Source organism: Cnephaeus nilssonii (genome assembly GCF_951640355.1).
Source record: "Cnephaeus nilssonii genome assembly, chromosome: 20".
Lineage (NCBI taxonomy): Eukaryota > Metazoa > Chordata > Mammalia > Chiroptera > Vespertilionidae > Cnephaeus > Cnephaeus nilssonii.
Window position 1 is genome coordinate 25,510,255 of NC_137091.1, and position 72,089 is coordinate 25,582,343.

General features: G+C 43.2%; 1 protein-coding gene across 1 annotated transcript; it reads left to right on the plus strand.

The window, feature by feature from the left end:
- The first annotated feature begins 37,451 nt into the window (after window positions 1–37,451).
- On the plus strand, window positions 37,452–48,270 carry DYNLRB2 (dynein light chain roadblock-type 2). Its single transcript, XM_079799610.1, has 4 exons — window positions 37,452–37,573; window positions 39,738–39,813; window positions 46,756–46,923; window positions 48,017–48,270. Exons 1-4 carry the CDS (start codon window positions 37,571–37,573, stop codon window positions 48,058–48,060), a joined length of 291 nt encoding a protein of 96 aa, XP_079655736.1. The 5' UTR covers window positions 37,452–37,570; the 3' UTR covers window positions 48,061–48,270.
- Window positions 48,271–72,089: the final 23,819 nt, after the last annotated feature.

Below are 72,089 nucleotides of genomic sequence, written 5' to 3' on the forward strand. Positions count from 1 at the left end.
CCCCTCTCTCCACATAGTTTTGAGCCTGTCCACATGAAGTTTAAGGATCCCAGAAGAAATATTTTACGAAACAGGAAATGCTGCCTTAGCCTGGGTCCTGAAACTGGCACAGTGTCACTTCCACCATATTCTATTGGTCTAAGCCAGTGGTCAGCAAACCACGGCTCGCGAGCCACATGCGGCTCTTTGGCCCCTTGAGTGTGGTTCTTCCATAAAATACCACGTGCGGGCGCACACACATACAGTGCGATTGAAACTTCATGGCCTGCCGAAACCAGTTTGGCTCAGTGGATAGAGCGTCAGCCTGCGGACTGAAAGGTCCCAGGTTCGATTCCAGTCAGGGGCATGTACCTTGGTTGCGGGCACATCCCCAGTGGGGGGTGTGCAGGAGGCAGCTGATCGATGTTTCTCTCTCATCCTCTCATTGATGTTTCTAGCTCTCTCGCTCTCTCCCTTCCTCTCTGTAAAAAATCAATAAAATATATTTTTTTAAAAAGAAGAAAAAAAAATGAAACTTCATGGCCCATGCGCAGAAGTCGGTTTTCAGCTCTCAAAATGAATTTCAATCGTTGTACTGTTGATATTTGGCTCTGTTGACTAATGAGTTTGCCGACCACTGGTCTAAGCAACCACAGAGACGGGACCCCACCTCTCACTGGAAGGTGAGTGAAAGAACCTGCAGGCATTTTTAGTCCACCAAAACAGAAGTCCCACCTAGCTGGGAGATAGTGTAAATTACTTCACAATTTTATTGACACCTCATAGTTCAGAATCATAGTTCTAGAAGAATGTTCTTCAACAATGAAGCATTGATGGCATCCACATGTTAGAAGACGGTTTTGTCATTGTGACAAGACTTCACCATTACAGAACCTACAAAAGCATTTCCTGATCTTAACACAAATCTTTTCAACCAAACTTTAATTACTTTGATGGCGGGGGGGAGGTCTCCTCAGTCATTTTAATGTGCATTTTATGCTTCCAGATGCTCTATCCTACTTTTAGAAAGAAATGTTTCTCATTATCATAAAATTTACATGCTCATACATTTCACTGAAAGACTTAATCTTTCTAGGTGACAATAAACAATTCAGTAATTTGGAGGAAAAAAAGTCACAGAAATAAGTGTGGAAATACCCAGGAATTCAGAGACCCGGGCCATAGCTCCGGGAGGAGAGAGGCAGGATGATTACATAGAAATAACAAAATTAAATTCTGTTCCTAATTCATCCCACATCTTGAAAAGTTTGTTCAACCTCTAGGAACCTAAGTTTAACCATATGTAAAATAAAATACTCTTGTGGATAGAGTCCTCAACTGTGGCTCAGAACTTCTTATCTTGTGTCTAAATCCTAATTCTAACAACACTGGTTCTATAAATTAAATAAACAATATTTCATCTCTCGGATTTGATAATGACGACAAGTCAATATGTCAAAAAGAGCTCACAAATAGTCTATGTGTGGCCCTGTATTTCTCAAATTCTCCTGCAGTTAGGATAGGGCTGTTTAATTAGTTCTGACCGGTAGGATGTGAGCGGAAGAAACAGAGTTACTTCCAGGCCAGGGCAGATGAGAACCCAGGCCTGAAGACCAAATGTTTAATTTCCTCCCAATATGGCTTCCTACATTTTAAAAAATCTATACTATTAGGAGTTTGTTTCAATTGAGCTATAAGGACTTAACAAGGCCTAAAATATTTTGTTCACTATTACAGCTTTTGTGCACAAAATTTTGAATTCTTAAATTGGTATTCAATGTTCCACAGGTCTACATTGACAACAGGGGTAAGAGTAATTGGATCTATATGTAAAAGAGAAATTACACCTATTTTCTCCCTGTCCAACCCATATTCTTTGAGTTTTGGATTTTTCTTTACTGTTTGATTGATTGATTGATCATTATTACACAGCCTCCAGTTCCACTGATTCCAAGTCAATGAGTTTAAATTGAAGGAATCATATGCAAACGATTCAGATTTGTCTCATCTTTGATCAAGGTTCACTGTTCTTTACAGATACAATTTCTACAGATTTAAACCTAAAATTAATCTGAATACTGTGGAAGTGCCCCAGGTCTTGCTCCCTACTAAAATACCCAGGTCTGTTTTCTAGTATTTGTTACTTGTTAATATTCAACTTGTTTGAATTTTATAACCATTTAATAGGCATATGTGTCACTCTCTTGAAAAATTCTGAATTTTAACCACTCTCTCTTAAAAAGAGAGAGCTGCAGTAAGGACTGAAACTCAGAAACATCAGAACATATATGAGAATAGGAAAGAAAGTGAGATTAATTAAAGTTCTACATATGGAGTAGTCAACTCTCCTATCTCAACGTTCAGGATGTCCTAAAGCCAAGTGTTTACCTCAATGAAAACAACCACAGGAAAAACAACAGCAATAATAGACACATGGGCTCTACCTCTAAAAACAAAAACGAAAACAAAACAACAAAAAAACATCTGAATGAACATGCAGCTAGGGTGAATGCAATGGGAAAGCACTCCACATGTTGGCATTTGGAATTCCAAAGCAGAATGTCCAGATTCTTGCCTATTGTACCAAAAGAGACACCTGACAGTCAACCAGCCCCTCCATACCCTGTTCCCAGCCTTCTTATTGCCTCCTCCTCACATATGAATAAATGAGAACCACCTTGCCAGAAAAGGATCAAATAATAAATGTGATAACAGAGAAAATAGAAGAAGTACAAAAAACAAAACAAAACCTAAAAATGTATATTCAAAAACACTGGGAAAGTATTTATATCCATAAAATGAGAATAGGATGTTACATAAAGGGAATAATCCAAGAACACAAAAAGACAAAGTAGAAGGAATCCTTCAGAACACAGAACAAAGTAACATGTAGGGAAACTGTAATAAGGAAGCATCTAGTTATCTCTCTGATTACAAATAAAGAGGCAAATATCTGGAAGGAACATAGCACGCAGTGAACTATTTGCCTCTGGGGAAGGGGGTTGATTGACTAAAGGTATTTCATCTTTTATGTTATATATTTCTGTATTATTTTTATAATCATTTATTAATTTATAATTAAAATGTAATCTTTTCTTTAATCTCACTCATATCAAACTATTAAGAGACCATTGCCAAACAGACTTTCCAACCAAGTATATAATATGGTGACCCTCTGGGAAGATACTCCTATTTCTGTTTATAAGTTGGTTTTTTTGAGGATTTCATTTAACTGAATTAATACTTTAGAGCAGACTTTCTCAAAATGAGGTTTTCCCCATGTACTTACTAAACCGGAATTCCTGCAGATGAGGCCCAGAGACTGCATTATAACAAGCCTCTCGGTGACTCTGCATACACCAAAGTTAGGAGAACCACCATTTCTGAGTCCAGTTTTGCCTGGGACAACTGATCATACTGAACCACAAGGCACTGGCCAACATTTTCTGGAGCTGCCATACAGCTCTTCTGATTTCCCGGTCAAATTAATGGTTGCTGGACGGGGTCTCCAAATCTAGATTCACAGACCTTGAACTCCAAAGGCACTGGGGGACTGAAGGATGCTCAAATGTGCACCAAATTTGGATTTTCCAGATTAAAGAGAACAACAAAGGCATAATTATAGTGTTCTGACACTTCTGGCTTGAGGTGGACCAAAATCCTAAGCTTGTGGCTGGAAGGTTACACCAGCAACCACCCTTTTCAAGATTGGTATCACCACCTGACGTTCCAACAGAATCAAAACAGGCTCCCAAACCCAGCCTAGCCTGGAATTCAAGCTCTTTAGGTGCTGAGCTTTTGTTTACTCCTGAATAAATTCAATAAAGTGCAGTAACCATTATAATAAATGTAGATGTCACTAATTACAACACTAGATTTTAAGTGCAACGCTAGTGTCTCAAGTGGCCTTTAAAACTAAGTAAAATCACAGCCAATTCAAATTTAATTAAAACTATCAGTTTAATTTAGTTTGCTTTTACAATAAAAACTGCACTAACCCATTAACTGCATTCCGAATCTCCCATTACGCAGAGCAACCAGCAGCTTGCGGGACTCCACTTCAGTGAATGCTGCGATGCATTCATTTACCTTGTTATCCAGTGAAGTTTCAGTTGCTCTAGACCCAATAGATGACCAGTGTCTGTCTTTGAAATGAGGCTTTTGGACTCGTTCAGGTAATTCACCATGTGATTACAACAGGCTTGTGGCCAGCATCCTGTGTTTTTGCAAATTCATCCCAAGGCGCCTTTGCTGATCACAGTATCTGTTTAGAAACTAAACTCGCGGTTGCAAAGAAGGAGTCTTTGCAAACTGAATGAAAGAACATTGGCAATCTGGGCAGTCATGACCTAAACCTGGTCCTGCTGCTGTCGAGCAGAGCATCCTTGGACAAACCTCTTCCCTTTCCAGAGACTCAGTTTCCTCTTGTGTAGTACTGAGGAGGATGGAGCACATCGGTGCTTCCAAAAGTTTGACATTCATGATCTTTGTCGTATCTAAGTATTTCCTGTCAGCACTTGCAATTCATATATACTGATGACAATGGTTTCTATGGCATCCTCTGCTTTAACCTCATCCTAGACAGTAGTATTTATAACAGTTTAATGTACCAGTTATACACATTTTTCTAATAGGATTAAACTAAATATACAACAACAAAAGTTATTCAAATGGCTAGCTAAGGTCATCATGTATATCCCAGTGGGTTATGCGTCACATTTGGAGAATATTAGCCTCCCTGACCTCTGAGATCCCTTCCTGCTCCAGGGATTTGCAAGTCTATGAAAAAGAATTTTATCACTTGACTCAGGTGAGCAACTGCACACACACAAATGAACTGCCTGCAGGGCTTGTCTGCTTCAGAGCAGCGAGGGGCGTGTCTGTTGAGGGAAAAGCACTGATCAGAAATGAAATTCAGGAGGTAATAGATTTTATTTTAGGAGAGAAAGGCATGAGTAGTTTAGCGAATTCATGACAAACTGAACAGTTCAGTCAAATGCTGAAGAGACAAAGATAGACCTTGTAGGAAGGAAGAACTAAAACAAAAAAGAAAAAAAAAACAGACCTGTGAAAAGTTTGCAATCTTTTAACCACCCGTGAGTGAGAAACCTGGAACACAAAAGGAGCAGGATCTCATCTGTTTGGGCCTGAATGAAGACTTCACTAGGTACACTCCATGCTGGGTCATCCTGGTCCAAGGATGCCTCTTCTGGAGATGACAGTAAAATGAGAAAAACTGCATACAAATGAAATAAGGAATCACTGGAGAAGAGTCCACACATGATGTGGTTGGGTCCACCTCATGGGGAGATCTGGGAAGGCATTAGGAGGGGATTATGCTGCCAGGAATGAGTCATTCAGGGAAAATGTTGAGATGTACTAGTATATATAAGGGATGACATAAGGCTGCTTTTATAGGGAATTCAGACAACTGGGCTGTAGCTTCCCTTGGTAACACTGGTTAAGTCAGTACTGCGATACTCAGGTAGCTAGAGGTCTGTAAGTCACCGCTGTGTCTGCATGAGTGGAAAAGGCCTGTGTGAGTTGGCCCAAAGCAGAGCAGCTGCCTGCTCTTCCTGTCTTAATGTCATTCGTCATTTGGGAGGCGGCAGAGCCAGGACAGTGAGTCAACAGTAACCTGTTTAACTTGAGAGCCTGAAAATACAAACAGCCAGTGGACAGACTATGTGTGACAATAGACCTCTGACCCACAGCCTCTGCAGCAGCCAGCCCAGGAAGCCAACCTACAGCCTCTGTGGCACTCAACCCAACACAGGCAGGACTCGGTCAACAACACCCAACTTCCCTAATGTTTGCCTCCTTCTCCTGTTCATGACCAACTAGAGAACGCCAATATGCTCCCAAATCTAGCCACACAGGATGTTCCACTTCTAGTTAGGCGACCTCCAGCTTTCCTGGGCCAACAGCCTCCAGACAGGGTACACCAGACACTTTCCCTTTTTCACTGCCTGCCTTTGAGTTCCTGCCAAACGCCAATTTGGTCTTCTGTTTGTTCTCACTCGGGTGGTCATGGTTTTATTTCCACTCCCATCTGAAATGGCCTAAAGATTTGCCTGGTGCCCACATCCACCTCAAAGCCCACTGGCTTACCTAGGACACAAATTACATGCTTTGGGGCTGCGTCCATCTGATCCACACATAACCCTTCCGTTCATGACATATAACACAACACACACACTTGTGCACAGGCACACTCACTTCTGGTATTGGCTTGAATCATTTATGCCTTCAATTCAATTATTTATGGCCTATTTCAAGTGTGCTAAAGGCTTCCACCCAAGTTTACCCTGGTGTGTTTTAAGCCTGTATTGGGGCAATTGCTTTAACTTATGTGACACTCAGGGTAGAAACCAAGTGAAGACAGGCCTTTACCAAAAAGATTTGAGGCCACTGCTGCTGTCGTCTGCTGCCACCCAGAATATAAATTACTGTGTTTATGCTAGACCCGACACATAAATGATTTTTTGAGACCAAGGGTCAGCAAATTATGACTGTGTATTTGGCCCACTGCCTGTTTTTTAAATAAAGTTTTACTGACACACAGCCACACCCACTGACTTACTTATTATCTATGACTGTTTTTACCCTCCAATAGTAGAGTTCAGTAGCTACAGCAAAGATGGTATGGTCCACACCCAGATCCATCCTTTTCTGCTCTGTTCTGTGCCTGGAAGCCCTAGCAGACTGCATCTCCCAGCTTCCCTTGACCATGAGCATCCAGTTGGGTTTGATCAATGGGAAGCACCTATAGGAAATCAGAGGGTGGGAGGAGAGAGAGACCAGAGTATTTCTTCTTTGCGTAAGCACATCTCCTATGGTATCTGTGTCTCTCCCTGGTCACAGCTCCTCCCAGATGGATCCTCCATATTGCCATCGCACTAGGTTCCCATAACGCTGTGACTCGCTAGGGGCTGAAACAGCTTCCTGTTATGGCTAGTCTCTAAGGACTTCACTCACCATTCCTGGTCTATTTTAGTAACCATGCCTATGTGTCAGTCCTATAGCCCCTTAATTTGAATCACTGAGGAGCAACCCTGCCTCATATCTTAAACAAACAAGTGCCTCTATATGAACCATTTGAAACTCCAGTTGATCCATCTGTTTCTTGCTGGGACCCTGACCAAACACAGCCCCTTCTGTCTTTCAATAACTCACTTAGGAAATCAATCAGCCTAACCCACTCTCTCAGGACATAAGGTACATAATAAGGTCAAAATACATTCACCCAACACATGCATGAACACACAGCCTTTTATCAGAGGACAGGCATTTAAAAGCTGGCATTTATATTCATAAAAATGTCTTTTAATCAGCTGTATTCAGTCCCATTTGGATGGTGTGCTTTAAGGGTAAGAGGCTTTTTCCATGAGCAACCAGAGTTTATGTAAGGCCGTCCATCCATATGAGCAGATGAACATTATTATAAGCTCGCTTTCGAGACTGCAATGTTCCCAAACATTATTGCTACGCAGTCAACAGTTATAATGAGTCAGGAGCTCACTGCTCACCAATAAGTGGCACTGGCCTTTTTGTTCTCTTCTGAGTCAATCTCTTTATTGTTTCACTCCTTTGGAAGAGATTGTTTTAATATGTCCCATTTCTGAGCAAATTCTCTCAGCTCATCTTCAAAAATCTGAAATTCCACTTTGGTTCCCACTGGGCTGTGTTTGTTTATAAGGTCACGAAAGGTTTCTTTAAGCTAAATCAAGCTGGGCAGCATTGCTGTGCCTGAAGTTTTCTATAAGCAATATCTGTAGCAAGGCAGAGTGGGTTTTAAATCATTTGTAAGAGATTGAGCTCCTTGTCCAAGCTGACCCTAAGGACATTTCTTGCCTGTTCTTTTTATTTTTTTATGTTGAATGACATAATGGATTTGAAAGTTCTTTGTGAACCATAAAGACCTTTCTAATGTAGGGGATTATAACCATGATCTCAGAGTTTGGGAACATCCTGTCTCCTCGGGTTTATTTTATTCCCCATTTTTCAGGGGTCATCAGATTCTAAAGGAAACCAGGACTTTTTTCTATGACTCCTTTTACATTTGGGGCAGAATAGAACCTCATTCATTTGTTTACAAAATAGTCACTGGATACTATCTGTGTGCCAAGTATTGGGCCAGGGTGCTAGCAATAAAACGGTATAAATCACACAGTTCATGTCCTTCAGAAGCCTAACGTTTACTTGGTTCTCACTCTGTGCTAGGCACAGTGATAAATATTTCATTCACATTATCTCAGTCTTTAAAAGTTAATGACATTATTCACTTTACTTAGTTAATGACATTATCCACATTTTACAAATAACACATAACAAAAACAATGATGTCAATGTTGAACGTTTGGTGAGTGCTTACTATGTATCAGGTAGTGACCTAAATGCTTTACAAACATCTCAGCTAATCCTCAAAACATCCCTAAGAGCATTATATTGTCCCTATTTCCCACATAAAAACTAACACTTATTGCCCTAGCCGGTTTGATTCAGTGGATAGAGCGTCGGCCTGGGGACTGAAGGGTCCCGGGTTCGATTTCGGTCAAGGGCACATGCCAGGGTTGCAGGCTCGATCCCCAGTGGGAGGCGTGCAGGAGGCAGCCGATCAATGATTCTCTCTCATCACTGATGTTTCTATCTCTCTCTCCCTTTCCCTTCCTCTCTGAAATCAATAAAAATATATTTTTTTAAAAACTAACATTTATTGACCACTTAATATTGGAAAGTATGACAATAAGCACTTTATGTGCATTATCGCATTTAATTATTTCAAGGACAACTTGAAGGAGATATTACTATTATCTAAGTGCTTAAGGAACACACCCAGGTTCACAAGGCTGGATATGGCAGAGCCGACATTCTAACTCAGCTCTCCATAGAGCCTATGACCTTAACCATGACACTAAACTGGCTCTCAGAAACACATTTTATTCCCAGAATAACTGACTCTCAGAAGAAAAACAAACAAAAAGATGTCAAAGTACACATCACAGCCAACATTGAAAAAGAATGGTTCAGAAATAAATCTGAAAGCAGATATTGCCTTTGTTTCCCTTATGGTCTTTTTTTGTTGTTGTTGTTATTTGGTGGCTTCTAACTTTCAAATACAGTTTCAGCTTATTTTAATTTACCACAGGATATGCAGTTTGTAAACCTGGTCTCTTATAGATACTAGCAAAGAAACACAAATGGCTTAAACCCTTGAATTCCAATACCTGAATATTCCTAGAAAGGGGCTTAAGAAATATGGACTTTTTGTCAATTATAATGATATCCTGAAAACTACCTCTCAAAACACATCCGTTCATTGTGTATGCTATACAGGGGCACAGGTAGACACACACACACATACACAGCTTTTTTCATAGCATTTAGCAAAAACCCTACATTAAGCAAGAACTCAATACAAGGCTGTAGAATTGTAGAATGAAATGGAATGGAATAGAATGGACCAGAATAATATAGAACAAAAAGTCACAAGTTCAAATGGAATGAGACAGCATAGACTAGAACATCTAGTAATTAAATATAATAGCGTAGAATGGCACAGAGTAGAACGAAGGAGAATGGAATAGAGCAGATGCCTGACATCCGATTTGCTTCAGTGTGTTATCATTTCCTTTTACTGGTGGAATTCAAGAGGAAGGGCCTGTCTAATAACTGGGCCCTGACAGCCACCGCAGTTCATGCTGAGCTTTGTAGATCAAAACAGGGCCACTCACCCTGAAGAGCCTCAGTGCAGAGCACCCAACACCAAGAATCTCCTTTTATTTCCAGGTAGGAGAGTTGCTGGGAACCCCTAAAATCATGTGGTACCCTTTTAAGCTCTGCCTTCCTTGGAGCTGGATAGTTCCCATGTTCAGAGCTCTTATGAATGCTAGGCATAAGACATATCCAGGACAAAGAAATGTTGAAGTAAAATCACATATAAAGAGTTTTGGCTTTGGGTGGTCTGTCTACAGCCTTCATAAACACTATGTTGGAGGGCTTGGATATGGCTAAGAGGTGATGCAAATTTGTCTAACTCTTAGTTGTCTAATATCTACAGAGAAGGCACAGGCACTTCCAAAAAGCACTATTCTAACTGCTCCCCCAGTTCAGCTTGGAGCCAGGACTGTTAATCCTCTTGGGATGTTATCCTGCATCACCATAACATCCTTGGGGACCATATCCTTAAATGGTAGGCTGTGAGTCTGGAAATAAAGGAGGAAAATGGAATCCAAGAAGGCTTATGCTGAACTATTTAAAGGTGGTGGTGGGAATGGGGAAGTCTCTGGTGAATTAAGAGAGCCAAGGAGTCTCCAAGACAGGACCACAGACATTTCACCAGCTCCACTCATTCAGATCTGTTCCTATTGGTTCTGTTCTTCTGAGAAGCCAGACTAATACACCATTGCTCTGCCTTTTCCCCTATTAATGTATAATGTATTAATGTTTCCCCATTAATTCATATATCTAGAACTGTTTCTGTGATAGAGAGAGGTAAAGAGATAAAGACAGAGATAGAGATAAAGACAGAGATAGAGAGAAATAGCAAGAGAGATGAGCAGGGAGGAGGGAAATGTATAAGAAATTGGATCATGTAGTTACGGAGGCCGACAAGTCCCAAGATCATAGTCAGCAAGCTGCAGACCCAGAAGAGCCAGTGGTGTGGTTCCAGTCTGAAGGCCAGCAGGCTTGAGGGCCAGGGAGAGCCACTGTTTCAGACTAAGTCTGAAGGCAGGAGAAAAACAATGTACCACTTGAAGGCAATCGGGCAGGAAGAAATTCCCCATTACTCAAGGGAGGGTCAACTTTTTGTTCCATTCAAGCCTTCAACTGGTTAGACAAAGCCCACCCACATTAGGGAGAGCAATCTGCTTTACTCAGTCCATCTATTTAAATATTAAACTCATACAAAAACATCCTCACAGAAACATCCAAAATAATATTTAACCAAATATCCAGGCATCCTGTGGCCAGTTAAGTTGATACATAAAATGAACAGTCACAGATTGGTTCATTCATGCAGAGGAATGCTGTGCAGCCATTTTTAAAAATATAATAAATGCATATATTCTGACATAGGAGACTGTCCATGTAATGGTATTAATTTTTTTAAAACAGCAAATTGCAAAAGAGTATGTTTCCTATGATCCCACATACATTAAAAGGAAGTTTAGAAAAGTGAATATACATGCACACTTTTTTAGAAAGTTCGTGTAAACAAAAAAACTTCTGGAAAGATACAGAGCTGCCACAGTGGTTTTCTTCCCCTCCCTATCCCTTCCCAGGGAGTCAGGGGAGTATGCATGGCATAGTGGAGACATTTGTTTTGTTTGTTATAGAAATCACCAAAATATGCCAAGTGCTTGCTAAATGCTGAAAACCATGCTAGTGTGCTACATACACAGTGTCCATTAATATGCATAACCCTGTAGAATGCTCACTCCATCTTACAGGAGCTGGAACAGAGGCCTAGGAATGTAAATCCCACATTTATAAGACATGGATGGGATAGTTCTGGCCCAGGTCTGTCTGACCCAATACTGAGTTCTGCCCATGGTGTACTTTCTCCACAATGAGATGACTTTCACATAAATATATATATGTATGTACATACACATTATACATATAAATATATATACACATAATATAAAATATATATCTGCACTAATAAAAGGGAAACATGCAAATTGACCATCACTCCATTACACTACCAGCCAATCAAGAATGAGTATGCAAATTAACCCAACAAAGATGGCTACGCCCATAGTGGCCAGGCGGCCCTGGGGCTGCCGGGGGCAGGGTCGGAGATACAAACATGCAATCCCGGCACCCAGCAGCCCCAAAGCCCACCACCCCGGTGCTGGGGACCAGATCAGAGACAAAAACACGCAGGGAGGCTGGCACCCAGCAGCCACAAGCCCCGCCATGACGGCGCTGGGTCTGCTGGGGGCTGGATTGGAGACACAAACCCGCAGTCCCAGCACCCAGCAGCCCCAAGCCCCGCCACAGTGGTGCTGGGGCTGCCGGGGGCCAGATCAGAGACACAAACCCGCAGAGGGGCCCAGCACCCAGCAGCCCCAAGGCCCACCACCATAGCACTGGGGCTGCTGGGGGCCGGATTGGAGACAAAAACATGCAGGGAGGCCGGCACCCAGCAGCCCTAAGCCCCGCGGCCGAGGCACTGGGGCTGCTGCAGATGGGGGGGGGGGGGCGGGGAGGAGGGGTAGCAGAGACACAAACCCGAAAGAAACCTGTGGAAAGGGAGATAAACTATCATAACTTTATCTCCCTTTCCACAAGATGAGAAAAATGCCCCTGGATTATTTAGTGATGTGGCCCACACCTTTCTTCAAATACAGGGTATGTTATGACCACTCCCAGGAAGGTGTGGTCAGAATACCGTCTCCAGGAAATAACGCTACTGTGGCAAATCATCTAAGAGAGGAAACAAGATTTTGTTGGTTTTATTCTGAAGGTCAGAGAACATGCCACCCCAACATATGCTGTGTTGTTATATTGATGATCTTGAGCTGCAGATGCTTGAAAAACAGCAAATGTGTGCAGAGGCTTTCACTGAAGTCTCCTGATCTGCCTAAAATCAGAACCCTCAAAAGGAGCTTAAATGTCATAGGTCCCCTTGACGGGAGAAGTGTCATCAGGCAGAAAAGACTGACTCCTGACAGGACAGGAGAATAGAAGTTGACATCACACCCAAACTTTGTTACAAACTATTTCCCCCCACCCCCATTCATCTTTTCTAAAAATCATTTACTCTCCTCTAAGAGGCCTACATCTCCTGTCCCCTTTCCCTAGGAAGAAGATATTTAAATCTGCATTCTAAGCCACCTTGGGGAGTTACTCATTTTTCCCTGGGATCTCCCACATATACACGAGGTACACATGTTAGTGAACTTTTGTTTTTCTCTTGGTGATCTGTCTTTCATTACAAGGGAGGGCCTCCACTAAGAACTCAGAAAGGTAGAGGAAAACTATTTTTCCTCCTCCATAATTCTATCTCTGGAAATCAAGTCCCCAGCTGAACGATGAGGTTGGCTCAAGTACCAAGCAGTCCCAGCTGATGGGAGGGAAGATTCTAGGGAGAAATCAATGATATTGGCATCAAAGTGGGACAGAGGGCACATGCATGGTTGCTGGTGGGAGTTTAAAGTGATTCAACATTTTTGGAGGATGATTTGGCAAATTTGATAGAAATGTTCAAGGTACAACCAAGAGTCTTCTTCTAGGAATCGCATCTGCTGAGATAAAGCACCAGCGCATAAGCCCTGGTCAGAACCCAGGATGCTACTGTGGGCTCCCCTTCCACGATAGGAAAACCTGGGAACAATCTGCATTTTTAGGACAAGGTGACATCTATACTAATAAAAGGATAATATGCTAATTAGACTGAACATCTTCCGGATGACCTTCCGGACAAAGCCAACTGTCTCTGCTGACGAAAAGACAATAAACACCAAGTAAAAATAAAAAAACTTCTTTCATGCTACCTTATGAGTAAAAGCTGTACTGAAGCAAGGCTTTGTGAAAAAGATCCTAAAGCACGCAATCAACATTTTCTTAAAATTACGGCTGGCCTCTTGCAGCTAGCAATGTTGGCGGGGCCAAGGCAGAGGAGGTTAAAGGTGATCAGGCAGGCAGGGGAGAGCAGTTAGGGGGATCAGGCCAGCAGGGGAGAGCAGTTAGGGGGATCAGGCCGGCAGGGGAGAGCAGTTAGGGGGGGGGATCATGCCGGCAGGCAGGTGAGCAGTTAGGAGCCAGAGGTCCTGAGGGGTCCCATATTGGAGAGAGTACAGGCCGAGCTGAGGGGACCCCCTTCCCATGCATGAATTTCATGCACCGGGCCTCTAGTACATATATATGTGTATATGCAGAGAGAAAGAAATTTTTTTTCAATGAACCTACATTACTCTTACATTTTTTTAAGAATGGATTTAAATATTCAAAAACAACAGAAATAGATAAGATCTAGGAAAGGAGAAAAAAAGAAACATTCAGTGGGAAAAAATTATTTTTACTGTTTTATTTTGTGTTTCCCTAAAAGCAGAGCCTGAGACGAGGACTTGGGTATATGATGCAGGGAAGGTGATCCAGGGAAACAAGAAAAGCCACAATGAGGAAGTGCACTGGAGTCACTGCTGCAGATAACAGGATTGGGTTCTGAGAAGCAGATAAAATGCCTCCCAGCACTCCCACCTGAAGGACAATAAGCAGCTCCTGATGGAGGGTTACCCCAGAGTATTGACCCCCTGCCTCAGGGAGAGGAAGCTTGAGATGGGATTCTGCCATTTGAGGTGGGTCTTACCTGAGCCTGAAATAGAGGCAGGCAAAGGGGTGTGACACAGGATACCAAACGAATCTGTTACATGCACCGTGCAAAAATTATATAGAAGGGAGATCTTTAGATCAGTTTTTCTTTTTAAGCAGTGGTTTTTTTTCTAAGAAGAAAACACACACAAAGTAGCACAGATTACTCATTTTATAGCCAACGCTGACTGCTAATCGGTGATTTCGTTTTGAATGGCCATGGCAAGGAGAGATGGGGCCCCCAGCCAGCAGACAAAGACACGGGGGGAAGGCAATCCACAAAGGAGAGTGTGGCTTCCTTGCCGAGAGGGCTTTCGGACCCTCTCGATGAACCCCACCAGCTCCACTGCTCTGAACTGATGCTCAGAGAAAGGAACACACAGCAGGGAGAGTTTAACATCCAATAGCACATGAACTTTCTGCGTTTCTCCTAACAGCTGCCTTGGGTAAGGATCCTGGCAAGTGCTTTTAGATTTTTATTCATGTGCACACAGGAGAGGAGGTGAGGAAACAATTCTGAGATGAAGAACTCCAAATTATGAGAAGAATGCCAACTGTCAATAATCAAAATAATTCTTCTCTGCATAATCAACACCACGTCAGAACAGCTGCTGACGAAGAGACAATAAACACCAAGTAAAAATAAAAAAATCTTTTTTCATGCTACCTTATGAGTAAAAGCTGTACTGAAGCAAGTCTTTGTGAAAGAGATCCTAAAGCACGCAATCAACATTTTCTTGAAATTACAGCTGGCCTCTTGCAGCAAGCAAACTTCGGTCTTTCCACATTCTTTTTTTATGTTTACCTTGTAGAGATAGCTTAGCACAATTGCTAGAGCCATTTGCTTGACAACTGATTTTTGCTGCCCGATGGCACACCTCACACTGGAATATTGAAATGATATATGAACATGATGTCTATGGTGTATGTGACACCTGGCCTGTGCTACAGAGAGATTGGGCTCTATAGGGTCTCAACCTTGCTGTGTGTTTCATAGTCTGGCATCAGTTGTTTTGTGGGAGGGGGACAATCTCAGGTTCTTGAATTAAACCTCAGAGAATCCAGACTCATTACGGTGTCAAATTTTGGCTCTGGAGTCACACGGCTTGGGTTTGAATAGCACTCCGCCATTTACTATCATATGACCTTGAGAATGTCACTCGACCCCTCCAGGCCTCAATGTACTCATCTGCCGAATGGAAATAAGAATTCTCCTTTTGATGTTTGTGGTGGGAATTAAGTAAAATAATAATTTGTGTGACTTGCTCTGCACAATGCACAGCTCACAGTAAGCACACGGGCAGTGGTAGCTGTTATAACTGCTCTGAAGTTAGCTCAGAGCATCAATAAAGATGAACTAATATTATCATCATTTAATAGTGATCTTTCATAAATGTGTTAGTATACCTAGAAAATGACAAAATCCTATTACCTACCCAGAACTAAGCTCAAGGCCACAAACATATCGGAAAGGAATGAGATGAGAGAGGTGAACAATGGGTAGCCAAGTTCATGGACTGATGCTTAAATAGCACCTCTGCCTCTCATTCACAGCCTATTTGTTCTTATAGTGCATGTTATTCTAGCAGGCTTAATTATCTGGCTTTCAGTTCCAGAACAAATTAGAGACAGATAAACTGACAGGAGCAGAGAACGGCTGCAAGTAGACACACCATTTTCTGTAATATGCTCTATCCCTGCCCCCAAGCCCTCCACCTCTCATGGGTTCATATCACCATTCCCTTCAACATTCCTCATATAGTATGATTTCAATTCCCTTTGCCACCTTACCTCTCTCCTTTAAACCTACTCCTTCTTTTTTATATCTTCCTTAGATCAGAATTAAATGCAATGTTGTATGTGTGGCTTGGCCAAAAATTATTGGAATGCAGGTTTTATGAAGAGGTCACAAACTAAAACACTTCCAGAGACAGTGGGGTATAGTAAACGAGGGAAGAAATCAAGTATAAGGCAGTAAGAAATGGTGTCTCTTGTGGTGAGTAAATGAAGAGGAAATGCCCAAAGGCATTCTTGCATCCATCAAAAGAATATCCAGTAGTCTGACCCAGACAATTTGTGTAAGCCAATTGGGATATGGCTTTTGGGCCCAATAAGACTGAAGGAAAGAATGGATATTTCAAGTTTGAGGGAAAAGGTGTCTTCATCCTCCATTTGGACACAAACAAGGAAGGAAGCCTGGGCCACCATCTGCTACTGGATGCTATCTTACAACTGTGGGTGGAGGGAGCCCCCCCAAGTCAATAAAGTCAGGATGAAGGACCAGCAAGAACCTGCACCCTCAATGGCCGCATGGCCTACTAAACCAACCAATCCTGGAGCACACCCTTACTCTTAAGTAAGAAAATAAATGCTCTCACTACTTAAGACAGTTTGAGTGGGGACTGCTCAACGGCATCCTAGGAAATAAACAAACTGGCCAGGTAGCTCAGTTGGTTAGAGCGTCATCCCAATACACCAAGGTTGTGGGTTCAATCTCAGGTCAGAGTACATACAAGAATCAACCAATGAATGCATAAATAAGTGGAACAAAAATTTGATGTTTCTCTTTCTCTCTCTCTCTCTCTGAATAAAGATGCTCATAATAACATTTAAAAAAAAGAAAAAATACAGAATTCAAGTTTTAATTTTTAAGCACTGTGATAACCAAATAAGACTTGGCTGGGTGCTATATAGAGTTCTCGAATACTTGAAATGTGAGGTGTGCTCTGCATCTAAAACACAGAATAAGAAAGACAGTATAAAAAACATATAAAGTGCCTGATTAATATAGCTTCATCTTGGTTACATCTTGAAAAAAAAAACACATTATTTTTGGGCATGCTGGGTTAAATAAATTCATTAAGTTAATTTCATCTGTTTCTTGTTACCATTTTTTGGAATGTGGGCCTAGAAAATTTGAAATTACATATGTACTCACGTTGTATTTCTATTGAAGAGCACTGATCTAGTTAGTGCCGTGGTCGGCAAATGGCGGCTCGCGAGCCACATGCGGCTCTTGGGCCCCTTGAGTGTGGCTCTTCCACAAAATATCACGGCCTGGGCTAGTCTATTTTGAAGAAGTGGCGTTAGAAGAAGTTTAAGTTTAAAAAATTTGGCTCTCAAAAGAAATTTCAATCGTTGTACTGTTGATATTTGGCTCTGTTGACTAATGAGTTTGCCGACCACTGAGTTAGTGCATTCCTTCCAATCGGCCTAAGGATGTTAGGTCACATGAAACTATGTACTCATATTTCACTTACTGTCAACAAACATTTATGAACTTTTTTTATTCTTTCTTGTGCTAAACCACAAGAAAGAATAAAAAATACATACCCATTCTGTTTTCTGTAGGTATTTTCTCAACCTAAGTGAAGAACTACATTGATCCTAATTATAGCTTATCCTAAATCCATGGCATAGGCCAAAGGTTCATCAGAGGGCATGATGGACATCTGTGGGGGCAGTTTGCGTTGTCATGTGATTGGGAGGGGCATGTTATTTAGTGGGCCGGGGTTTGCACGTCTAATAGTAGATAGAACTCCCCCCACCCCCGTGCCATTCCTATAGGTGAAAAGATATGTTTAGACATAACTAGCCAGGATTGAATTCTATTTTAGTTAAAAATACAGGGGAGTTTTTTGCATGAGGTTAATGTAAATGAATTATCTAAGAAAGTAACTACTGTGTAAATCAAAGGAGAGGTGTGCTTTGTCTTATTCAAAACTTGAAAAGCTGTTCACCATTCTAGAAAATCACATCATGTATCACAGTGCCACTGCTGCTGGTGTTTGAGTCCAATATAAAAGGTGTCAACACTTTTCAGCAGAAGATAGTCTTACTTCTCTTAAATCCAAACTAATTAATTGATACCAGAGGCAAACAACAGTAAAATCAGTTCTGATCTAACACAATATATGTGTTCCTAAAAAGTCACTGCACTACACAAAATTGCACACTGGACCTGTGGGGAAAGTGGAATGAGTGGCACAACACGCAAAAACTTCCCTAGTGACACATTAAAAAAAAAAAAAAGAACCTAGTAAAAATGGTTACTCAGTTTTACATAAGTACTACAATGAAAGGGAAAGACCTGAGGTTTGCTGTAGACGTGGGGGAAATGGAAGGGCTGCAGCTTGTGAATTACTGCGAAGTGGAGGCAGAGAGATGTCTAATTGGGAAGAAAAGTTGGAACAGCAGATTGGGGGGGGGGGAGGTCTTCCCATTAGAGAGGTCTGGATGATGATAGCTGAGTCATGTGCATACTCCAGTTTTGTATATACTACAAGCTGAACTCACCTGGGTATAGTTTTCTGTGTTTACCTTGTGCTTCTTGTGGATAAAATCATGCATAAGCAGCCCTAGCTGGTTTGGCTCAGTGGATAGAGCCTCAGCCAGTGGACTGAAGGGACCCAGGTTTGATTCTGGTCAAGGGCACACACCTGGGTTGCGGGCTCAATCCCCAGTAGGGGGTATGCAGGAGACAGCTGATCAATGATTCTCTCTCATCATTGATGTTCCTATCTCTCTCTCCCTCTCCCTTCCTCCCTGAAATCAATAAAAATATATTTTAAAAATCATGCATAAGCAAATACTAATGCTCAAGTTGCTCCCTAATATATCAGTCACGTTGGAACAAATTCACATTTTTAAAAACAAGTATGACTGATAACAGAACTGACTGTACTTCATTATGTCCCTAGTGTAGTTTTATTCCAAAATCACTTTCCTTTTATTTATCCTTTATATTACACTGAGGGCATTACATATGGAGTTAGGAACTCCATAGGTTATGTTACCTATGATCTTCACTTCACAATAATAAAAGTGAGATTACAAAATATTTCATATAAAGAGGGCATTTGGCCTGAGAGGGTTGAGAACCTCTGTTCTAACCTACTGGGTGGTTGTTAAATAATTATTTCTCTATACATTTGTTATTCCTCTTTAGTGGGTGTTATCCATAGATTTTTGCCATTCACATTATTGTGACATTCAAACTATCAAAACAATTTTTTCCAGGATAGGACTAAAGAAGGAATTCAGCTCATGCCACTAAAAATCACTCTCCAACACTCCCATTAACCAGCAGCCTACCAGGCGTCCTCAAACTACGGCCCGCGGGCCACATGCGGGTGTTTTTGCCCTTTTGTTTTTTTACTTCAAAATAAGATATGTGCAGTGTGCATAGGAATTTGTTCATAGTTTTTTTTAAACTATAGTCCGGCCCTCCCACGGTCTGAGGGACAGTGAACTGGCCCCCTGTTTAAAAAGTTTGAGGACCCCTGCGGGCCTAGACGTTCATTCAGTCCTCAAATCACCTAACCTTTCGTATCTGTCCATCTTGTTCAGAGCCTAGCAAAAGAAACCCAGCCCAGAGCCATCCTGGTGTCTAGCCAGGCCACACTGCCTTCCCCGTTCACATCGGCCTGAAGTCTACAGTCCTCACCACGGAGAGAAGCTTGCTTCATTGAACTTTTCTTAAAAGTGCCAGTGCCTGCCGACGTTCCTGTTAGAAAATGACACCCTGAGTGGAAACCAGTGCTCTCTGGTCTGATGGGCACAGAAAATGTCAACAGATGTATATGGCACTGATTTTGGATTTTGTTTCTGTTTTTAATAAATGGTTATTTTTAGAAGAAAGGGAAAGTGATTCTTGGGCTGAAGCAATAGTTCTCGAATCCAATCACCTGAGTAGCATTTTAAAATACATAATCCCAGGCCCTACTCCAGATCCACCAAGGTAAAATTTCTGGAGGTGGATCCTACAAGTTAGTATGAAAAATGATTTTTGCAGGAGTTTCTGGTGTGGAGCAGTCATGCTTAGAAGCAATAATCTCAATTATCTATTCCTTCAAGTAAATAACTTGTGAATGGCAAAATGTGTCAAGTGGTATGCAGAGGCTGCGGTTTCAAAACCTGGTTTTCCTTCCAACTTGTAAGACATACACAGTATAATACAAAGTAATGATTGTCAAACAAAAGACAAGTGTTATGAAAAAATAGTGTTTCTCAACCATTTTTCATTATCACCACCCTAAAATCAAGCATTTTTTAAGATATATTTTTCCTAATCTTCCCCCTAACACACACATACACACACACACACACACACACGCACACACACACACACACACAATTAAATTTTATATACTGTATATCTGACTATGTATTATATGTATATCTGTGTTTATACATTAAAAGAATAATTTTTGTTCTAACTTTTGCCTCTTGGGGACAATATTGCCCACATTGAGAATGCATGTGACCGAGGTACAGAGAAAAGATGGTGGCAGCAGAGAAGAGGTGGCCCACTGCCTGGGACAGGGAGGGCCAAGCAGGAAGTAACATGTGAGCCTGGTTTGGTTGGATGAATAAGATTTCCCATCTGGGAAAAGGGAGGGAAGTAGTTCTAGAAGGCACATCTTCCAGGCATGTTTACTAAATGTTTCCTAGCATGTGTGCCCTGAGATCTACACATCTACAGAAGGAGCAAAGAATGTAAAAATATAAATGTTAGTACAATTTTATATACAAACTGACTCTTATAAGGCATCAAATCCCAGAACCCTTTTAGGGGGGGGGGGCGGTGCACTGGGAGCAGAACTGGAAAGAACGTTGAGTTATTAAAGGTAGGCATTTGGTTCCTTTAATTTCAGTCTATGTCTCAGATAGAAAGACTCCTGAGTAATAAATAATAGAACACTCTTTGGGCATAGTTCATTCACCACACTCCCAGACACATTTCGAATACCATTCAAAGTGAGTTGTGAAAGCTCTGATTAATATACAACACAGAGCTCTCTCTATATACTCTCAAGGGTAAAAATACTGCTGAAAAGCCAGTTCTTTTAAAAGCTGAACATCTAACACCACCTTGTGAATGATAATAAATGGCAGGCTGAGCCAGAGGTAGACTGCCCTCTGTCTGGGTCTGTGAGTTTCATATACACAGAAATACATACCCATTCTTTGGCCAAGAGAACAGAATGGTCTTCCGGTGAGATAAGATTTCCTAAGAGACTCCTGGTATTTCCCAATCCTAACTTGGTCAGAAATAGCAACCCCAACTCTCCCGGGGGATTTTCCTTTCCTTTTTTCCTCTTCCATATTACCCATTCAAACTCTACTAAGAACATGTATCTATTTGCTATTAAAACAATGTGGCAGTTATTTTTCCTAAGGTCAGAGACATTTAGGATTTTTCAACAACCTCAGGTCCCTCTCTGGCCCCATGGAGCTTGTCATCCACCAAGAGAAACAGGCCGTGAGCACAAAACTACAAGACTAATTTCACCTGTGATCACGACAAGGAAGAATTAAATACTATTAGACAAATGCAACAAACATAACTTAGAACCTACAACTTTGTGTACAAATCAGGATGTTTCATCCTGTGCAGGACACCATGACGAATATGAATTTATATCATGGGTGAGGAAGCCAATTCTCATAAAAAATATAACCATGTTTGCACCCTCTAATTATTATAATTAGAACTCCATTCATTGGAATAAGTACTATCCAGCAACAGATTTACTTCTTAATTATCATCATGGGGAAAGAGAATTAGGCAAAGATATTACAGCATTGTTTGTAGAAAAAGTACTAATCCAAGTGCCCTTCTAAAGGGGATTAGTCACATGCATAGAGTCCTTCTATGCACTATTCCAAAAAACGGACTAAGTCTATATATCCTATATAATAAAGAGGTAATATGCAAATTGACTGTCACTCCAACACACAAGATGGCCACCCCCATGTGGACACAAGATGGCCGCCACAAGATGGCCAGCAGGGGAGGGCAGTTGGGGGGAACCAGGCCTGCAGGGGAGGACAATTGGGGGCAACCAGGACTGCAGGGGAGGGCAGTTGGGGGGGACCAGGCCTGCAGGGGAGGGCAATTGGGGGAAACCAGGCCAGCAGAGGAGGGCAGTTAGGGGTGACTGGGCCGACAGAGGAGGGCAGTTAGGGGCGACCAAGCCAGCAGAGGAGGTCAGTTAGGGGCGACCAGGCCAGCAGGGGAGGGCAGTTGGGGGGAACCAGGCCTGCAAGGGGGGGGGAGTTGGGGGGGGACCAGGCCTGTAGGGGAGGGCAGTTAGGGGGAACCAGGCCTGCAAGGGGGGGGGGGAGTTGGGGGGGACCAGGCCTGTAGGGGAGGGCAGTTAGGGGTAACCAGGCTTGCAGGGGAGGGCAGTTGGGGGAGACCAGGCTTGCAGGGGAGAGCAGTTAGGGGTGACCGGGCTGGCAGAGGAGGGCAGTTGGGAGCGACCAGGCTGGCAGGGGAGAGCAATTGGGGAGGGCAGGCCTGCAGGGGAGGGCAGTTTGGGGGGACCAGGCCTGCAGGGAAGGGAAGTTGGGGGCAACCATGCCAGCAGGGGAGGGCAGTTAGGGGTGACCAGGCCTACAGGGATGGGCAGTTAGAGGTGACCAGGCCAGCAGGGGAGGGCAATTAGGGACAATTGGGCCAGCAGGGGAGGGCAGTTAGGGGTGACCAGGCTGGAAAGGGAGGGAAGTTAGGGTTGACTGGGCCAGCAGGGGAGGGCAGTTGGGGGCAATCGGGCCGGCAGGGGAGCAGTTAGGCGTCGATCAGGCTGGCAGGGGAGTGGTTAGGGGGTAATCACGCTGGCAGGCAGAAGCAGTTAGGGGCAATCAGGAAGGCAGGCAGGTGAGCGGTTGGGAGCCAGCAGTCCTGGATTATGAGAGGGGTCCCAGATTGGAGAGGGTGCAGGCTGAGCTGAGGGACACCCCCCGCCCCCGTGCACAAATTTCGTGCACCGGACCTCTAGTCTATATATATAAAAGCCTAAGCAACCATTACCACCAATCGATCAAACGACCAGTTGACCGGTCGCTATGATGCGCACTGACCACCAGGGGGCTAACACTCAATGCAGGAGCTGCCCCCTGGTGGTCAGTGCGCTCCCACAGCCAACCTCCCATGGCCAGCCAACCTCCCACGGTCCCTCTCCCTGGTTGGCCGGCCCCAATCGGCCCAAATTAGGACTGGGTGAGACAGCCCCAATCAGCCCCAATTGCCAGCCAGGCTGAGGAACCCCACCCATGCACAAATTTATGCACCAGGACTCTCGTACTAATATAAAACTACAACAACAAAATGTTATTGAGCCTGGCCAGTGTTGCACAGTGGTTGAGTGTCAACCCATGCACCAAGAGGTTGTTGGTTCAATTCCCAGTCAGGGCACATGTTCAGGTTATGGGCTCGATCCCCAGTGAGAACAGTGCAGGAGGCAGTGATCAATGTTTCTCTCTCATTGATGAATTGTAGAATGACACATAGAGTGTGCTTCCATTGGTGTGAAAATTACAGGTTCTAGTAAGTTTGTGCAGACACAGAATATCTCCAGAAGAGCAGGTAAAACATGGTGACAGTGGTTGCCTCTGAAGAAAACTGGGTGCATGAAGGTCAGGGGTGGTAAAGAGACATATTATTCGCTATACTTACTTCACTATTATGGGAAATTTGCCACATCTGATTAGAGAAAAACTATCTCCAACAGCAAATACAGAGAAAAGCAGTGTTAAACAACAAAAAAACAAAACTATTTATTTTTAAGCTGCCCTTCATCCCAAGTGTGCTTGCTTAACAGGACTCTCTGCATGTTTAGAAATAAGGTAAGCAGAATCAGATGGGGGAGAGTAAGGTTCAGATACTATTGAGGCGAAGCAAAAGGGGGCCAAAGGTTCATATGAGCAGCACACAAAGACACATGGGCTGTTGGTCACCAAGGTTGGAGGATGCATTTCTGGTGAGAAACATGATTTTAGGTGGTATATGGACACTTTGTTGGAGAAAACTGGTCCACATAGTAAAAAAATTATTCCTTTTTCAAATATTTTTTTTACTCCTCAGATATAATAAAAGAGGAAGTCTCCATTGGTACAAGTATGTCCTCATGACCTCTAGATTTTTTCCTGGAGTTAAAATTTGATAACAATGTTTAGATTTAATTGTATTTCTTTTCACTCATATCCTTAGAGCAAGTGACTCTGGTTTCCCATTCATGATCATGAAACAAAGCTTCCTTCTAAAATGAAGGTATTTCATTTTAATTTTTTTAATGCACCACTTTAAGTGAAAATATTAAGTAACACTAGAGGTATGGGAGGATGTTAAAAATTGTGCATGGGATACATGAATGACAGTAGTTTAGGAAACAGTGACTTGAAAGAAAAAGGATTCTCAGCCTTGGATAGAGAAGTTGTACTTGAGTGGCTGTGATTTCTTTTGATTTATTATTTGCATCCCACTGAACAAGCACTGAATAAAAACGAAGGGGATTATTTTTAAGGAAACTGCAGTTTCATTCTCATCGCCGATAGTATTTAACCAGAATAGCATTAGTTTCCTAGAGCCAATTCTTTGGGTGACTGAGAACACTTAGAACTAAAAACGCAGCACAAACTCACTCGAAAGGCCTAATTAAAAGTATGAGCCCTGCCCCGTGCACAACACTGGCCCTTTTGTTAGCATCCCAGGAGACAAGGAACACCTCAACTGAAATCACTGCTTCCTACTCGCTCCCTCGCTGGTCCACCTCTTTTTCATTAGCTAATCCCAATTAGAATTTTTGTTTTTACTAAAACCATAAATCTCTGCCACTCTCGATAGCCTAAATTATACAGTAAATAACTGTGTTCTGTGTGTGTCCAGAAAAATAAAAACCTGTTTTTCTTCAGTCCATGGGACTCAGCTGCTACATCAACAGTCACGCCTTTTTCATTTAGGGTTTCCCTGCGTCTATCACGCCTCAATAAAAGCAACAAGTCTTTTCTAAAGAAAATTACCTCCAATGCCCTTCTCTTAAATTAATCATAATCAAAGTATTCTTTTTTTCCTATTTGTGAACACTTTACAGTAGTGGGAAAAGCTTGACCATTGTGTTAAAAATCTATCTTGGCCATTTACTGGCTGATTGACCTGGGACATCCATGCTGGCTCAAATCCAGGCCTGAATCATCTACCCAGGACACAGACAGACCTCATAGGATTCTGTGTTAAAATAAATGAAGGGACTTAAGAGACAGTGTTTAGCACAGTGCCTGGCACAGGGTATGTGCTCGTTGATATTAGTTGTTCAAATCACATAAATGGGAGTGGTGATTTTTTTTTATTGTTGTTCCTTTTGGGGTCAGTAATTCCTTAACCCAACATTTCATGTGTTAAAAACTAATTAAAAGAAACATACCTTATCCCGTGATTGATTTTCAAATTCATTTATTACTCATTTCTCTATGGTTTAATTAAATTGAGCAGCAGATCAAATATTGATTTTAATGAAATCTTGATTAAGATTTGAGCAATTATCAAACACAATTTTTCATATCATTCCTGCATTTCAAATGGAACCAACCTGAAAACCAATTTACTTTTAAAATAAGTGATTTTTTATATATATAAACCTCAGGCCATTTTCAAAAGTAAAGGAAAAATGGCCTCCCAATCCTTTTATTAGCAAAGATAAGCGGCAATGTCTGACTTGGGTTTTAAAAAGCTTAATCCAGTTAGTCATCTCGTCTCCAGCCGTGAAAGGGGAAAAACAATAGAATCAATTCTTTCGGTAAACATTAATTTAGCATCTACTATGGACAAGGCACTGTCCTGCACTAACCAACACTAATAAGATAAAGACGAGCTGATCCTACAGCCAGTTTTAATGTGTGGAAGAATTAGCCCACACTTGAATTTTATTAAATAATAACCAGAGAAGTACATGTATTCCAACTCTCAAAATTACTGTTGTGTAATTTATGTGTATAGGCTCAGTCTTGGGAGAATATCTGTAAATGTGATAGCATAAATTATCAATAGTATCACACTAGCAATTAACCATAAGTATAGACATTTAATAAGTTAAATATTTGGTTTGATGGTTAAGTGCTAACAATTTCTAGCCCATAGCTATCGCAGCAGCACCACCTAGAGGACTCTAAGAAGTAACACAGGTTCATTTCCCCACAACATGCCATTCTTCCTATTTAGAGGAAGAGAAAGGTAACTCCTGAGTTTCAACACCTTATGTCATTCAAAGCATTTTAACTCTATCCACATCATTTGGCATCTTCTTAAATCCTGAAGTGTTTAAATAGCTAAATGAAATTGAATATTCTCAAATTCACAGTGCAATTGGGCAGAGGATTCCAATTCTCCTCCTGGAAGGGTAGGTGGTACTGTTGTGTGTGCAGGAGTATCCCAGGCCCAGGGGCATGCTGATCTGAGCCATGGCTGCCCGCCCCCCCCCCCCCCGCCCCCCATCCCCGACACACACCTCCTTGTTCTGTCTTGATCCAAACTAAGCACATGAGTGCCTAAGCTGACTGGCCATCAGATAACACTTCAAAGTCATATTCCAAAGCTACTGTCCACCATTTATTTAGAGGAGTGGAGAAGAAATCAACTTTCTTTTGTTAAAATGGCTTACACCACATCCACTTACGAATTCCCCTCCACTGGCCAAAGCTGAATCAATGTTCAGGAGGTGGGGTTGAAAGAGCAATAGCAAAACATTTCTTTTTTTTTTTAAATAGTTCTCATTCTATCTTCCATTATTTTTTCTCAAGCAGGAAACTGCTTTGGAGGCATAAGAACTAGCACTCCTTGTGTTATTTGGTCTCAGAATTTCAGCAGACTTTGCTGACTCCAGGTGACTGCCACCTTCCAGGGGGATGGCAACAATGCATTTAATACTGGCCCCAGGCCCATGAGGAGCGCTCATCTTTATTTCCACGGGAGGGAGCTGTCTGCCTCAGTGACGTGGGACTCACTGGCATTTTGCCTGGCAAGGCATTAAATATAGAAATCTGAGTTAACCTGCACTTTGAAGTCAGGGTTCCTACCTGAGCACACTGTTAAAGTTGGGGGGAGGGAGGAGAGAGAGAACAGTAGCTCATTCATGGCAATTCTTTAAATTTTAGGTAATGTATTTGGACCCAGTTTACCAAAGGAATAGTAGGTTTTGCCTAGAGAAATCTCTTCCCCATTTTTTATGCTAAAGCCATAGGTGAAGTCATACCAAACTGTAATAATGTTAGTTCTTTGAATGTCTTCATTTTTTTTTTTTTGTACATGCTTTCCCTCTATTCCACCTCCACACTTATTCACCTAATGAGTGTCAGATTCTCCTTTATGACTCAACTAGATATCACTAACTCCAGAAACCTTTCCAGGACCCCTAACACTGGGTCAAGGTGACCTCCTATGTGCCCCAGTTGCAACCTGTATTTCTCACATAAGAAACTCTGATGTACAGTTTTGTAATTACTTAGTAACCATACTACCCACCCCCCCTCCAGGTGCCATGAAAGCAGGGCAAATTTCTTTCTTATTCACATTCCATACATTTCCATGGTTCTGGCTCACTCTATGAGTATTACTGAAGGCACGCTTGCCCTCTCTAAGTACAACTTACCTTGGGAAGGAAGTTCCATACATAGTCTCCACTTCTTTGCCTTCCAAGCATGTGCCTCATTACTCCCATTTTGCTTCCCCACTTACCTTGTTCTCTTAATCCCTGAACTGGTCAGAAGAAAGGCCCATGATTCTACAAGGAAAGCTGCTTCTTGCTAGTCAAGGTTTATGGCAAATTCTGTTTGGCAACCTCTTCAGCATCTCCAGACTCATTCTAGGATCCACAGACAACTCATCTCAATTCCTGAGTCAGCTGCAAGAGAAGTAGTCACCCAAAATGTTTAGAGAAGGGATCTTTCTGGGATGGCTGGGTGCTATTAGGAAGCAGCAGTCAACTGGCAGGGAGATGAGACCACTTCCTCTTTCCACGCAAGTAACAAAGTGCTCCTCTCTCTGGTATGCAGTTGGCATACTAGCACAGAAGGAAGACAAAGGAGTTCAACTTTGTGTCTATTGCGTCCATGGAAGAACTAGAATCTTTTGGAACTAGAAGAGTATAGGGCCATCGACATAACTTGAAGAGTATACAATAGGCACTCAAATACAGAGTCAGAGCCATCCTAGAATTTCCAGACTGGTATGAAATGAGATTTACCACTCTGGGTCCTTATTCTGTCATTTGACTTCTTTGCCTCAAAGACTACATCTACAAAATGGAACTAAGTCTGCCAAGCTCAAGGAGCTATTGTGAAAGCAAATGAGACAGGGCACATCAAAGGCATTCAAACTATGCCCGGCTAATAAACACTGAGGGATTATTAAGTGTTAATAGAAGGGCCACAAACTGTTCCCCATCTAATAGCTGCTGTCTTTAGTTGTTAACGGTCTAGATTTATTATTTATCGTTTTATTATTTAGATGATAGTTCACTGTTTAGATCCTGACAGATGTTTAATTAGGGAATAAAACTTATAGCAAAATTATTCTAATATATATTAAATGACAACCAGTAAGTAGATCTTGAGACTAAGAACCAGTTAGAAATCATTAAGGTGCAATCAAGGGGAAGCAATACATATAGCTGTATTGTTTTGCTTATTTTCACACTTATAATTGTGTAGATGGGAATCTACATTCAGAGTACAACAAGTAAACATTTTTCAGCCAATTCCTTTAAATAAAGTCTTTATTCATGCATAAAATTTTTTTTAAATACTGGAAACTGGCAAAACAAAAGACGAGCATGTTACAAAACTGACAAAAGATACCAAGTCCCAATTTCAGGAGGTACAATGAATCCCTAGCAGGATAAATACAAAGAAAACCACACAAAATGGAGCTGCAATGTATGGGTGATCCAGTTTCTCCACATCCTTGCCAGCATTTGGTAGTGTCATTGTTTTTTATTTTAGCCATTCTGATAGGTGTGTAGAGCCATCTGTGTATCTGCTTCAGTAGAAAGTCTTTTGCCCACTTTCTAACTGCATCATTTGTCTTTTTACTGTTGAGTTTGAGAATTATTTATTTTATTATTTAGATATTTAAATAATGTACTTAAATATCATTTATCATACATGGTGTGCGAATATTTGCTCCCAGTCTATAGTTTGCCTTTCATTTTCTTAACATGGTCTTCACAGAGCAAAGTTTTTAACTTAGATGAAGTCTAATTTATCATTTTTTGTGTGTGTTGTGCTTTGTTGCTAAATCTAAGAATACTTTGCCTAACCCTTGAATAAATTTTTTCTTAAAGTTTTATAGTTTTACATTTTACATTTACTGGTAAGTCTGTACCCCATATTGAGTTCATCTGTAAGGGGTGAGCCTTAAGTCAAGGATTTTTTTGTTTTTGTTTTGTTTACAGATGTTGAACTTCTCCAACACCATTTATTGAAAAAGCTATACTTCCTCCACTGAAAGCTTTTGCACCTTTGTCAAAAATCAGTTAGATATAATTGTGTGGGATGATTTCAAGGTCCTCTATTCTGTTGCATTGATCTGTGTGTTTATGCTCCACTAATACCATGAAGACAATATGTCTTGAAATTGGGTTCTGAGCTTTCTCCAACTTTATTCTCCTTTTTCAAAATTGTTTTAGCTATTATATTTCTTTTGCTTTTTGATATAATTATTAGAATAACCTTCTCTGTGAAAAATCTTGCTGGGATTTTGGCTGAAATTGTGTTAAGCCTATACATCAATTTGGAAAGAAGTGACATCCCCTCATTTATTTTTATCTTCTTCATTTTCTTTGATCAGCAGTTTGTAGTTTTCAGCATATGCATGTTTTGTTAGATTTATACCTGAGTATTTTGTTTCTGGAGTTGTTTTTGTAGATTCCTTGGAATTTTCTCCATATTCAACCATGTCATCTCCAAATATGAGTTTTATTTTCTTACTTCCATCTTTTCTTTTATTTCCTTTTCTCGCCTTATTGCACTGGATAAAATGTCCAGCACTAGGTTGAACAAGAGCAGTGAGAGAGTACAGGCATCCTTTCCTTGTTCTAGGTTTTAGGACGAATTCAAGTAGTCTTTCAACATTAAGTATGTTATCTGTAGCTTTTTTATAGATGTTCCCTATAAAGTTATAGATGTTTGCTTTATTACTAGTTTGCTGAATGTTAAATCATATTAAATATTGCCAAATTATTTTTCTGCATCATGTGATTATTTTTCTTCTTTAGCCTGTTAAAATAGTGAATTAGATTACCTGAATGGTAAAACAGCCTTGCTTCCCTGGGATAAACTCAAGTTCACAATTGTGTAATATTCTTTTTATATATTAGTGATTCTATTATCAAATATTTTGTTAAGAATTCTACATGTACTCATGAAGGATATTAATCTGTAGCTTCCTTTTCATTTTTCATTTTTTGTATGTATGTGGGGGGAGATACTGTCTTTGTCTGGTTTTGTGTCAGAATAATGCTAACTTCATAAAATGTACTGGGAAGCTTTCCTCCTATTTTCTTATTCTTTAAACATTTTAGAGAATTCTCTATTGAGTCTCCAATGGAGATTTCTTTGAGGGAAATTTTCAAACTATTAATTCAATGTCTTTAATAGAATAGGGCTATTCCAATTATGTATTTGATATTGGATGGATTTTTGTGGTGAGTAGTTTTAAGGAATTGGTCCATTTCAGCTAAGTGTGGGAGATTTCAAGGTCCTCTATTCTGTTGCATTGATCTGTGTGTTTACCCTCCACTAATACCATGAAGATAATATGTCTTGAAATTGGGTTCTTTCTCCAACTTTACTCTTTTTCAAAATTGTTTTAGCAATTATATGTGAAATTGTTCATAGTGCTCCCTATCTTTTTTATATCTGCAGAGTACTATAGCATTCCATCTTTCATTCCTGATACGGCTAATTTGTTTTCTCCCATTTGTGTATTTGTCCATCTTGCTAGAGGTTTGTCAATTTTAATTATCTTTCCAAAGAACCAACTCTTTGTTTCACTGATTTTTCTATGTTATTTTTCTGTTTTAATTTTTTATTTCTGCTCTTATCTTTATTAAATTGTATTACTTTATGAAATTACTTTGGGTTTATTTTGCTCTTCTTTTTCTAAGTTCTTGATGTGAAAGCTCACATTATTAAGATGTTTCATCTTTTCTAATGTAAGCACTTAGTGTTATAATTTCCCTCATCATTGTTTTAATTGTAGCTCACAATTTTGATATGCTACATTTTTATTTTCATTCAGTTCAATGTAATTGTTTTTATTTCCCTTAAGGTTTCCTCTGTGACTCATTAGAAATGTCTTGTTAATTTTCCAAGTGTTTGGAGATTTTCCTGTTATGTTTTTGTTTTTTGTTTCTAGCCTGACTCCACTATAACTAGAGAACATACTCTGTGATTTCAACTCTTTTAAATTTATTGAGGTTTGTCTTATGGCCCAGGATGTGGTCTATCTTACTATATGCTCTATGGGCACTTGAAAAGAATATGAATTCTGCTGATGTTGGCTGGAGTGTTTTATGTCAACTAGATTATGTTAGTTGATGATGCTGAGTTCTCTATCTCTGATGATTTTGTCTGATTCTTCTAATCAATTGGTGAGAAAGTGCCACTGACATTTTCAACTATCATTGAGACTATGTTCACTTCTTTCAATTCCATCACTTTTTGCCTTACATAATTTGTAGCTTTGTTGTTTAATGCATACATTTTTAGGTTTGCTATGTCTTCTTGGTAGAGTGACCATTTTATAGTTATATAATGTTCTTCTCAGTATCTAGTAATTTTCTTTGATCTGGAGTCTATTTGTCTGATACTAATATAACCACTCTTTCTTTAGATTGTTTACATGATAGACCTTTTCCATAACTTTATTTTCTACATGCATGTGCTATTGTATTTGGAGTCAGTAACTTATACACTGCATATACCTACGTCATGTTTTTTTCATCCACTATGACAATCTATGTCTTTTCATTGGTGTATTTGGCTGTTGATATTTAATATAACTATTTATATGCTAGAATGGGGGTGGCAATCCAGGCTTCCCACCTGGACTTCACTAAAACTGCTGAAGGGAGTGGGGGAAGGTAACTATACCATGCAGTGGGATGAAAGTACTGACTCCCTACTCAGCCTTCTCTGACAATACCCTGGTGGGGGGTGGAAGGAGTTAGCAGGGGGAGAGCGGAAGTCTATACGCCCCACTTGGCCTCTGTGGCATTAGGCTGGAGAAGAGTGGTTATTTTCTAAATTTCTATCTTGTTGGCTATCCCTTCCCTGGTCTTTTAGCTAGAGAATACGCTTTTGTTGGGGCTGTTGGAAATTTCTGTGCCTGCCAACATTTCTGGGTTTCCAGATTCTTCAGCTTGAATATATGAAGCAAAAAGAAAACCCAGGTAACTTACAATCATTATCATTCTTTGGGTCCAAAGCTCCCTAGGCAATCAGACTGATCCTCTCCATCTTTCAGAGTCTTGTGTTCATATAATTTCCAGATTTTCAGTTACATGGAGTGAGAGAATTAGGTAAAAGGATATCTACTTCATCTTTCCAGAAACAGAAACCACTGATCATTTTTTAAATTAATGCTGACAATCTCTTTTATAAGTGTGCTTAGACTACTTGCATTTAATGTAATAAATGATATACCAAGATTTAATTTATATTACTTGTTTTTGGATTTTTCCATTTGCTTTCCATTTCACTGCTTTCCCTTTTGTATTATTTGAACAATTTTTAGTATGCCATTTTAATTTTTCTATTTGCTGTTTTACTCTATCTGTATAGTTTCTTATTGGTTACTCTAGGGATTACATACCTCATTCTTCACAGTCTATTTAGAATCAGTACTTGAATTTCAAGTGGAATGTAAGATGCTTACCCTCATATAGGTCTCTTTATCCTCTCTCCTTTATGTTGTTACATGTGACATTTGCATATTTTGAAAACCCAGAACAATGTTATATTTCTTGCTTTCAACAATTAAACATATTTTGAAAATGAAAGAGAAGAGAAACAGTCTATTATGGGCATCAGCAAATTTTTTCAGTAAAGGGCCAGATAATGAATATTTTTACAACAGTGTATTGATTGTTGGGGGAGTGGTGGGGGGGAGTAGTAGAAGAGGAAAGAGTGGGGATAAATGGTGATGGACGGAGACTTAACTTGGGGTGGTGAACACACAATACAGTGTACAGATGACATATTGTAGAATTGTGCACCTGAAACCTGTATAATTTTGTTAACTAGTATCACCCCAACAAATTCAATAAAACGAGATAGATAGATAGATAGTTAGATAGATAGATAGATAGATAGATAGATAGATAGATGATAAAATTTTTGGCTTTTCAAGCCAAACAGTATGAGAGTAATGATTGGCAATTGCCACGTGGAATCTTCTAGAATGTGGGCAGTGTTCTATTTCTTGAACTGGCTGGGGGTTACACAGGAGTTCACTTTGTTGTAATTCACCCAACTATGCATTTTGTTTCACACACCTAACTTTTGTTAGTAACTCACTGACATACACTTGTTTTGTGTACCTAAATTTTGTGTGTATTATACATACCAGTAAAACTGAATAGATCAAAAAGCTTGAAAAAAATACATCAAGGACCTTGGGACTAGTTTATCAGAAAAAAAGAAGTTGTACATCAAGTGCATGGGATTTATTGCACCCATCAGCCCTTCCTTCTTTGAACAAAATTGATAGATGAAAAAATATTTATGGTTTGCCCCCAATGCTCAGATACTGAGAATATCTATTTAATGCAAGGCACTGAGATGGGAATTGCTTGTGGAGCTAGAAATTTTAAAAAGGGACTTTTGAAAAAAATATTAAAGGGAGATGAGTTACATTAGGTGAAAATTCTAAGTGAATAACAGGACAAAAGGAATGAGAGAAGAAAGGGAAAGACGTTCTTTAGTGACAAAATCAACAACATGAATTCTGGGTATTTTTCCTAGGGAGGGCATGAAGGAAAAGGAGGTTGAAGAGAAGGTCGTTACAAGGGAGAGAGGGAAGAAACGGGAGAGAAATAGAAAGGAAAAGGCTAGAGAGATAGAAAGATGATGAGGAAGGAAGGGGGGAAGGAAGGATGGACTAAAGAAAAGAAGGCATAAGAAAGAAATGTGCTTAAATGATCCAGACTGGGCACCTGGTACAAACCAGGCATTTTACCCATATACTATCAGTTAAACCTCACATAAACCCTTTAAAGTAGACATTATCTTTCCTATTTTATAAATGAATAAACAAAAACCCTGATAATTTATTTTGCTCAAAGAAATACATCTAGAAACATCAACCCTAGCTGCAAGTAATTCCAAATTCTGTGATCTAGGAAAGAGAGGATGCCTTATGCTTATGTTATACTTGAGTTCTAGAAAGAATTACCCTAGAAGGTGTCTTTGCCCTTATAAGAAGTAGAAAATCTTTGATCTTCTGAATCCCTAAATCTATACTCTGTATTTCTATGGCATCGGGTCAATTATGTGAAATACTTACTGATATCACTGACATCATCTAATTCTGCCTTACTATTATAAAGGGACATTTTCAAAGAATCTAGTACTTTCTGGAGTGAAACCAGTAGAGTATTAAGAGATGTTCTGTTTAAGTTGGGAAACAATGCCTTACCTTATGAGAGAATGGGCACAAAATACATTCCATTGCCCAGTTTATAGTATTTGCCAAATAGGAAAGAATACCAAAGACATATGGGGTGGTATAGAAAATTCCCAGAGAAAACTCAAGATTATCAAGTTACCTAAATTTCATTAGGCTAAGTAGAGAGCAGTAGCAAATTATCAGAGCGTAACCTCAGAAGAAAATAATCTTATTTTGACACAATTATGTGAAGAATTGTGGACTTTGTATGTACCACAAATTTGGGGGTCATTTCAGAGTACTTTCCAAAAGTATTACTCATTAGTTATTTCACTTAAATTCAAAGGTATTGAACAATTACCATGGGCCCAAAAAAAGGGTGGGAAAAGGAGATGAGAAAGGGATAATTCACATGTATTAAGAATGGGGTAGGGAATAGGTTAGACACTGCCAGGATACTTTATATAGCACAGCTCTGGATATTCATTATAGTCCCAAAAAGGCATAAAAATTAAACCAAGCTACCTCCCAGGAATAATTAGAAGTGAAAATCAATAAGGAGAAAATGGCTCATATTCTCCTCATTGATTTCCTGTGCACAGTGAGTCAAACTTGACTGTTGGTTAGAAGTCGGTGTGGCTACTTCTTATTACTTTTTCAGCAGTTGGGCACTCCTGTCAGGGCCTTTCATGCTGGAATCTTTCTCTGCTCTAATCACAGCTGTCAGCTATCGAACGAGTTTGACACCCTGACTCCAGAAATGAGGGGATTCACACTTCATGCATATGAAGTCAGGTTCCTTCATTAAAGCTGATTGACATCGCAGAAATGGTGCACGACCACTGATTTTTTTTTTTTTACGACCACTGATTTTTATAAGCAAAACAAATGGCTACACAATCAAGTGTAGGGGTCTCCTTGATCAGGAACACCCAGAGAGTGCAAAAATCAGTTATTATACAGTCAACACTGTAAATATCTATACTTTTAGTACTTAAAATTGTATATACATAGCCCTGGCTGGTGTTGCTAAGTGGTTAGAGTCAGCCTGCACACCAAAGGGTCTCGGGTCTGATTCCCATTAAAAGGCACGGATCTGGGTTGCAGGTTTGATCCTGGCCTGGTTGGGGCGTATGCAGGAGGCAATTAATGGATGAGTTTCTCTCACATCAATGTTGCTCGCTCTCTCTCTCTATCCCCCTCCCTCCCTTCTACTCTCCTACTCTCTCTAAAAATCAATGGAAAAAAACACCAGACTCCTCCCCCACAATCCTAGCTGCCCATCTTGGTTGGACTTCTAAGTGAGGAGTGAAAAGGACCCTAGTTAGCTATTGTGACCTGGATTTTTGAGCATCATAAGTTTCTTGGAGGGAAAAAAAGATGATGACAGTGATCAGAATCTTCTCCTCTGTGGGGGGGAAATGAAATATAACTAGAGCTTCTCAGGGTGTTTCTGTATATAACTTAATGCCATAAAATGAAAGACTCCAGGTTCAAATGGACCTTCTAATCCAAAATTACCAAAAAGCTCAGAACTCTTTCAGAACATCTCTGACAAGGTCCCATTCATGTTCTAGATGACATTCCTAGCAATAAGGACACCTTGTTTGGTCTGAGACTTCTTTCAGAAAATGAGAACCCAGACTGAATCAGTGTTATAGTCATAGCCTGGTCCCTTTGGAGATGCATTCCCAACCTACAACTTGTATCTATAATCAATGGTTGCCTTCTCAAACCCCAGGATTTTGACTCCAGACACAAAATGTTCCTGCTGTGCCTCACACAATAGTCGGTTCCTGCCTCCCAGGCTACAAAGATATTATCAATGCCTTTCAAAAGGTCAAGTGACTTCTGACTATCCCTGATGGATCTTTAACTTGTTTCCCCCTTCAGTTCGTTAAGTACCCAGTACAAGGCTCTGTTCTATGGTAATTTGTAGAACTTCCACCACTGCCACCTGCAATGTTTCAGCGACTCGGAACTGTTGACAAATAATGACCACAAAAGAAAGATCCTAAAGGATTAAACAAAAATACTGGTAAGCAGCACCTCAACTGAGTGAAAAGCAGTGCTACCACTAGATGAGAACCCAAGATGTAAGGTGGTGCTTACCAAGCGTATATATGATTGTACTATTCGATGCTGAGAATATATTTCTCCTTTAATAAAAACATTGTTTTTAAAACCTATCCGTGCAGGTCAAGGGAACAAACGTTCCCAGCGCTGCACAAGGAAGTAAGCAGAATGTCACGAGGCAGCTGGGTCTATTCCCAAGTGTCTAAAGCGGCCCAACCCCAGCGTCAGAGGGACCCTCCCCGCGCTCGCTCCAGAGCAGGTACCACATGGGAGAGTATAGTTTCTGTCGTTGCATTTTGTCTGCCTCCCGACAGAATGTACCCAGGGCCCTGAAGACAGCCTGGCACGTGGTCGGTGGTCTTGACTGAGGAAGTGGCTGCAACATGAATGCATACCTCAAGGAGCGAGTGAATAAATGAATGAATGGACGAAGGAATGATCCGGAGCCGGCCTAGGCCCCGCTCCAAGGCTGCAAGCGGCTCCTCGCCCCGCAGGCGTCGGTGAAATGCGGGCGAGCGCCCCAGGCCACGAGCTCCAAACTCCGCCTACGGCGGCCGGGAGGAGCCAGCCAGTTCCGGGCGGAAAAGCCACCTCTGGCTGCTGCCCCACCCTGGCGCGCGCAGGCGTGGGCACCGACGCTTCCCGGAGGTCACTTCCTCCCCCGTCTCCTAGCAACGGCTGGAAGCGTTGTTGACAGCCCAGGCAGAGGCAGCGCCGGACGGAGCCCAGAGTTTCGCCGCCAGTGCGATGGTAAATCTGGGGTCTCCGCCTGCGACCCGGCGCTCAAAGGGCGCCGACCCGAGTGGGCCTTCGCCGCCCGGCTCCCGAGGTCCATCCAAGGCCGGACCGGGGCCGCTGCGAAGGCTGGGTGTCCAGAAGCTTCTTGGAAAGGGCGAGGGTGACCATGGAGGCGGGAAAGATATCTTGGGGCATAGATACCTAGTGGGGTGATTTCTGGAGGTGATACTTGGTGAGGGGAGATGTCGAGAAAGAGGAGATACTGAGGGGAGGATGAAAGATTCTGTGTGGGATGAGAGATCTCCACTGCGAGGAAAGTGTGACAAGGAGCGAGATGGAGAGAAAAATCATCCTGAAAGGAAGAGAGGGGACAGGGAGCGCAAGGCAATGGAGAGAGGGGAGAAGGAGATGTTGAGAAAGAAGAAAATTAAATAAAAAGAAAGAAGGAAGGTGAAAAGGGAGGAGAGAGAATAAATAGGAAGAGAGGGGGAGGAGGAGGGAAGGAGGGAACTGGAAAGTTTGAAGGAAGAGCAAGGTGACAGCAGAGTTTTGAGAGGAATGAAAAGATGCTGAGGATCAAGAGATTGTAACGAGAGGGCTCAGAAATCACGAAAGTAGAAAACTGGGAAGAGAAGGAAAATCTGAAAGTCTGGGGAAAGCAAAGAGAAAGGCGTTGGGGAGAGAAATAAAAGAGAAAAGGAAAATGAGGGCAGTGATTTAAGGGGCTGTGAACATTGTAGAGATGGCAAAAATGTAATAAATTATTGATCCCCTCTACAGCTGTTAGCTTTAAATGCAGTGTTTCCCAAAGTGAGATGCAAATATTGTTGCTATGTGAGATGGCTCAGAAACACCAAATAACAGAGTAAATCACATCTGAGAAAGTTATTCCTTTTTCATTTGATTTTCTTTTCAACCTTTAGACCATATCCAGGAGAAAGTTTCTGACAATATTAGGTCGTTAGGCCCCTATCATATCACAATTTCAAATTTTCACTAAAGAATAAACCTCAGGCTCATAGGTTTCATTAAGGTAGAATATAATAATATTTGCCCCCTTTTTTCTTGGTTATTTCTGTTTATGACCAGATTTTCATTTGGTAGTGATGTATAGTTTCCTTTGAAAATACATTCATTTAAGCCTTTAGCAATATAATTTTAAAGAAGTGCTAGATAAGTAATATAGATGGTATCCCTAATGTCAAAAATTGAGAATCTAGTCCATAAATGACTGAAATTCAGAAAACACCTATAGAGTGGTAACAAAAGAGGAAATAAGTTTTCCCACCCACATTAGGTGCAAAAGAAAACTGTCTTGCCTAAGTAACATAATGTTCACTTGTATGATGTTGGGAGGGAAAAAAGATCACAAAACCTTATCAAGAGACTCTGCAGAATGATGTTTCAATTCAGAATATCCAGTGATTTCTCCGTTATGAAAAATATGCAGGTTTGTTTGGAAAAGATCATTCTTGGTTTTAGCATTTGTAGAAGGAAAGAAAACCAATACAATATAGTTTATGCATAAAATTCATTCAGAAACCTGAGTTTAAACCCAATAATGCGGTTCCAATGTAAGCATTCATGGTTGAACATTCAGCTTGCACTGAGAACCAGGCCATAGTTACCAAGAGATTCTTGGAATCTTGGAATATGTTTTTACAGAATATCCTCAATTAATCATCTGAACTCCCAAATAGGTAACATTTAGGACTGAAAATAAGATTTCTCATTAAGGGATACTTTTAGACAGAGGACGACAATGATATAGCTCTATAAATATTAAAATACTGTAATGTAGAAAGGGAATTTTTTATACAAATATGGAAAGACCAATCAGTGAAAGATGGTCAGGAGCAGATTTCTGTCCAATGTAAAGAATGCTTTGCCAGTAAATAGATAAACATGGAGTGAGCTCTTGTGAGGCAGTAAGCTTTCTGTCTCTAGAAGAGTTCAAGCCAAGAGATTTGTCAAGGTTGTCTGTCAGGGGTCCTATATAGGCCTGTATATGGGACTTGACAATTTCAAAGCTCTCTTCCAAAAGTCTGAGATTAGTATACAGTCCCTTACGTTAAAGAGAGAGGTGGGGAGCGATATTTCCAAATATTAATTCTCTTTAAGGATTGGGGTCACCACAAAGAATCTTTTGGTTAATTTCTATCCTGATCTCTTCCAGGCAGAGGTGGAGGAAACCCTAAAGAGGATACAGAGCCATAAAGGGGTGATTGGAACGATGGTTGTAAATGCAGAAGGTAAAGACATATGATGAGCTTCCTTCTTGACTTGCAGGAGCCAGCCAAGCCCCTGTTGGTTGTGCCACGCCTAAGACAAGCATCTTAGAATTTGGAAATCAAAAGCACATTTTGTATATTTTAGCTATAACATTTACTTATAAAACATCTATTGAGTATTACATGCCAAACACTCTGCTAAGAACTAGGGATATAAATATGAAGAAGACATGTCTAAAAACGTCTGCATATTGCTAAGAGACACTATTGCCTTGTCTAATTGTGAAGGCTTTGTTAAGTGTCTTTTAACATTTCAGGCATACCAATAAAACTTTTATATTGAAGATAGGGAGAGTATCATTATTGGCAGTTTGTTTTTGTTTTAACATCATAGAGGGTACAGGGTTTCAGTCTTCATTTTAAATGAAATTGCTCCTTTGCCACATTTAATAAAATCTTTGAGAATTAGTTGTAATTTCTAGTATAGTCTTTATGGTTATAGTATAAGAAGGGCTACTACATTTCCACCTATGAAATCTGTAGACTTATCCCAGAAACCGGCTCTCACCCCACAGTCCATATTAATCCACAAAGCATTTCTCTAGCACACTGCCTGCCTCAGGCTCAGCTATGGTATTACCTCTTAAAGGCTCTTGCTCACTTCATTGCTAATTCAAGCATTTGTAAGGGCAATAGGTGCTACAGATCCCAGAGTATTAGTTGAGGTAAGAGTAGTTACTTTATATAATTCATGGTGTAACCATGGGATTGGCACATTGCTAACTCAGTGCTTGGCAACAGAATCTCAAAACTAATCATTGTTTTGGAGCAAATCCATCAATATTTATTGATGGCTTTAAAACTTAAACAACTAAAAGTCTGTTTAAACTCTGACCTTCAATCCCTTATTATTAAAAATGGAAAATGACCCACTTTACTGATGGTTGTGATAAGTGAAATAATAACTGTCAAGTGCCTGCCACAATACCCAACACTTAATAGAATCCTATAGAATCCTATATAATAAGAGCCTAATACGTTAAGTATCCAACTGTTCAATCGTTCAGTCGCTATAGTATGCACTGACCACCAGGGGGCAGACACTCCAACTGGTAGGTTAGCATGCTGCTGGGATCCGGCTGATGAGGACTGGGTGAGACAGGCTGGACATGCCCTGGAGCCCTCCTGCAGTCCCTCCCTAGCCCCAATCATGCACCGTTGGAGTCCCTCAGCCTGGCCTGCACCCTCTCACAATCCGAAACTTCTCAGGGGATGTCAGATAGCCAGTTTCAGTCCAATCCCCACAGGCCAGGCCGAGGGACCCCACTGGTGCACAAATCCGTGCACTGGGCCTCCAGTTATAAATAAATAGTACTGAGAATGCAGGGATTTTTAATTGATTTGTACAGGTAAAACATATGATGTGTTTCACAAAATAAAGTTAAATTAAACATAACATCAAATGAATATAATAAATACACTCAACTAGGGTGATCAGGAGGGAGTGGATTTAGGATCAGCCCTACAGGTAAGTCCAGATCCATGGCTAATATTTCCAGGAAGTAATCCAACCCTAGTGCATGGTTCTGATTAAACTGATTTTAGGTCAATGCATTTACACAAACTCTGCCACACCCCCTCAGATGGGTTAATCTTCGTCATTCCACAGAGGTACTACTGTATTCCTTTCCTTTGGCTGCCATAACAAAGTGTCACACACCTAGTGGCTTAAAAAACCAGACAGTTGTTCTCTCAGTTTTGAAGGCTAGAAGTTGAAATCAAGGTGTCAGCAGGGCCAAGCTGTCTTTGAAGGCTCTACAAGAGCATCCTTCCTTGCCTGTCTCCCAGCTTCTGGAGATTCCCAGCAATCCTTGGCATTCCTTGGCTTGTAGACTCATCCCTCCATTCTTTGCCTCCATCATCCTCTCCACGTCTCTTTTTCTCTTCTTATAAGGACACTAGTATTGGATTAGGCTCCACCTTAATCCAGTGTGACCTTATCTTAACTAATCACATCTAAAAATACCCTATTTCCAAGTGGGGTCACATTCGGAGGTTTAAGGTGTACCTGAATTGGGGGCACGGGGGTGCGGCACTATTCAGCTCAATACAGGTGCATTCACCTATGACATCCAGGTCAACTCACCTATGTGTTACTTTGGAAGATCTTAGTCTAAAGTATGCAATTCTGGCAATATGCATCAAATGTCTGAACAATATTCTACCCTTTGATCTGTAATTCCACTCCTAGAAATTTATCCTAAGAAGTGATGAGGGAAAGATTAAGTCCAAAGGATAATCAGTGAGGCCTAATATAGAATACCAATAAATAAACACATAAATAAATCTATTCCAGCAATTTTAAACTGGTGTGCCTCAGAATTTTTAAAACATGCAATACCTGCTCTTTTCCCTTAGGTTGTCAAATAAAGAAATGACAACAGCCAACACAACAATAGCCATCTGGTGTGAATGAATCAAAATTAGACCTATTTTTTTTTGTCATATTGGCAAAAAATATATTTTTGGGTGTGCCGCAGAATTTTTGTAATTAGTTTATATGTGCCATGAGATGAAAAAGTTTGAAAATCGATTATCTCTCCCAACGGTAGGGAAATTTTTAAATTAATTATGTAATATTTACTTGATGAAGTATTTCTCTACTTAAAATGTTGAAGAATATTTAGAGTCATGGGAAACTAATCACAATAGTAGATGAAAAAAATCAGGGAACATAGCAGTACCCAGCATTTTCTAATAAAAAAAATATAGCCAGGCATACATATACATTTAAAATAAATATGGAAGAAAAGGCAGAAATATGGTGATTATCTCTGACTGATGGAATTAAAAGTGATTTTTATGTTATCTTCCTGGGGTTTCTCAACACTTTTTCTCATCCAGACAACAAAATATTATTTTTAAGACCCATTAACTTCTTCTAATTAACCTCTATTATGATAAGGTTGTGTTAGGATTCAGGGCACTTTTCTGAAATCCAAATTAACCTTTTACCCAAAAATATAAATAGGGGCTTATTTTTATGGTCATATTATTAATAACAGAGTATATAACAAGGATGTTTATTAATAGCATGTGGTATAAGTTGTATGACCAGAATGTAATAAAATACTCCATTTCAACAGCCTACTCAATTTTAGATGAACGGGTCATTTATTATAGTGCAGTGTTATAGCTTTCAAAAGTCCCATGAAATTCGATTCTGAAAATATTTAACTAAGATGGTGTTTATGTGGTCTTGTATTCTGCTAATGATGTTAGTCCACTAAGTCTAGGCAAATCATTTTAATGTACTTTCAGGTGGTTACATAGGCCCTCTATCGTGTTTATGCATTGAGATCTTTTCATGTGCTAAATTAAATAGTTTTTTGGTTTCACTGTTATGGAAGCATATACTTCTTATTCATGACAATAAAGTAGACTTAGTATTTTAGCCCAATGCTGAATGGTATAGGTTTTTGTTAGAGAAGATTCTTTGGTAACATTGATTTCCCATTTATAAAACCATTCATTATTTACAAGCTTACAGCACTGATCATTGAATTAGATACTAGTGAATATGCCTGTGTGTATACAGGGTATCCCCAAAAATGTATACACACACTTTCAACAATTATAAAGACAGTGTTTATTAAAATACACTTCATTTTCAAAATTGAGCTATCAGCTGTTAAAGTGTGTATACATTCTTTTGGGACACCTTGTATGTATGTATATCCATCACATCTGTCATCTATTCTTACGGATATAAGTCTGACTTCTATAGGGTCTTAATTTGAAATGTTCTTGACATTTCTAACAATCTATCCTTTGAATTTCATTAGATTTTATCAGCCATCCAGCCAACTCCTTTTATAAATGTACAGCGGAAGAGTACCAGCTTACTGGGATCAGAAAGAATCATTTTAAAGTAGTGCCATTTTAGGAATTTATACTATACATATATGCAAATGTGAAATGGCATGCACAAAGACATACTCTGTAGCCTTGTTTATAGAAGTCAAATATTAGGAACAGCCTAGATGCCTGTCAGGAGGATGTATTAGTTATATTACAAAGCATCCATTTGACAGTCACATTACATAGTCATTAACATGAATAAACGAGCCTTATGCATACTGAATGGAATCGTTTCCAAAGTGCATTAGATAAAAAAAAAATTAAGTGCAGAAGAGAGAATGATACAATCGTATATAATAAAAGGCTAATATGCAAATAGACTGAACGACAGAATGACCCGTCACTATGATGTGTACTGACCATCAGGGGGCAGATGCTCAATGAAGGAGCTGCCCCCTGGTGGTCAGTGTGCTTTCACAGGGTGAGTGCCACTCAGCCAGAAGCCGGCTCATGGCTGGCCAGGACAGCGGCGGTGGCGGTGGTGGTGGCAGTGGCAGGAGCCTCTCCCGCCTCTGCTGCAGCCCCAAGGATGTCCGACTAACGGCTTAGGCCCACTTCCCGTGCCACTCCCTGCACTGCTTCCCTGGGGGAACAGGCCTAAGCTGTTAATCGGACATCCCCCAAGGGCTCCCAGGCTGCCAGAGGGATGTCTGACTGACTGCTAGCTTAGGCCCAATCCCCCAGGGAGCGGGCCTAAACCGGCAGGTGGACATCCCCTGAGAGGTCTCAGACTGAAAGAGGGTGCAAGCCAGGCTGAGGGACCACCCCACCCCCCACCCCCAGTGCACAAATTTTTGTGCACCGGGCCTCTAATTAAAGAATATAACCACAAACCTACTTGAATAGGCTTAGAGGACCTCTGGAAGGATCCCAAAGAAATAGGGAGCAGTGGCAACCTCTCAGAAGGGGAAGTGGGAGAATTTCATACCATGTGCTAAAATTACTTCTTAATAAATTACCTTTTAATTACCTTGCATGGTACCAAGCAGGAGCTTCATAAATATTTGTTGATTGATTTTTCTCAAGTGTCTATAGGGGATATGAAAAACTCCAAGACTTTCCACAGTGTGCACTTACTATTCAGAAAGGCTAGCTGTTTTATTTATCGCCTTGGATCATGAATAGACTAACTAAATAGACCTGAGCATCTGATTCATATCTGTCATCTGCATTTTAAATAATTTATTCTGGTTGTATTTCTTGTTTTGACACTGAGCAGTGCACACTTTAGGTAGTCACTATTTAGGATGCAAAATAAAACTGTTTCTCAAAGGTGCTCTTACAAGGTTGAGTGCTTGCTACATTCCACTCTTCCGCTTGTGCCTTGGGATGTTTCATCTGGTGTGAAAGACAACACTGACTTCTGGGGGAAAGTGGCCAACAAATAATAATATAAAAATTAACAAGTGTATATAAAACCTGATTCATTGAGTAGGTTTTCCTGTAAATATTGTCCTGGTATTGTTTAGCTAGACCTATTCTAGAGACAATCATTTTCTTAAAAGAGGAAGCAATTAATCTATTTCAGATTCAGAATTAAGGCTCTCAAAGGGTTTCACGAAAAACGAGTAAAATCCCAAGTTTGTAATTCTGGTCCACTCTGGAAGTGCTCCTCTTGAGAGTTTCTGAAGTTATATTCTCGGAGGAAAAACCAAGAGTCACTCCAGCCTCTTTTACTGTTTGTCCTCCATTCAGGTGCCTGAGGAGTCTGACAATAATCTCTAATTCACCTAGTATGTCCCCCTAAATTAAAGACACATTTGCAATTCAAATTCCTGGGATTCCCTGGCCATGTGGTAATCCTCAAAATTATAAGAAGGCCATTTCTGATTAGATACAATATATGCAAATACCTAGCACAACACCTGTTACTTAATAAGCACTGAGCGCTGAGTGACCCAAATTAAGCTAGATTGATCTGAACTGAATTGAATTATACTTGCATATTTGTCTGTCTAGACGTTTCCAGTTAAATTAATAGGTTCTGTTTTAAACATGTATCATGGAGCAATAGAGCACACAAGTAGCCAAATTTAATAATGCTTAACCCAAGAATGAGTTCAAACCATGAAATGCCCAGCAAAACTACAGTGTCTTTGTTGCTGTGTTCTCTAATACAAAATTTGTTTTTCTAAATACTGAGTGCTACAAAGAATTTTTGAAAATCCCTTTTGATATGCTGTCTAGCATGTGCAGTGATATCCCTTTCTAACTCTGGCCTCAGGAGAAAATGAGCATCATATCACAGACCAAGCATTTCAAAGCAGGCTCTGTAGACAGGTCACTTGGGGGAATTCATTTTGTCTAGTAATATCCTCACCTAGTACTGAAATAATCAGTTAACAGCTTCCAAAAGATCTGTGCACAAAAACATTCATCACACCATTAGCTACAAAAACAAAGACACGATACCTAATAATCCAATAGTAGGGACTGATTATGATATATTCATATAATAGTAAAGGGTACAGCCATTCAAAAAAATATTGATGACATGGTCACCAATAAGGACAACCTGTGTGCTGTCATTTAAATGAAGACAAAAACAATTATCAAATTTGTAATTATAGTTTGACCCAAGTATTTTTTTATCTTCACTCAAGGTTATATTTAGAGAGAGGGGGAAAGAAAGAGGGAGAGAGAAAGGGGAGGGGGAGAGAGAGAAGGAGAGAAGGAGAGAGAGAGAGAGAGAGAGAGAGAGAGAGAGAGAGAGAGAGAGAGAGAGACATTGATGTGAGAAACATAGATCAATTGCCTCCCATATGCACCCTGACTGGGGATCCAACCTGCAACCTTTCGGTGTAGCAGACAACGCTCCAACCAACCGAGCCACCCAGCCAGGGCTGATCCAAGTATTTTTTTATATCTATGTAGAAACAAGAAGATTGGAAGGAAATAAACTAAAATTGTTACCAGTGGGTAATACCAGCCATCACTTTTTCTTCCTCCTAACAATTATAAGTAGTTTCCACATTTCTACAATATTCATATTACTTTTAATAAACAGAAAAAAAATTAACCCCAAATTAAATCTTGTACCAGGTATTCCGATTCGAACAACCTTGGACAACTCGACAACAGTTCAGTATGCAGGTCTTCTCCATCAGCTGACCATGAAAGCCAGGAGCACCGTTCGTGACATTGATCCTCAGAACGACCTCACCTTTCTGAGGATCAGATCAAAGAAACATGAAATCATGGTGGCGCCAGGTAATTTGGCATTTTATTTCACATTTCAAGCATCTTCCTACTTTACCATATAGAAAAGCTTTGTTTCGCCGAAAACCGGTTTGGCTCAGTGGATAGAGCGTCGACCTGCAGACTCAAGCGTCCCAGGTTCGATTCTGGTCAAGGGCATGTACCTTGGTTCCGGGCACATCCCCAGTAGGGGGTGTGCAAGAGGCAGCTGATCGATGTTTCTCTCTCATCGATGTTTCTAACTGTCTATCTCTCTCTCTTCCTCTCTGTAAAAAATCAATAAAATATATTTTTTTAAAAAAAGCTTTGTTTCAAAGAACAAGGAGTATAGATTCTAATACGCAATATGACACATAATGTTCTTCAATTACAAAATGAAGACATGTTTGAATCTGAAATTTTCAACTTGAAAATTTTGTGACATTGGTGAGGAATCTGACCTCTGAAGAAGTTGAATTTTGCCCACTTGCATTTATTATTAGTAATCAAAAAATTTAGGAGCTGTAGGCCTCATGCTAAGGTGAACTTAGCACACCGATTTTCTGGAGAGCGAGAGAAATGTCTCCTGTCCAGGGGATAAAGTAGGGGTGGATCACAGGCCTGTAGTCTTAAGTGCCCCCTGTGGAGAGCTCACACTCACCTGGCCTACCTAAAGACAGCAGCCAGCAAAATACTTCTTTCCCTGAAGGAATTACATTGCCAGTGTTGGTAGATGCCAGGGTAAAACAGGACTCATGCTCCTAGATCTAGTCTAGAAGAAAAGTCTCCATAGTAGTACACCCGTATGATCAGAATCACCCATAAACTAAATAAAGCTTTTTCTCACCCTGGCTGTACATTGGAATCACTTGGAGAGCTTTACAGAAATAATGATTGATGCCTGGACTTCACCCCAGACCAATGAAACCAGAATCTCGGGGCTAGGCCCCAGGTAATGGTATCTTGTGAAAGTTCGACAGATGAGTCTGATGCAACCAGGGTGGAAAACCATTGATCTACACAAGGTCCAAGTGCTGTTTCAAAGAGAAAAAGCAGATTAGCTAATGTATTCATTTATGACATTTAATTGTTAGAGTCGGTTAATTCTGCCCATATCTTTCCACAGATAAGGAATATCTTCTGATTGTCATTCAGAACCCATGTGAATAGTCCTGCTACGTATGGCCAAGCCCATCCTGTGACCCTGGGTTGAAAACACTTTACTCTTTAATGATTACTAAGATTCTATCCCAATAGAACTGATCTTTTTTGGACATTCTTTTCTATTTTTACATTTAAACTATTGTACATGTCTCATTTAGTTCCTTTTGAATGTATCGTAAAGTTGTGTTTTAGCTATATAATAAATAAATTCTGGTATGTATGTCTCTTTTCTTATAATACACAAACTAAAAGAGTCTAGTGAGAAGACAGCCTTCCTTACTAGTATAATAGCCCTTTTAGTCACCAAGAATCAGTAGGAAAGTAGAATTTTGCCCATTTTGTTGACATGTCAGGGGGACGCAGTGGGGCCCTGCGGGAGCTACAGGGCAGTCCCAGCCCTCCCGGAGTGTTGGGTGCTTTCCCAGGTTCGGGGAGGACAGTAAGAGGTCAGAAGGGTTGTCCTCAGCTGGGCCAGCACCACCGCCAAGCACCACCTCCCATCCCTTGCAAAACCCCTCAAGATTGTACTTTGGCCACACCAGCCGGGGGACCAGGAGCAGGTGTTGGGCAAGGATGCACACTTCAAAGGCTGACTAGGTAACCCAGAGGGTTTTGTTTTTACTAAATATTTCAAGCATTCAGAAAATAATAAAAATCAAACCACAGATATAACAGATTTTCAAGACCCGTATAGAACAGATATTAATATTTTGCCATATTTGCCTTATGTCCTCTCTTTTTTAAAATTAAGCTTTTTTATTTTGAGATAACTGAGGATTCAAATCACATTGTAACAGATAACATAGAGAGAGATCCTGTGTACCCTTACCATTTTCCTCCATAGCAACATCTTTCTAAATTCCAGTACAATGGCGCAGGCAGGGAATTGACGTTAATTCAGGCTGAATACAGATTATTCCCATCACCACCAGCGCCTCTCATGGTGCCCTGCACCAGCAATCCACCAGCCCCTGACCCCTGGCAACCACTAACCTGCCCTATTGCTGTAATTCTGTCATATAAAGGAGATTATAGAACTGAAATAATATAGTGCATAGCTGACTTTTTTTGCTCAGCATAATTCCCTTGAGATTGATTCAAAAACATAAGAAATAAAACATTGCAGATAGAGCCGAAGCCTGCTCCTCCTCTGGTTCCTCTTGTCCTCTCCTCCCCCAGAGGATTCTTGTCAGAGGCACAAGTCACTCTCCACCAGGGCCCATAAGAGCCTACACCCGAGTTCCCGAAATGCCTCCCCAGCAAGCCAAGCATGAGGAATGGTGCACAGTAGTTTTACTAGTTCAACTAAACCTATGGCCCCAGCTTGCATCCTGTCAGGCACCAGGGCCAACCCAAGCAAACAGTGTTTGGGGCAGAAAGGAAGGGCTGGGTCCAATCCCTCAGATTATAGGGGTTTACTCTCCAAGTGGGAATGGGAGAGGAGATGGATCGCAGATGGAACTCACTCAAGGCTCAGAGAGAATGATCCCAAGCCTGTCCATGCAACAGGTGTCAGATCCAGTACCGCTGGGGGTGGGGCCCCACATGAATATACTTGGAATATCCTGTCCAGTTCATTGCAATGACCTCCAGGCCGAGATCAGCTGAATGGTGGTCAAGGACAAAGGTTTGGGAGTCACGAGTCCTGGGTTCTTCTCATTCTGGCTCTGCCATTTGTAAGCAAGTTTTGTTGTTGAGAATCAACTGAGCTGCTGCAGCTAAAGGGCACTCACTCGAGTGCCAACAAGCGTTAGCAGAAGCTGCCTTCAGTACAACTCCACAGTGGCGCTCACTGGGGTGGTGAGGAGAGTGGCCCAGGACACATAGAAATCTGAGTCCCGGGAGCAGCCTTGAGGTTCCCATATCATCCCAGCCAGCTGAGCCCGAGATTTACAAGGACGATGCTGACTATCTCCAGAGAGAACAGAACAAATGAGGAAATGAGCTTAAATTACAATCGGAGTATGTTCTTCTTAATGTGTGGGATGGATAAACACAAAGGAAACATTACAGGAATGGAGAACCTATTCTATAGCACATATCTGACTTCCAAGCAATTTTCTAACACTTTATTTTTTAAAATTTCAGACTTGCAGAAGAGTAGAATAAATAGCATAATGAACATCCATATAAGCTTCGCCCACATTCACCAACATTTTATATTTTACATTTGCTTCATCTCTCTCTGTGTGTGTATATATATATATATCTATAACAATAACCCCAATTTTATACTTAACAATGTAATACTGATATCCTCTAATAGAGTCACTCAGATTCCCCCCAATATGTCTTTTATGTGTGTTTTTAATCCAGGATCCTATCAAGGGTTACATGTTGCATTTGGTTGTTATATCTCTCATTTTTAGCTGTTTTCAGGACCCCGTTTTTCTCTCTTCTTTACCTCCAGGTGGTATCAAATTTGTATTCGCTCTCCCCAGAGTCCCCAGAGCCACCTGCTCCCCGTCCCCCTAGAGCCCCTGCTGATTAGACCCAGATGCAGCCTCAAGGAGAGGAAATTCAGCTGCAGAGCAGGTCTTAGTCACAGGTGTTAACCTTCCTTCTGCACCTGACTCAGACCAGACATCACCATGGACCCACCTCGTGCTTCAGCCCAGGGAGGTCTGGCTACCATAGTAGCCACTCCCCCAGGGATAGCTTTAGCATCTGCTGACAGTTTCCAACATAAACAAGATCTTGTTAGAATACAAACAGCAAGGAAATGCATTATTGCGGGAAAGGCCCACAGAGATCACCTATCCAGCCCCTTGGTTTTACAGGTGAAGATTTCACCTGAGCCAAGGGCTCGGTGTCACAGGAATCAGGTATGTGGGTTTGTATTGCACTGGTCACGCCTATGAGCAGGTGCTTCGGATTTTATCAGAGGGCTCCTCTCTTTTGAGACGCCCCCTCCATACCCTCCAAAAAAAATTAGGAAGTATATATTAGCTCATTGTTATAAAATGTACCAGAGATAACATTTGATTCCAATACCTAAATGTCATCTCCCCACAGTTCCCCAGCCCACCCAGAGCTCATCGGCAGATGCATGGCTGAGTGGGAAAGCCACTTCCTTCCTCCTGGCCCAGCCAGAATTTCAAGCCCCATCTGCGATGCAGCCGTGGGAAATCTCTGGCAGATGCAAAGGACACCGCTAAGTGACAGGGCTCTGGGTGGGTTCTGCTGGGAAAGACAACCCTTCCATCCCACTGGGCAGTGAATTCTGCCGTGGTCCTGCCTGCACTTTTGCATCCAGAGGAAACTGTAACTCTTTGTTGGAGACCGTGAAGGTGGCAGCAAAAAGTAGAACTTGCCAAAGCCAATTACATCGAAGGATGATATGACCTTTGGGAGTTTTTACAACCGCTCTCTGCCTTCCCACACACGGACATTCACATTCCCCCTCGGATGCACAGCATAGTTAATTAGCTCTATTTAAAAGATGCCTGGACTGCCCTGACTGGTTTGGCTCAGTGGATAGAGCATCAGTCTGTGGACTGAAGGGTTCCAGGTTCGATTCCAGTCAAGGGCATGTACATTGGTTGCGGGCACATCCCCAGTGGGGGGTGTTCAGGAGGCAGCTGATCGATGTTTCTCTCTCATAGATGTTTCTGACTCTCTATCCCTCTCCCTTCCTCTCTGTAAAAAATCAATAAAACATATTTTAAAAAAGAAAAAAGAAGATGCCTGGACTTAAAGATTCACACCTATACAAAACCATTGGTAAAGCACTCGTTTCCTATGAGAAGTACAAGCCTGGGCTCACTGTTGCCTCCCCTTAGTCCAACGTGGTCAGGAATTTTACCTGAACAATAGGAGAACTGTTTGCAGAATGTCTGGAGGAACATATCCCCACCATAAATATGAATGATAATGAACCTGGGAAGGCCAGATTATAAAATAGCTAAAATGTATTTATACATTATTATCATTATACTAGAGGCCCGTTGCACGAAATTCGTGCACGGAGAGGGGGGGTGTCCCTCAGCCCAGCCTGTACCCTCTCCAATCTGGGACCCCTCGAGGGATGTCTGACTGCCCGTTTAGGCCCGATCCCACCTCACAATCCAGGACTGCTGGCTCCCAACTGCTCGCCTGCCTGCCTTCCTGATTGCCCCTAACCGCTTCTGCCTGCCAGCCTGATCACCCCCTAACCCAGTGACGGCGAACCTATGACATGCGTGTCAGCACTGACACGCGTAGCCATTTCTGATGACACACGGCTGCTGAGTCGGCCGCATGCTGAGGATGAAACCTTTGCTGCTCCTGAGGATGAAACATTTGCGAAATAATGTTTTTTCCTCAAAGTGACACACTACCCGAGTTATGCTCAGTTTTTTGGCAAAGTTTGACACACCAAGCTCAAAAGGTTGCCCATCACTGCCCTAACCACTCCACTGCCAGCCTGATTGATGCCTAACTGCTCCCCTGCCAGCCTGTTTGCCCCCAACTTCCCTCCTCTGCCGGCCTGGTCACCCCTAACTGCCCTCCCCTTGCAGGCCTGGTGCCTCCCAACTGCCCTCCCTTGCAGGTGTGGGTCCCTCTCAACTGCCCTCCCTTGCAGGCCTGGTGCCTCCCAACTGCCCTCCCCTACTGGCCATCTTGTGGTAGCCATCTGTGTCCACATGGGGGCAGGATCTTTGACCACATGGGGGCATCCATATTGTGTGTTGGAGTGATGGTTAATCTGCATATTACTCTTTTATTAGATAGGATAGAGGCCTGGTGCAGGGGTGGGGGCCATCTGGTTTGCCCTGAAGGGTGTCCCGGATCAGGATGGGGTTCCCTTGGGGCGTGGGGTGGCCTGACCTCTGGACAAACACACAGGTGTTGAGTGTGGCCATATTTTGCACAGGGGAGAAGCAGAGAGAGGGGCTTGTGGTGGTTTGCAGGCCAGCCACACCCCCTGGCAACCCAAGAGGAGGCCCTGGTATCTAGAATTTATTTACCTTCTACAATTGAAACTTTGTAGCCTGGAGCGGAGCCAAGCCTCCTGCTCGCTCCGTGGCCGCCAGCCATTTATGTTGGGGTTAATTCACCTTCTATAATTGAAACTTTGTAGCCTGGAGCAGAGGCCTGGGCCTGGCCAGGGTGTGCGGAAAGCTTTGCTTTCTCTGTTGCCGGGGGCAACCCTGGCCTGCTCTCTCCAGCTCTGTGGCTGCCGCAATTTCTGTTAAGATTTGTTTACCTTCTATAATTGAAATTTTGTAGCTTGAGTGGAGGCTTAGGCCTAGCAAGGGCAGGCGGAAAGCTTGGCTTCCTCCGTTGCCTGGGAATCCTTGCTCTCTGTGGCTGTAGCCATCTTGGTTGGGTTTATTTGCATACTCGCCCTGATTGGCTGGTGGGCATGGCTTAGGTGTGGCAAAGGTGTGGTCAATTTGCATATTACCCTTTTATTAGGTAGGATGCTCCCAAATCTTCGTCACCTAGAAGAGAATGGGTGAGAGGCTGCCCAAAGCTCTCCCAGGTGCCTGCCTCCCACAGCCTCTATTGGTTTTTCTTAACATCTGTATGCACTTCCCTCATATTTGTCAGTGGTGACCTGGTCCAGATAAGGCCAATGAGAGATGCTTCCTTGGTATTTAGAGTTGGAAGAGAGTCAGAGAGCACGTCCCCATGTGGCTGGACCTCTGGACAAACACACAGGTGTTGGGTGTGGCCATATTTTGCACAGGGGAGAGGCAGAGAGAGGCAGTTCTTAGAAAGAAAGTGTACAGAGCCAGGGTAGGATGATGGCCCATGGGCTCTCTGTAGGACCTCGGCTACATTTTACCCTTGGGTTCATAAGACACCTCTAAAGCCTTCCAGTAGGTTTTCCTCTTTTGTGTACACTGACAGGGTGGATTTCATCTGTTGCCTGAAACCAAAAAGGCCTTACCTAACACACGTGGGCTATATGTGGTTCATCCAGGCTTCTTTAATCAGATACAGTCAAGGAGCCCAGTGGCTCCCCAGGACATGTATATTAGTCAGAGGCCCTGGTTAATGTAGGCCCTGGACCTTCAGGAGGCAGACCTCTGGGCAGGAGAGAGGTGCTGAGACATCCCCCTCTCACTGGGAGTATTATCTCTAGTTCATTTCCACCTGGTGAGTTGCCTCTGCCTCTGTCATTGGCTGGAAAGAGAAGTGACCACCTGGACACTGGGCAGACGCATTCCCTAAGCACCACTCCAGGTGGCCCAGGGTGACTGAATAGGCAAAAAGTCACTTGAGAGATAAAAGGGATAAAGAAATACAGAACAGACTCAGCAGATAACATACTACCCCCTTGTCCCCAAAGGCAATGTGGTACCAAAACAAGGACATTGCTTTGTGGTTAGACAGGTCTGTCTTTGATGCCTTGCCCTACCATTGATGATGATGATAATGATGATGATGATGATGATGATGATGATGATACTTTATGTTATTTTCAGAAGAAAATAGGAAGAGGAAGGAGGGATGAAGAACAACAGCAGCTAATATTTGCTGATCACTTACTATGTGACCGGCACATTGGATTTTCACAACAGTCCCATTTTATAGACAAGAGCACCAAGGCTTAGAGTAGTCTCATGGTTTGCCCAAGGTCAATCAAGCTTTTAAGTGCCAGAGGAGGAACCAAAACCCCCATAGGTGACTGGGGCACACACTCAACCATTCCCTTAGATTGTTGACTCACCAGACATGTGACAAGGAAATTAACACCTATGAGCCTTAGAATCTTTACCTGTAAAATACAGACCATAACTCCTACATTATGGGTTGTTGGGAGACAAGAATAAATTATATAAAGAACCTGATGCTTAGTAGATGTTTCAAAAAAGGTAGCTGCTACTATCACCATCCCCATCAATACTACCTAGAAGATCAGTAACTGCTGGGAGATGACCATCGTAGCAGTTATGTTAATATAAATATGACCAATGTCATAAGGTTTACTAGTATATTTGACAATATTCCATGGGGCTCATCAGGTTGAGTGGTTACTCCTAATACTTTCATCAAATCCCTAAATCAACTATCAACTATCCATCTGGTTCTACAGGATGTCAGCCTCCTGTTCTACTCAGGAAATGTCATCACACCAGGAATTGCTCATAGGACTAATCTCTCCATCAAGAAAGCATCTACTGTTTCGTGTGTCACTAAGCCTATGTTTTCTCTCCCTCCCATTGATTCTACACATAAAACTAGTTTGTACTATGCTTTATTCCCTTTCCATTCTGTCCCACTTATAACCAGTTTGAACCATTCCTTCTTTCCTGTTCCCCACTCTGCCTACACATAGAACCAGCCTTTCTATTTGGATGGGTCAATTCAACATATCAGACTGATTTTGGGTCTGTTCTAACTCAAAAATCCAACCATGCAAAGTTGTGCATTAGACAGTCTGTTAGGCTTACGGACAAAATCTGTCTTAGTCTTACCCCTAGTACCTGGCAGAAAATCTGGCACAGTGTCTGTGTGGTAAATAGTCAACATCTCCATTCCCACCCAGGCCCTCTTTTGGAAACAGTTCCCTTTGTTATGGGATTGGTTGCAGAGGGTCCACCGAGTTAATGTGCACCTTTCAAGTATATAATTAGCTACATCCCCCGAGAACACTCAAGACAGGGTTCTGACCAATTAGAAGCTTTAACACTTCTCAATTCAGATTGCAAAATGAAGTTCTCAATTCAGGTTGCAAAATGAATTAAGGCAGGTCATTGACTCCCATGGGCTTCCTTCCACATCTGCTCCTGCACACTTTCTGCTTCCCAAATAGCCCCAAGGAAATATCTGGGGCCGCCCCACCAATGCCAGGAGAGCAGAAGGCCCAGCTCTCAGAATAGGTCCCAGCACTCACAGCTGCACCCTTTGTAGAGCAGGGATGGGAGACCTATCCCGGCTAGTCCTAGACCTCTGGGGAATGGGCTGACGCCAACTCCATCAGATTACAATGCCCCAAATGGTGCTGTCAGCCAGATCCTTTATCTAACATGAACTTTAGGTTGTTCACAAACTCTGAACCTTTCGGTTAGGTATTTGATCATATCTAAGGGAAGTTGGGGGAAAGTAAATGTCTACTGTCTCCAGGAGGAAAAAAAAGAGCACACCAACATCAGTGATGTCAGAACAGGATAGAGGATATCATCTTAATGAGTTTACCTGCTCTCGCCAAGCCCAGCAATTTCCGGGAGATGCAAGCAGAGATGAATAACCATTTATGAAATCTCAAATTAATAATAATACTGGCTTCCTCTGAGAGTTTACAGGAAAGGAGGTATTCTTCTTAACCAGGGAACCATTAACCAGGTGGCATCCCATTCTGCAAGCATCTAACCAACAATTAATTCAGGCCAGGCACACTCTGTGCCCAGGGGCAGACATGGGTGATGTCATCCCTGCACCAAAGAGCTCCAGGTGAATAATGGAGATAGGTGTGCAAAGAATACATTCTCAAACAGTGAGACAATAGCAACCAAAGGCGTATGTGTGAGGGACGGAGCAACTGAATTGCAGATAAAGGACTGATAAAGGTGTGGTGTTCAGGAGGCTGCATTCAAGCAGGCACACCCGAGTTGGATGTTAAAGGTGAACTAGTTTACAATGTTAAGAAGAGGGAAACAGGGATCTGGGCAGAAGATGGCAAAGGGAGGCATATTCTAGGCCAGTGGTCGGCAAACTCATTAGTCAACAGAGCCAAATATCAACAGTACAACGATTGAAATTTCTTTTGAGAGCCAAATTTTTTACACTTAAACTTCTTCTAACGCCACTTCTTCAAAATAGACTCGCCCAGGCCGTGGTATTTTGTGGAAGAGCCACACTCAAGGGGCCAAAGAGCCGCATGTGGCTCGCGAGCCGCAGTTTGCTGACCACGGTTCTAGGCAGTGTCTTCAAACCTGAGGAGAGGTGAGCAGAGCGGCTTGCTCTCCATGAAGCAGGGTGTCTCCTCTTCCCTTCCACCTTCTCCTGCCCTTCCCCACCCCAGACCTGCGGAATCAGAATCTGCATTTGGGAGGAATCCCAGGGGACTCTTGTTCCCATTAAATTTGAGAAGTGCTACACCAGGATGAGGAAATCTATTTTCCCCAAGTACCCGGAGGAGAGAGAGGGGTTATGATCAGTTGAGTTAAGAAACACTGCCACTCTACCATTTCTCTCTTCTGGAAACCATCCTCCATTGCCAAGCCCAGGCCACCCAAAGCCACAGTTAACAACAGGCAGGGAGCGATGTAAAGGAGTGTTGTATAGAAGGCAACTGCATCCCAATCCAAACTAAAAGAGAAAGGAGACGCACTGTGAAATCCAACCAAAGCTGATTCCCCCACCAGGATTGAGGTCCCCTCTGGCTGCCAGTGAACCAGTCCAGCCAGTTTCCACGTGGCATTTCCATGACCTTCACCTTCGCCTGCTCTAACTCTCTCCCCTTGACACTGCCACGTCCCTAGGATGCTGCTGCTCCTACCAGAACTACTGGGTTCAGAAGATCACAGACACCCTGGGAACCACTATAGCAGAGGCACTGCCCCCTTACCTGCCAGCACCATTTCCTCCCATGCCAGGCACACCTGCCACCAGTGAGATCTGCAGAAGGGAGTCCGTCAGCTCAGACTCTTCCTCTCCTTCCTGGAGTCCGTCAGCTCGGGCTCCTTGTGAAGGCTGCCCTCTCGGTTTGCACATACCACGTCCTTCGTGGGTGCAGACCCCCTTCTCTAAGCAGGTGGGTCTTCCACTCAGAGAAGTGAGGTCTCACTGGGTTAATCCTAGGTTTTCTCTTGACTTCCCCTTCACTAAGGGTGAGTGCTCATTCAGGAGGCTCTGAAACACTCATGCAAGCAGGTTTCTGACAACAGCAGCCTACCTGTCGGCTTGACACACCTGGACCCCCGTGAAAGCTGAAACCAGGCTCCTACAGACTTGTTCAATGTCACATACAGTCCTGGAGCCCAGGCTGTGTTCCAGGTTCTGTGTGATCTTACCCCACTGGTCGCAAAATAACCTCCCCAGGTAGACTTTATTATCTCCTCTTTCTTAATAAGGAAAATGAAGCTCACGTGAGGTTATCTTGCCCAGAGTCACGCTGCTTGCTCACCTCAAAGACCCTCAAGGACAGAAACTAATTCTTATTTATCAACCCCTCCCATGCATTGTTCAGAGTCTGTATCGAGTCCATACTCAGCATAGAAAGCTTGGATGAAGAATAAATGAATTGTGTGCGTATAATCCATAGCACCAGTTTTGGGGGGTGAAGAAAGACGGGCACACACTTTAAATAAATAAAGGCAAATTTATCACTGGAGCACAAGCTGTACACTCTCAAGAGTAGGGTGATTGGCTCCGACACAGTCAGGAAATATGTCACATGTGTTTGTATATGTGTGTGCATGTGTGCACACACATGTGGAAAGATTATTTATTTATTCCTCACCCAAGGATATGTTTTCATTGATTTTAGAAAGAGAGGAAAGGAGAGGGAGAGAGAAAAAAAACACTGATGTGAGAGAGAAACATCAATCAGTTGCCTCATGCAGGCACTCCAACCTGAGTTAGAACCCAAAACCTGGGTATGTGCCCTGACCGGAAATCAAACCCGTGACCTTTCAGTGTATAGGATGACACTCCAACAAACTGAGCCACCCAGCCAGGGCAAAAAAAAAAAAAAAATTTAAATCCACACCAAGACACTAACAATAAAGATTTCTGAGTGAGTAGGATTATGCTCGATTTTATTTTCTCCCTTTAGCCTTTCTTTCTGGTCTGTTTCTTTCACTTTTTTTCGGCAATTTGAATTGTTATTGAACTATGAGATGCATATTAAAAGCACACATATCTTAAGTACACATCTTGGTGATTTTTCACAAACTGAACACACCATGTGACCAGCACCCAAATCAAGAGACTAAACACAGCTGCCCCCAAGAAGGACCCCTGGGCTTCCTTCTGGTCTCTAATGCCCACCCTAGGGTCACCAAGAGCCTGGCTTTTGTCACCAGAGGTTAGTGTTTTTTCCCTTTTTGTGTACTTTGTATAAGTTGGATCCTACTCTTTGGTATCCAGCGTCTTTTGACCATCAGTACATTGGTGAGATTTATCCGTATTGTGTGGGTAGGAGATCACTCATTCTCATTGCCATGTTTGTTTGTTTAAGCATAGAAATTTTAAACTTTGTTTCTTTGGTGGCTGGCAGGAGGAAGTCTATATAGAAGGAAGTGTGGAGCCAGATCTGTCCCCCCTGCAGAAGGGCCGGGGTAGCTCAGAGAGATGCTAAAAGAAAGGGGAAAGGCCCATGCTTTCAGCCACTGGTTCCTAGATGCCAACAAGCCCGCCCACCATCCCTGTACAGTGGGAGGACATACGCTTTGAAAGCTTAGGTTCAAGTCCTGGCTTAGCCATCAACTCTCCCGGGAGTGCTGTTTCACTCTCTTGTTTGTTTGTTAATATATTTTTATTGATGTCAGAGAGGAAGGGAGAAGGAGAGATTAAAACATCAGTGATGAGAAAATCATTGAGCGGCTACCTCCTGCACGCCCCCTACTGGGGACCGAGCCCCCACCACCTGGGCATGTGCCCTTGACCAGGAATGGAATCCTGACCTCCTGGTTCATAGGTTGATGCTCAACCACTGAGCACACCGGCCAGGCCTGCTGTTTCCCTCTTTGAGCCTCAGTTCCTTTATCTGCAAAATGGGGGGTCTTGATTGCTCCCTATAGCAAACCCTGTTGGCTTCCACCCAAGTCCCCTTAAATCCTTTGTATCATTTCTGTGAGCTCTGCTGCTGGCTTCGGGGTTTTTTGCTTCCACCTGTCCTTGGGTTGTGACAGCCACTTTGTAAGCACGCCGAGAGACCACAGGTGCCCGGGAGTTTGCTCACGCTCACCCTGGAAGCCCTCGCTCGTCTGGCCAGTGCTGGGTGCCGGGTGTGTAATTCCAGCTCCTTTGCACCCAGGGCAGGTGCAGTGTGCCTTCCAGAAGCCCCTGCAGGAGCCGACTGCAGCTCCCCTCCACGGGTCTTGGCCTGGAATGACACCTTGCGGGACTCCTTCCTCTCCGGCTGCCTCCTGTGGGTTCCCCCAGGGGATCTCCCTGAAATAGTTACATGCACAGGAATCCTTAAGCAGGGCCCACTTCTAGGGAACCTGCCCGAAGACGCCCTCGGGGTTGTTGTGAGGATACATGGATAATTGTGCAGACGCCTCCCACCACCCAGTTGGAACTCACACCTGTTAAATCTCTTCCCTGCTGTTAGCCACAGGCTGGCCTTGCTGTGTGGCCAGAGGCCCCGAATCATAAAATCCCCGGGGTTCAAAGGGACCGTAAATGTCTTGGACGCCTGGAGTCCTGAATTATCTTGAATCACTCCCATCTCTCCCTGAAGAGTATTACAGTAGCTTCTAAATGAAATAACCAGGGACAGTAGAGACACCCCCATTACCCCAGCTTTATTGCGCTACAATCAGCACAGCCATCTCGAGTGGAGATGAAACTGTGGGGAGCGGATATTAAAGCCACCGGCTGCGCTGAGCTTCCCAGATCAGAGGCCAGATTTTCTACTGGCTGCTCCGAGCAGCATTTGAACCCCTGGACCCTACCCTGGCCCGTGGGGAGGGGGCTCAGTCCTTGGGCCCTGTTGGCAGCTCTGTGTGTTGGCGCCCACTCTTCCTGGGAAGGAAATCTTCCTGCATCATCAGCTAAGAAGAGCAAAAAGCTGCATTAAAAAGAGGTGGGGGGAGACATAGCACATGTGGAATTATCCTCTCTTTTGAAAAGAAAATTCATTGTTTTTTAATAATCCATGGCATTGTTCCGTATTCTAAGAGCAGGCTTTAGACTGATTCCCCCAAACAGGAAGGGAGCATGGGGGCCAGATACTGACAAGGAGCAGTTGTTGAATATTAATTGTTGCCATTTGTGCACCAGGCACTGCTTGAAATGTCTAACAGTCTTTGAAGGAGGTATATTCACCTTTGATTGACAGATGAGGGAATGGAGACTCCAAGAAGGTAAATCACTTCTCCTGCCCATGCCACTGGTAGTAATGGAGCTGAGAATCACCCAGGCCACCTGCCTCCAAGGCTGGATGGGTTCTTAAGCAGAACTATTGCCAGTGACTTGGGTACAAAAGCTGCTTTAGTTCCTAGGGCTGTTGTAACAACAGACCACAAACTGGGTGACTTATGATGACAGAAATTATCTCCTCCAGTTCTGAAGGCTCAGATCCATCCTTGCCTCTTCCTAGCTTCAGTTGTGGCCAGCAATCTTTGGCATTCCTTGGTTTGCAGCTGTATCACTCCAATCTCTGCCTGTGTCATCACGTGGCCATCTTCCCTCTGTGCCCTTCCCTCTGTCTGTCTTCTCACCTTCTTACTAGTATAAAAACACCAGTCATGCTACCTGAAGGGCTCACCCTACTCCAGTGTGACTTCATCCTAATTAATTACATCTTCAATTACCCTATTTCCAAATAAGGTCACATTCTTAGGTATTGGGGGTTAGGACTTCAATGTGGGTTTTTTTGTTTGTTTGTTTGTTTGTTTGAAACACAATTCAATCCATAACGGAGGACAAGCAGCCAGAAACTCTGTTTTTAAACAAGGAGATTCAGAGAGAGCCAGGAGGGGGTTGGCCTTTCTGACAGAGGAACCCCAGGATGGGCACTCAATGCCTTTGATCTCGAATCTCCATCTCCATCTTTGTCCACCTGCTACTAAGCAGATGGCCCCAGAGGAAGAGGCCAGCTCACAACTGCATTGCAGCAGGAATAAGGAGGAAGATAGGTGGTTTCAATCTTTAAAATGTAGCACCTTATATATTGCAGTGTTCTAGGACAAAAACCTCTGTGAACCTACTCTGGTTAAGACTCTACTTTGTAAAACCCTTCTTATTAAACTGAGATGGCATTCTCAGCTGCAAGCATGGAACTCAACTCTGGATGATTTTAACTTGAAGGAACCCATTTTAAAAATAAGATCTACTCACACAACAGCTGGGAAGGCTGAAGGACCCAGCTGAAACAATTGGCAGAAACAAAGGAATCTGAGAGATAGTCAGGACTACAGTCAGAATCAGAACCAGCCCAGTGAGAACACTGGCACCACTGGGCATAATTCCCACTACCATGGACTCATCATCATGAAAGCCCATAGACCTTGGACATTCTGAGGTCACAACAGCTACCCCATTGTACCTGATTTTGGGGGCCTAACTCCAGATTTTAAGTCCTTGGTTGAGCCTAGCTAAAATATCTGAGGTATAGCTGCAAGGGAGTCTGAGAAAACATGTATGTAGCTTTTTTAGCTTTAATAAAGAGAGACAGCCTCTGCTTCCTACAATGAGCCACACACTAAGGAATTCCACAAATACAGGAAGGAGGTTCAAATGTTGGGAAAATAATGAAAAATTGCTCTTAGGAAGTATTAAACCTACTTTATCCAGGAGCAAAGGTAAGTTAGGGGTGTCAAGGCCAAAGCTGTTAAAAATGAAGATCACGACTCACAGACTTGAGATATTGGTGTCAGAAGTTTCTGAGGGACTGTAGAGACAGAAATTAGATTAGGGACTGAGTGGGCTGCAGATGTGGGAATGGGGGTGCCTCCTAATAAGAGCAGGATTTCTTTGTGAGTCAAAAAAATATTCTGGAATTAGATAATGGTGGTAGTTGTACAGCCAAATTGTACACTTTATGGGGATGAATTTTATATTGTGTGAATTATATCTCAATTTTTAAAAAAAAAGCCTCAGAAAAGGATCCAGACCCTTCAAATCTACAGGGAAAAGAGAACTTTAGAAAGACAATGGGATGGACACTGGGGCAGGTATATATGGGGAGAGGCACAGTCCCTCAATTTTCCCATGATGGTAACGCAATTTGGCGGACATGTGTTGGCCTGGGGAAATGGAGCACAGTTGGCCATATGTCAGTGGTTCCAAACACCCCATTTTCTTTGACAATTCTCCACTTCTCTACTCACTGGGTCACAATGAAATACACATTCCCACTATTTCTGCTCAGAATCATAGAAACAGAAGCCCAGTGGTGATGGTTTTCTACTTGACATGGAAACTTTTTTTTTAATGAACTCCTTTAGGGGCCAAGGCAATATAGAACTAAAATATTGATTATACCCCAAATGTCCTAGATCCTGTGCTAACCATTGCCCCACTGAGTCCTCTCCCAGATTCTCTGAGGGGGAAGGGGATAATTATCTCCCTTTTGTAGATAAGAAGAGTGAGCCCCAGAGAAACTACGTGATTGTCATCTAGGTCCTCCAACTTCAAAGCCCTACTCCTTTCAGCTCCTCAGCTTCCTCGCATATATTTAGACAAGGATGTACATCCCATGAGAGTAATTGAAGTGCAGGGGGAGTGGGGAGGCAAGAGGAGGAAGGAGGGAGGAATAGCTGTAGGAGATAACAAATGACTTTAAGGAGTTTTAATTTTCAATTTCTAACTTTCTGGGGTATGCCTCCCCAAATCTCCAGCCAAGTCTGCTGTACAGACCAAGTTCTTAGGTAGGAGGGAGCTTGGGGGGCAAAGTTTTGGCAAAGGCTGGTTGACTGGTGAATTAAAAAGGTGTCTCCCATTTGGACCAACGCTGGCAGAAATAAAGCAACAGAGATAAGATTTAGAGATAGGAACTTCCTAACAGAAGCCAGAAGTCTGATCTAAATTTGAACTTGAGGTTATAAAACTGCCTTGGAATTCACAGGTGTTCAGCTGATCAAAACTAGACCTTAGGGGCAGGGACACCCCCTTCATTATGAGGATTCCACATTTCTTACCTCCCACATTAAACTTCGAGCTCTTTCAGGGCAGAGTCAAAATCTGATTCATTTTTCTGGTGCCTCTGCCCAGCACATGGTATGGACTCAATAAATGTTTGTTGAATGAATAAATTCAAGGGTGAGGCCCCACATGATAGACCACTATATACATCAGAAATTGTACTTGCCTACAAGTAAAAAATATAAACCAATTTCAGTGTTAAAATGGACGAGAGGTCTGAAGGTGAGCAGTTGAGGTGTGTGTCACAATGTCCCAAATGTGCTTCTACTGTTCTGTTCTTTCACCTTTACCCCATCTTCATGGTCTCAAGACTGGATACCATGCCCATGTCAGGAGGAAGAGACCAATGGATTCCTCCGAGCCAGATTTCAGTTGAGGGGGAAGCCTTTCCCAGGAACCTCTACATCTCACTGGCTAGAACAGGCTACTAGAGGAGCTGGGAATTTAGGCAGAGGAGAAGAAACTAAATCAGTGGTCAGCAAACTCATTAGTCAACAGAGCCAAATATCAATAGTACAACGATTGAAATTTCTTTTGAGAGCCGAAAACCGACGTCTGCGCATGGGCCACGAGGTTTCCATCGCACTGTACATGCGCGCCCGCACGTGGTATTTTGTGGAAGAGCCACACTCAAGGGGCCAAAGAGCCGCAGTTTGCCGACCACTGGACTAAATAAACAGATGATTAGGAGTATCTGAGGGAGAAAGGGTCTCCCGTGTCATTCTTTCCCACGGAACTGGGATTCTGCTCGGAACTCAAGTACTGTTCATGTTCATGTCTTTCCAAGAGTGAAAATAGCGATGAGAGAATGGTAGGAGCCTGCACAGGAGGAAACCAAGGCTTGGAGAGATTTAGCTGCCTGAAGTTACGTGGCTGGGGCTCAGCACCACCTCTTGGGGACTTAGAAGCTCAATGTCTTTCCATTTCCTCCCTGGGCCAGGCCTCTGGGATGCTCAGGGCCCGGGAGAGGATGACATGGGAGGGAGACTTGCGGAGCCCCTCATTCTCTTGTCCTCAGGCTCTGTCGTGTGTGTGTGTGTGTGTGTGTGTGTGTGTGTGTGTGTGTAAAGGCCAGGCTTCGCTGGCAGTGCACACCATCTGGCGGCAAGTCTTACATCAAACAAATTAAAGGCCTCTCAGGTCTGCAGCCCCGCTCCTGCCTGGCAGCCAGGGATGGAGGGACGATGCCAGGGCTACCGGGACTCTGACTTATCCCAGGAAGCGGGCAGTATTGAATATTACAGCAGATTGGATGGAGCAGCGGCGCTGTCAGGGAGCAGAGGTCGGGACTGGGCTGGCCCCTGAGCTGTGGAGGACTCTTATGGCCTCCCCCTCACTGGCAGCCAGGCTGTGGACCTGCTTCTCTGCCACCCTTCCCCCCACTTCACCATGAAAAGCCATCAGAGGCTGGGGGACTGCCTCCCGGGACTCACCCTAGGACCCAGAGTCAGCGGGAGGGAGGGGGCACAGGGTGATCACAGCCTCTCCGAGCAGCGGTTTCCAACCTTGCCTTGGCCAAGACCAGCCACAAGAAGCAGGTTTTAAATCACAACCTGGGACTCCCATCTACAGATATGCCTATGAAATGGAAACATCTACACGCAGCTATCCTTACCTTTCTTACATACAATACCCAGTGCTATATTTTCTTCTACCTATCCTGGTCCCCCCTCCCCCGTTTTTTGTTGTTTGTTTGGTTTTTTACAAATGCTGGCTGTGACCCACAAAAAATGATGTCCAGAATCCATGAGGGGGAACCTGCAGTTAGAATTCAGTGGCTTAGGGCATGGGCTTTGCAAGACAATGGAACTGGGTTTGAACTTGCTGGTGTGGGAACCCAGCCAAGTGGCTTAGCCTCTGGCATCCGGCCAAATTTTCTTAACTAACACCATGGTCCCATGTCCTGAACCGCCTCTGGACCGTGTCATGGTCTCCTGATGGGTCTCCCTAAAATGCATCCTGGAAGCCCCTCCTTACACATTCCGCATGCAGCCTGGGGCACATTTGTAAGTGTGGGCAGGCCAGCCCCTGCTCGGTGCCTTTCCCCTGCCCCTTGAATCTCTGAATAAAGACAAAGCTTCTACCTTGGCTGACAAACCCACAAAGCCTAGGTGGTTTGGCTCCTGCCCACCTGTTCCACCCCCTCCTCTCCCTTTTGTCTCCTCCCCACATTCCCTCCTACCTTCCCCTCCCCACCTCCCCTTCAGCCCATTCTCCTGGCTCCAGCTATGCCCTCTCCTCCTGGGTGCCTTGTCAGTGTCCTTAGGCTCCCTCTTGCCACAGGGCCTTTGCACATGCTTTCCCTCACCTCTTTACCAGGTTCACTCCTACCCGCCTATCCTTCAAATCTCAACTCAAAGTCACTTCCTCTGAGAAGCCTTCCCTGACTTCCCAAGCCAAGTCAACCCCTCAACTATCCCATCTGGACTCCACTCCCCACCGCCATGGCACTGGTCAGGGTTGCCGTGTTATATTATTTAGAGTTGTTGGGTTAACCTCCTAGACCAGGACCTTTCAGTCCCAATGGGCATTAGAACCAACCAGAGACATTTCAAAAAGTGCAGAAGCCTGACTCCCCATCTCCACCACCCCAAATCCAATTCACTTGCTCTGGGGCGTGGACATCTGTACTTTCCACCAAGAACAAGAACCACAGGACATGACTCTCAGCTTCATGATGGCAGGGTCAGGTCAGCTTCCCACCCCACTACGCCCATGTCTATCTCTGCTTATGCTGTCTGTGGAAGAAGGGGAGGGAGGAGACATGAAAAAATGGGAAGGAGGGAGGGAAAAGAAGGGAGAGGGAAGGGGGAAGGAACGACAAGCAGCCTCCTTATGGAGGACACAAGTTTCAACACCAAGAAGCAGAGGCTTTGCTTTCCTCGGTACCAGCCCCTGGGAGGCTGGCAGCTGACACTGTGAGGACCTGAGCTCTCAGGGGCCCCAGTTTACTGGGGAGCATCAGCTGGCCTTGAAGCCTCCCCCAAAGCAGAGATTGTGTCCCCACAGCTGGTGTGGGGGTGCAGGTGAGGTGGGGACATAGTTCTAAACAGCTATAGGAGAGGACAGGATTTCACCTCCATCCTCCTTCCACCTCACACAATGGGGGCGCCATAGCCCTGACTCCTGTCTGAGTCAGGGGGTGCCCGGAGCCTGGGGTCCTGGCAGGGCAGGGGACCACTGCTTAGGAACAGAGCCAGTGCCTCAGCTAGGGTACTGGGAACAGAGCACGCGACAAAATGACTGTCCTCCTGAGCCTTGCAGAATGGCAGGGCAGAAATATGTCAAATATTCTATGATAACCAATCAATTAAAACATTATAAATAAAATGTAAGTAGTGTAGATAGACCAAAGCTGCACAAAACGCTGCCCAGGGAGGAATGAGGAGCACAGGCTTTGGAGCCACTCAGACCTGGAGCTGGGACATGCCTTCCAGCTGCGAAGCCTTGGCCAGGAAGCACCGTCTCAGCCTCACTTTTCCTAACTGTAAATGGAAGTAATCATATGTCCTCAGCAGACTGTTTGTGGAGGTGAAATGGAATAACGTGTTCAAAGCCTGAGCACTCCACCTTGTCTGGAGCGAGCACCCCATCAGGGTTAGTGTTCTCTCTGTTCCCAAGTGTAGATGTCAAAACTAAGTCTCAGAGAACCGGGGTGTATGTGGCACATGGTCAGCTCTGTTCTAGGAGCATTATTCTTTCCATGGATCCTCCTCCTCAGCTTCATCTTTAAAAGTCCATCCCCACCAGGCTGGTGTGGCTCAAGGGTTGAGTGTCGACCTATGAACCAGGAGGTCATGGTTGGATTCCTGGTCTCGATCCCCAGTGTGGGAGCATGCAGGAGGCAGCTGATCAATGATTCTCTCTCATCATTGATGTTTCTATCTCTCTCTCCCTCTCCCTTCCTTACTGAAATCTATAAAAATCCTATATAAGTGTAATATGCAAATCGGCCGAAGGGCAGAATGACCAGTCGCTATGACACTCACTGACCACCAGGGGGCAGATGCTCAATGCAGGAGCTGCCCCCTGGTGGTCAGTGTGCTCGCACAGGGGGAGCGCCGCTCAGCCAAAAGCCCAGGAACCCGGCTCATGGCTGAACGCAGTGGCAATGGCGGGAGACTCTCCCACCTCCATGGCAGCACTAAGGATGTCTGACTGATGGCTTAGGCCCCCTCCCTACGGGGACATCCTTGAGGGCTCCCAGACTGCAAGAGGGCACAGGCTGGGCTGAGGGAGTCCCCCCACCCCCAAGTGCACAAATCTTGTGCACTGGGCCTCTAGTACATATATATATATATTTTGAAGTGCATCATCTCTGCTCTTCCTGACACTTTTCCTAGGTGGCCTCATTGAGTCCCACAGTTAAAATTTCATCCACAGGCTGATGACTCCGCATTTATATCACCGTCCCTGGCCTCTGCTCTAACCTTACACTCATCCACCCAGCTGCCTGCTTGATAATTCCACTCGACTGTCTAGCGGGCTTCTCAAAATAAACATGGCCAAGAAAACCTCTTGACTGGCACCCCCACCCCCAAGCCTGCTCTCTTCCGATCTAGAAAAGGGCACTCCTCAAGTCCTCGGTTTCCCTCATAACCCACAGACCACCCATCAGCAAGTCCTATTGGTTCTGGCTCTAAAAATAAATCCCAAACCCATTCACTTCTCTGCATTCCCACTGGCATCATCCAAGCTGCCATCATGCTCATTTCCTGCGGTCAGCAGAATAGCCTCCAAAGGTGCCCATGTCCTAATCCCTGGAATCTCTGCACATGTGACCTGACATGACAAAAGGCACTTTGCAGAGGTGATTAAGGATCATGGGATGAGGGGATTATCCTGGGTTATTTGGGTGGGTCCAATGTCACCAGGAGGGTCAGAGACATGACGGTAGCAGCAGAGGTCAGAGAGAGATTGGAAGATGCTACAGAGCCAGCTTTCAGGATGCAGAAGGGGCCACAAGCGAACAAATGCTGGCGGCCTCTAGAATTTGGAAAGAAAGGCAAGGCCTGGATTCTCCCCTAGAACCTCTAGAGGAGCCAGTGCTGCCTAAACCTTGATTTCAGCCCAGGGAAACTCATTTCACATTTCTGACCTGCAGTCTGTAGGATAATAAATTTGAGCTGTTTTAAGCCACCAAGTTTGTGGTAAGTTGTTACAGAAGCAAGAGGAACCCAATCTGCCTCCTCACCACCCTCACCTACCTGGTCAGCCTGGGTTCCCTCTGTTCCCTTCAGTCTACTCTACACAGCAGACAATATGGAGTTTAAAAAGCATCTCTCAGATCACCTCATTTGTACATAATGCCCTCTAATGGCTTCCATTGTACTTAGAATAGAAGTTCATGGCCTTTGCCAGACTCTCTGATCACCTACCTGCCCCTCCTGGGGACCCCCGGGAACCCCCTTTTTCTCTGGGCTCTAGTCTCCCTGGATGCCTTTCTGTTCCTTGAGTTATTCAAGTTCATTGCTGTGGCAAGCCAGCACGGCCATGGCATACTCAGCCCCACGTTGGGTGCCTTATGTGCCTAGCCAGCTCAGCCAGGTTCAGTGAGCCTGAGTGGGGGCGGTGAAGGATTGAGAAAAGACAGACAAGAGAATGAAAGCTGGGTTCTCGGTGGGTCGTTGTCCTCTCTTACGGAGAGCTAGGGACAGTGCCATGGACTACAAGCCTTGTCTTTATTTTATAGCCAGATTCCACGACGCAAAGTAAGGGCGTGGTCAAGATGTTTACAACATTCTTGAGAGTTTCGAGCCTACTCAACTACATGCACCTGAACTCTATCAAGCCCATATTACCCAGACACGTGGGGCCACGTGTTCGGACCATAAGTTCAAGCTTACAACTATAGCTGTTGGTTATAATTGTGCTGGGAGGGCTCTGCCCTCCAAGCTGGGACTTGCACGTGGCCATGAGAGGACTGTGCCCTCTCATTAGTCCGAGGCTTGAACCTGTCCAAACACTGTAGCCGCTCTCCGCACATTGCCACTCAAAGCATTTGCTCTGCTATTTCTCTTCCAAGAATTCTTCCATCACTTGTCATTAGGGCTCAGTCTGAGGGCTTCTCACATTGAAACCCCTTTCACTTTAGCAAATCTCTGCCATATTCCTCCACTTTATTTTCTTCCTAGCCTTTATCAGTAGCTGAAATGCTGTTGTTCATTTATTTATATTTTTGCTTGCCATTGTGCAGTTGTGGGGGAAGAGTTGTTTTTTTTACTCCCCTCTTTATCCCCAAAACTGTCAGCTCCATGGGAGCTGTCTAATTGCTTGTCCAGTGGTTTCTCACTGCTCCGGCACTATAATGATGACTGGGGTACAGCAGTGCTCAATATTTGTCTGTGTTTATGTGTGAATGCATGAATGAGTGAGTGAATGAACTGTGCAGCGGTGGGCAGTCAGTGCTCAACGAAGGTTGTTAAACTAACTTTATCACCAGGATCACCGTGAGAAAGCTTGTTAACAGCAGAACCTGCACACGTGTGTGGCATGCTCGTTAACGTCATTAGTTCCCCTCTAGGGGGGGTCAGCTAGCTGGGATTGCTTTGGGTCTCAGCAACCCCCAAGAGTCAAGTTGAGCCACAGGAGCCTGTGATGGGGTGCAGCTGGGCTGGCCAAGACCCAGTCTGGTGGCCAGATGTGAGGGCAGAAACTTCCTTGGGGGAGGCCAAGTGTTATTACAAGTGCTAACTCAGAGAGGCAAAAAGGGGCCACTCTCAGTGCATGGATTCTCTCTCTCTCTCTCTCTCTCTCTCTCTCTCTCTCTCTCTCTCTCTCTCTCTCTCTCTCTCTCACACACACACACACACACACACACACACACACTTCCACCCCTGCCAGGTAGATGCAGCAAATAAGGAACCCCTGGAGGATTGAACCCCCGGGAGACTGCAGCCACCCTCCCATATCTAATACCCCACACAGCTGAGCCCATGCTTTTCATTGGGATGGGTATAAATAAACAGCAACAGGGTCCTTGAAAGAAAATGACCCCCCAGAGGAAACCTGATCCTGAGGCAATTAGAACACTTCTGTTCAGATAATTGCCTGCTGAAACCATGAGCTGGGTGCCAATCCTCAAAAGGCTCCTGCACTGCCACCCCGGGCTGATGGCAGCCCCCCACCTCGGCCAGCCATGCACTGGACACCCCGCCGTGTCTGTTGCATGGTGAAGGGAAACAGGCAGCGCTCAGGCGTGAACTGCACCTGTGCCACTTCCAGTGAGTCTAGGGATGAGTGTGGCGAGAGCAGGGTTTCTCACCCAGAGGTGCGGAGGGGAAGTTTTAACCCCCGGGGACAATTATTTTTGGTTGTTCCAACTGGTAGTTAGTGGGTAGTGGCCAAGGATTCTGCTAAACATCTTGCAGCACACAGGACAGCCCACCACAAAGAACTGTCAGCTCAGATGTCATTCGCGCTGAGGCTGAGAAGCGCCTGTCTAGGGTGAGGAGACAGCTGCAAGGCAGAAGTTTCTAAAGTGCTCCGAACACCCACTATGGGCCCCTTTGTCAAACATGGACCTCTGTCACTGAGTCATCAAAACATCTTTTATGAGGTTTAATTATCATCCTCTTTTTACAGATATGGAAACCGAAACTTAAAGTGGTTTGTAAAAGTTCTTAAGCAACTTGTTCAAGATCCCCCTGCTAGTCAACACAGAGCCAGATTTCAATGCTAAACGGGTGCCACAGAGCCTGAGCTTCCACCACCACACTGGACCATCGCCCCCAGTTAGTAATCCCCTACACTGTGCCTGTTAGTCTCACATAATCATCCCCTGGACCCAAGGGGAGTGTGGAATGCTGGGAGAAGCATGGCCTTTGGCTTCCTATAGACTAGAGTTCAATTTCCTGCTCGGCCATTTTCACCTGCCATGAAACCTTGGGCATGTGAGTGAAACTCTATGGGCCTCAGTTTCCTCATCTGTAAAATGGGCTGATTGTGTGACCCACCAGAGGGTTTTTCCAACATCGCATGTAAATACCATCAAACACTGCCTAGTGCATCAAGGACCTCAAGGATTGTGATTGGTATTGTTAAGTTTGAAATTCAGAATCACAGAGATGCTGCTTTTTATTAGGAAAGTGGAGCAGTGTGGGGCAAATAGGGGAATCTAGGGGTGAAGGGTGAGAAGGGAAGGAGGGGTGAGGGAATGGAGGGAGTCCATTCCTATGAAGGCCAGAGTCTTGCCTCTAACTCCCCTCGGCACTCCTTCCTTGAGGGAAAGTGTTACATTTTGTTTACTGGTGAAGGTATGATTCTCTGTCTCACAAAATGCCAAA

Coding starts and splice junctions, on each gene's coding strand:
- DYNLRB2 (XM_079799610.1), top strand. Junction 39,814..46,755: donor GATGGTTGTAAATGCAGAAG/GTAAAGACATAT, acceptor ATCTTGTACCAG/GTATTCCGATTCGAACAACC. Junction 46,924..48,016: donor TGAAATCATGGTGGCGCCAG/GTAATTTGGCAT, acceptor ATCTTTCCACAG/ATAAGGAATATCTTCTGATT.